Source organism: Camellia sinensis, chromosome 1, assembly GCF_055761805.1.
Source record: "Camellia sinensis isolate YWXY chromosome 1, ASM5576180v1, whole genome shotgun sequence".
Classification (NCBI taxonomy): domain Eukaryota; kingdom Viridiplantae; phylum Streptophyta; class Magnoliopsida; order Ericales; family Theaceae; genus Camellia; species Camellia sinensis.
The window spans coordinates 172739599-172811034 of record NC_138961.1 but is presented as its reverse complement, the minus strand read 5'-3'; the positions used below and the strand labels follow the sequence as shown (position 1 = coordinate 172811034).

The 71436-nt window shown below is 36.1% G+C and overlaps 6 protein-coding genes and 1 pseudogene across 7 annotated transcripts; 4 read left to right on the top strand and 3 right to left on the bottom strand.

The window, feature by feature from the left end:
* Positions 1 to 22313: 22313 nt before the first annotated feature.
* Positions 22314 to 33398, top strand: LOC114303338 (UDP-N-acetylglucosamine transporter ROCK1). Its single transcript, XM_028248480.2, has 7 exons — positions 22314 to 22714; positions 25245 to 25293; positions 25382 to 25608; positions 27335 to 27533; positions 27627 to 27770; positions 28438 to 28512; positions 32868 to 33398. The coding sequence occupies exons 1-7, from the start codon at positions 22578 to 22580 to the stop codon at positions 33027 to 33029; spliced, it is 993 nt and encodes a 330-aa protein (XP_028104281.2). The 5' UTR covers positions 22314 to 22577; the 3' UTR covers positions 33030 to 33398.
* On the top strand, positions 29442 to 30555 carry LOC145799545 (5-methyltetrahydropteroyltriglutamate--homocysteine methyltransferase pseudogene; annotated as a pseudogene). Its single transcript, XR_014341281.1, has one exon. The product of XR_014341281.1 is annotated as a 5-methyltetrahydropteroyltriglutamate--homocysteine methyltransferase pseudogene (transcript).
* A 205-nt stretch (positions 33399 to 33603) lies between the features above and the next one.
* LOC114303339 (Ribosomal protein L23/L15e family protein) lies at positions 33604 to 35475 on the top strand. Its single transcript, XM_028248481.2, has 2 exons — positions 33604 to 34657; positions 34743 to 35475. The coding sequence occupies exons 1-2, from the start codon at positions 34535 to 34537 to the stop codon at positions 35193 to 35195; spliced, it is 576 nt and encodes a 191-aa protein (XP_028104282.2). The 5' UTR covers positions 33604 to 34534; the 3' UTR covers positions 35196 to 35475.
* Positions 35476 to 36668: 1193 nt separating this feature from the next.
* LOC145799552 (uncharacterized) lies at positions 36669 to 39764 on the bottom strand. Its single transcript, XM_082889145.1, has 3 exons — positions 39441 to 39764; positions 39257 to 39326; positions 36669 to 38210 (listed from the first exon to the last, which is right to left on the bottom strand). Exons 1-3 carry the CDS (start codon positions 39455 to 39457, stop codon positions 37836 to 37838), a joined length of 462 nt encoding a protein of 153 aa, XP_082745271.1. The 5' UTR covers positions 39458 to 39764; the 3' UTR covers positions 36669 to 37835.
* A 7317-nt stretch (positions 39765 to 47081) lies between these two features.
* LOC114316990 (PKS-NRPS hybrid synthetase cheA) lies at positions 47082 to 50628 on the bottom strand. The gene is made up of 3 exons (XM_082889126.1): positions 48707 to 50628; positions 47409 to 48627; positions 47082 to 47323 (listed from the first exon to the last, which is right to left on the bottom strand). The coding sequence occupies exons 1-3, from the start codon at positions 49777 to 49779 to the stop codon at positions 47147 to 47149; spliced, it is 2469 nt and encodes an 822-aa protein (XP_082745252.1). The 5' UTR covers positions 49780 to 50628; the 3' UTR covers positions 47082 to 47146.
* Positions 50629 to 50768: 140 nt separating this feature from the next.
* On the top strand, positions 50769 to 56386 carry RABH1C (RAB GTPase homolog H1C). Its single transcript, XM_028248483.2, has 6 exons — positions 50769 to 51095; positions 52459 to 52529; positions 53902 to 53990; positions 54475 to 54586; positions 55453 to 55543; positions 55835 to 56386. The coding sequence occupies exons 1-6, from the start codon at positions 50979 to 50981 to the stop codon at positions 55976 to 55978; spliced, it is 624 nt and encodes a 207-aa protein (XP_028104284.2). The 5' UTR covers positions 50769 to 50978; the 3' UTR covers positions 55979 to 56386.
* Positions 56387 to 62687: 6301 nt separating this feature from the next.
* LOC114303342 (adenine deaminase) lies at positions 62688 to 70996 on the bottom strand. Its single transcript, XM_028248484.2, has 5 exons — positions 70660 to 70996; positions 68846 to 69133; positions 68518 to 68623; positions 64567 to 64675; positions 62688 to 63017 (listed from the first exon to the last, which is right to left on the bottom strand). The coding sequence occupies exons 1-5, from the start codon at positions 70681 to 70683 to the stop codon at positions 62936 to 62938; spliced, it is 609 nt and encodes a 202-aa protein (XP_028104285.1). The 5' UTR covers positions 70684 to 70996; the 3' UTR covers positions 62688 to 62935.
* Between the last annotated feature and the right edge of the window lie 440 nt (positions 70997 to 71436).

Here is a 71436-nt window from a genome sequence, read left to right as displayed (position 1 = left end):
TACCTAAATTATTAATTGAAATATATTTTTAATATCATTAGAAATTGCTAATTAATTTGATTATTTATTCATAAAATGGGTCATTTATTATGAAATTAAATATCTCAAAAGACAAAATATAATTTTCAGAATTATATGCTCTATCCCAAATTCAATAATTGAAAATTTTAAAAAAAGATTGTAGTTATTTTTTTAAAAAAAATTAAGGGGAAATTACACCACACTAAAAATTTAGAAAATATTTACAAATTAGTTAAAAAGCTATAAGGTGTGTTTGGTTTGTGTTTGTAGAATAGTTTTTGAGATAAAAAGTACGAAACTTGTTTGGTTTGTCTTTTTTTAGAAATGACTTTGAAAAATTGTTTTGGGAAGAGAGTTTTAAATAAAGTAATTGATTTGATGTATATGAGAGAGAGTGAGATTTTGGAAAGTAGGTAACCAAACAAAATTTTGAGATTTTTTTTTGTTTGATTACTCTTGAAAATTTATTTGTAAAGAATTTTTCTCAAAATTTTTTTTAGAAACAAACCAAACAAGAAATATTTATAAATTTTACTACTAATTTAAAAATATTTTTAAAACAATCGGCTGAGTCGTAATTCTCCCTTAAATTAATAACACATTCGCTATAAGTTTTTAAAATTTTCATTGGTTGAGTAGGATATGCCAAACTTTATGCCGACAGAACTTTTCCATGGGATGGTAGGCTACTTTTGGCTTTCATTGTAAAAAATTTAGGTATTTACAGGGCACTACTTGTTTTTGTCGTCCCTCTCAATTATGCTCATTATTTTGGTTTTACAAAATTTAATTTATATTTTAAAAAATTGAGTTTTATTTATTTAATTTTTTTAGATTTTTTGTTTTTAGTATTTTTTTAATATTTTATACATTTTTTTAAAATTTTTTTTAAATATACCTCTATGGAGAATTTATTAGAAAATTCTTTTACAAATAATTTTATTTTGATTAGTTCTTAACATGTTCTTATATTTTAATAAGTCTTATTATTTGAACATTTGATCTAGCAAATGCTAATTTTCACATTTAAGGTATTTTATGAATAATTTTACCCTTACAAATATTTTTTGAACCCTTATGTTGTGTTTGGTTGGGGGATTTAGAGAGGGATTTGGAAAGAGAAATGGAAAAGGTAGGTAAAATGTGAATAAAACATGTCTATATTTCACCTAGTCTCACACACCTTTTCCCTTTCCGTTTCCAAATCCCCTAACCAAACACAACATTAGCAATTTAGTTATTTGAACGTTCATATTTGACAATGTAAATGTTCACATTAATATTCATATTGACAGGGTGAATGTTCACATCACGGAATATTTATACTGTCAATATGAACATTAATACATGTTTCACCTTATTATTATTATTATAGATATTTTGTTAATTATGTCACTCATAGAACTTATTGAAATATGAAAAAATAATTTGAACTAAGTGAAACATAAGTAGGTGAAAGTGAAGACATTTATGAATAAATGCCCCCATCATTTAAATACACTTAAAAAGTATATTTGGGAAGAAAAAAAAATTAAAATAAAATCACCAAATGAAAAAATATAAAAATATATGAAAATTAAATACATTTGTGTACTTTATTGTATTCAATGATTTTTAAAAGATTTTTATATAATTTTTTTACTTTTTAAGTAAACTAAGATTAATTGGATTTAAAATTTTAAAAAAAATGCTATTAAAAATATTGAAAATATAAAAATACAAATTGAAAACTCATAAACCTGTTTTTGAAAATTTAAAACCAAACAGGGTGACTGATTCTTGCCATTCTTTTATTACCTCAATATATAATTGGGAAATTACACGCAGGGGTGAAAAAAAATATTAATTTATAATTGGGAAATCCTTGCAAAAAAAATATAATATATGTGTGAAAAAATTTATAATTTTAATTATTAATATTTATAAATTTTTTCAGTAATTTATAATTATTTTTCAACTTATACACTAATTTGAAATTTCCCATATATTGGGAAAACTATCTACCAGTGGTGTCAATGGAAATAAATTACAAATAAATAAAAAAAAGTTTATAATATTAATATTCATAATATTTTTCACTTTTTGATAAGAAAAATGAGTTGGACCCCCTCAAGGAAGCACCCCCTTTGACCCCTCTCTCTCTGATTGGCCAGTTTTTTTTTTTTTTTTTCCAATCACCACCCGCCGCGTGTGTGTGAGATAGTGGGCGTGGTGATTGGAGAGGGTCTCAATCACTTCCCTTTTGATAAATATAATTCACTGAATTCTGCCTATATAATTGTGAGTCCCATCAATTTACCCAAAAAAACAAATAAAATTGGGACATTGTTTATTTCAGTAGCACTGATCCCTCTCTTTCCAGAGTCAGAAGAGGATCCGGACGAGCAATGATCCCATCCTTAACTCTTCTACTTAACTTCTTATTTGATAGGTTATTGGACCAACTTTTGGATCTAATTTTAATGATTCGAATCGTTTATATTTTAAAATTTGTCATGTATATCATATTTGTAAAAAATTAAGTCGATCAGATATAAAAAACCCATGAACTAAAAGTTTTATTAAACAATAAAACTGTTTATTAATTTTTTTTTAATAAACAGTTTTTAGTTATTCCGATATTCGATCAATTTGATTTTTTATAGGTATGATATATGGCCCCGTTTGTTTGGGGTTATTGGAAGGGGATTGAGTTTGATAGTGAGGAGGAGATTGAGAATGGAGTGTTTGTTTTGAGAGATATGGAGGAGATTAGTAATCCCTTGGTATTAGTAAGGAGAATGAAGGGAGATTGGTAAGGAGGAGATAGAGATGGTATTAGAAAAATAGTGAGGGGATTAGAAAATTTTTTATTTTTTTTATTTTTTATATATTGGGAATTTTTTTTAAAATATAATGTTTATTTTTTTTATATTTTTTTATTTGTTTTATTATTTTATATAAAAATAATTTAATAATTCCTCACTATTAATCCCCTCACTATCAATCCCCTCCATTCTATTTCCCAAAACAAACGGGCCTATATAACAAATTCTAAAATGTAAACAGTTTGGATCATCAAAATTGACCCAAAAATGGACCCAATAACCCATCCAAGTAAAGAGTCAAGGAGGGGAATCAAGGAGGGGATCCTTGCTCGATCCGGACTCCTTTTTCCAACGCGTAAGGATCCTTTAGAGTGTCTTCCTGCAGTGATCTGGTGAAGTGAGTTAAGCAAAAGGCGACACCTGTCTCACTAGAAGAACCAAGGGTTAAGATTAAAATCTCACTAAAATGACGTCATTTTGTGAGTAAATTTTTTAAAAAAATCAAATTTCCCTTTGTTTCAGTCATTCAACAAACAACGAAGGTGAGAGAGTGAAAGAGAGAGGGAGAGAAAGAGGGAGAAAGAATGAGAGACAGATGAGGGGGTGAAAAAGAAACTCCAAGAAGTTGTTAGTCAAAAAACTTCAACAGATCCAATAGATTAAAAAAACTTCAACAAATCCAACAAATTCAAATTTCACTATGTTCTGTTTTTGTGTGAAATCAAACAAAAACAAATTGGGTCATTAATTTGTTTCACATCAAACCTCTCTCTTTGTTTCTAGTTCGGCAAGTTTGATGTAAATTTCCACCATTTGTTTCATCTATATATTGATTAAAAAAAGCCCCATCTTGCTTAAAACACACTCAATAAATTTTGAAAGAATAAACTTTCAGATATAACAACTTACGAGGACTAAGGAAACCAAATGCTAATGAAAGTTACCTGTCTAATTATAGCTCCATGGTATGAAGACAACTCTTCCAAAAGGTTTTCTGCTGCAAGTTTTTCATCCATGTCCACCAAACCTACATTGGGTCATCAATTTGTTTTTTTATTCCAAATTTGAAAAATTGAAATCAAACCCAAATTGTATTGCCTTTTCTGTTTTTTATTCCAGATTTTTTTTTTTTTTTCATTTTGTATTACTTCTTGAATTGGGTTTTCAACTAATTTCAGTTTAAACCTTTTTCGCCTTCTTTGATTTGAACAGAACTGTAAGTGAGAGAGAGGAGGATGAGAGAGAGGAGGGGTTGAGCAAGAAACCCACCGACGAAGGAGTTCGTTGCCTTACTGCCCCACCGCCGAAGAAACCCATTGAACACTCTCTTATCTCGATGTCCTCTTCCTTTTCTCTTCTTCTCTCAGCCCCCTCTCTCTCTCTCTCTCTAACTATCCCCAACAACAACTTGAAAAGAAACCCAGAAGAAGGATTTTTTTTTTTCTTTCTTTTTAATATACTCATCAAAACAACATCGTTTTGGTGAGTTTTGTTGGGAAAAACTACTCACATTACATAATTTCACATTGCATATCGCAAAATTATGAGATGAACAAAACAAACCTTCAATCCCAGGAAAAATAACATGCTGAATAAAATACAGATAAAATATAAAATGGTTAAAGGAAGCAAACCGAGACCTGTGTGATACCACAGTCTCCTTAAAATAGATTCGGCGCTTCACCGTTGGGTGCTGGAGGTACGCCGGCGTCTACTTCCTAGGATACGATGGTTTTTACCAGCTACAACAGAAGCACCTTCTGATTAGCTTAGCGAACGGACAACGGCAGCACTCTCTCTCAGGAAGAAAATTATAGGAGAAGTAGACTGACAGTGTATGGATGTCAAGGAAAAATTGTATATATCTTTTCAAGGAATAGGGCCTCCTTTTATACACCATGGGGGAGAGGGGAGGAGCCTCTAGCCATCAAGGCTGGCAACTAATGCTAGCAAAACTGCCCAATCAATTTTGTAAAACTGATGAGCCTTAAATGTGTGAGTTATATACACATTTATGAGGCAATTTCTAATTCAACCATTTTTCTCCAACAATCTCCCACATGAATAAAAATTGACCGAATACAGCAAACGCTCAACGTTTATCAACAAAGACTCGGAAAGAGAGAGAGCACATAGACTAACCCTGCATCAGAAAAGGTAGCTGTTGGCCTTGAACCTTTCGTAGTGAAAGCCTATCGGATTTACTAGCTGACCAGTGAACGTGATGTCTTGAACTGTTCTGCCGTTTATGTAAACCGAGACATTAGACCTCACACAGGAGTTAGTCCAACCATTGTTCTTGCTCTCACTGGTGTGTCCGGTATGGCCCTGGAACACTAGCCTGGTTCTGTGAGTGTTTTTAAAGAATTCGGCCTCAGCAATTCTTAAAGAAGCGGCCCCACTTTGCACTCACATAGGTGACCTAGATACGGTATTTCATTATACCACATCACTAAGTTCATTAAAAGCATTAGCTTAACCTTCCACCCCCACAGGGCATCACTGTATAAAGGAATGGGCAAGAGGATTTACCTCTTCAGTGACTCACCCGTTACACGAAGTTAGGTTGTCCCTTTGAACCTAGATCTTGGGATCTCCAGTCAACTAGGTTGGGTTTTCCGTTCCGGTAACCTTTACTAAAGGCCTTAACCCCATTCCTCTTGATGACTTTTCTACTAACTCTCGAGTTAACCCTTTGGTTAGCGGATCCTCAATGTTGTCCTTAGACTTGACATAGTCTAGAGAGACAACTCCATTTAAGAGTAGTTGTCGTATGTAATTATGTCTACGACGGATATGTCTAGACTTTCCATTATACATATTACTCTGTGCCCGATCAATCGCTGATTGGCTATCGCAATGAATACTGATAGCTGGCACAGGTTTCAGCCAACGTGGAATATCCCCAACAAACTGGCGAAGCCATTCAGCTTCTTCAGTTGCTTTATCTAAAGCAATAAACTCAGATTCCATCGTTGATCTCGAGATACACGTTTACTTGGCAGATTTCTAAGACACGACTGCCCCTCCGAGGGTAAACACATAACCACTATTGGATTTAGAATCTTTTATATTAGATATCCAATTTACGTCACTATACCCTTCAAGTACCGCTGGGTATCTGGTATAATGCAGCCCATAATCCAGGGTGTAACGGATATACCCCAACACCCGCATAATGCCCTTCCAATGAATAGCGTTAGGATTACTCGTGTATCTACTCAGCCTACTAACAGCGTAGGCGATATCCAGCCTTGTACAACTCATCAGATACATCAAACTCCCAATGACCCGAGAATATTCTAGTTAAGAGACACTCTCACCATTATTCTTCGTCAAATATAGACTTAAGTCTACCGGTGTCCTAAACATACTTGTATCTGACTTTCCAAATTTCTCAAGTATCTTATTAACATAATGAGCCTGAGAAAGTACAATACCACCAGATGTTCTGGTGATCTTAACACCCAGAATGACATCTGCAAGGCCCATATCCTTCATGTTAAACTTAGAGTTTAACAATCTTTTGGTAGCTTTAATCATTTCATCATTGTTACCAACAATGAGTATGTCATCAACGTATAGACACAAAATGACATAACCTTTGTCAGTGTCTTTAACATATACGCACTTATCATACTCATTGATTCAAAACCTATTTGACAACATAGCATTGTCAAACTTCTCATGCCATTGTTTGGGAGCTTGCTTCAAACCATACAATGACTTGACAAGTTTACAGACTTTCTTACTTTTTCCTAGAGCTAAAAACCCCTCGGGTTGCTCCATGTAGATTTCTTCATCTAAATCTCTATTTAAGAAAGCTGTCTTTACATCCATCTGATGTATTTCTAAACCACGTAAAGCTGTTATTGCAATCACCATGCGAATGGATGTAATCCTTGTCACAGGTGAATACGTATCAAAGTAATCCAGGCCTTCTTGCTGTCTGTATCCTTTGATAACTAGCCGAGCTTTATATTTGTCAATTGACCCATCCGCTTTTATCTTTCTTCGAAATATCCACGTACTCCCCAAGGCCTTACTGCCTGGGGGTAGATTAACCAACTCCCAAGTATGGTTCTGTAAGATGGAGTCAATCTCACTCTTAATTGCTTCTTTCCATAAAGGACTTTCAGGTGAAGTCACAGCTTCATGGAACGTTCGAGGTTCTCCCTCTAACATATATGTCAAGAAGTCTGGACCAAAAGACTTTGTGGTTCTAGCCCTTTTACTCCTTCTTGGCTCATCTACTTCATCAGCTTGATCATCTACTTGATCAGTTATTTGATCAGCTGTTTGATCATCCATGTGATCATCTATGTGATCATCTATGTGATCGTCTTCGTGATCATCTATTTCTTTCATAGAACTCGGAACCCTGTCTTGGGGACAACACGAAAATACATCTTCAAAGAAAGATGCACTTCTAGATTCCATGATAGTATTCTTGTGTATATCTAAAATATCAGACTTGTGCACAAGAAATCTATATGCACTACTATTTTGTGCATAACCAATGAAAATGCAGTCCATGGTTTTCGGACCTATCCTAACCCGCTTGGGTGTAGATACTGCCACTTTTTCAAGACACTTCCATATTCGTAGGTATTTATATGAAGGCTTGTGACCTTTCCACAAATCATATGGAGTCTTGTCCACTTTCTTCCGTGGTATTCTATTAAGAATATAATTCGCGGAGAGAATTGCTTCCCCCCATAAGTTCTGTGGCAACCCAGAACTTATCAACATTGCATTCATCATCTCTTTCAGCGTCATGTTCTTCCGCTCAGCAACACCATTTGACTGAGGCGAATAAGGCACTGTGCTTTGGTGAATAATCCCAAATTGAGCACAAGTCTTGGCAAACGGGGATTCATACTCACCACCACGATTACTTCTCAATGCCTTGATTTTCCGGCTTAATTGATTCTCAACTTCATTCTTAAAAAGAATAAATTTATCAATAGCCTCGTCTTTGCTTTTAAGCAAATACGCATAACAGTATTTAGTGCAATCATCAACAAAAGTGATGAAGTACTTGTTGCCACCACGTGATTGTACAACTTTCAAGTCACACGCATCACTATGCACTAAACCCAAATGCTGGGTACTTCTTTTAATAGAATGAAAAGAAGATCTTGTCAATTTTGCTTCTACACAAGTTTCACACTTGTGTTGTGGATTAATCTTGAAAGATGGTATGTAATCTAACTTGATTAATCTACGTAAAGAGTCAAAATTTACATGACCCAATCTACCATGCCATAAATTAAGAGACTCAAGCATATAAGCAGAAGAAGAAGCTTTCACATTAATCTTAGGGATAAGTGTCATTACATTCAATTTAAACATACCACCTGACATATATCCCTTCCCCACATAGACCCCGCCCTTGGTCAACACGACCTTGTCTGATTCAAACACCATGCGAAAGCCATGATTGCTTAGGAGAGACCCCGAGACAAGGTTCTTACGAATGTCCGGCACAAAAAGGACATCGTTCAAAGTCAGTTCTTTTCCTGAAGTCATCTTCAGGATCACCTTGCCTTTACCCTCAACAGTTGAGGTTGCAGAGTTTCCCATAAACAACTTCTCCCCGTTTGAAACCGGTTCGAAAGTTGTGAACATTTTCTTCTCTGCACAAATATGGCGAGTGGCCCCAGTGTCCATCCACTACTCCCTCGGGTTTGACCCCACCATGTTCACTTCTGACACGACGGTTGATAGATGCATGTCGTCCACATCGTGTGACAATTCCTCCATTTCAGCCATATGTGCCCGGTTTTTGTGTTGGGAAGGGTTTTTCCTGTAGGGCTTCTTCTTCAGACAGTCAACTGCCCGATGCCCGTCACTTCCACAGTTGAAGCATTTGCCATCGAACCTAAAAGTAGGCTCCTTTGGCTTGTAGGCTGGCCTTTTGGAGATTCCTCTTCTAGCCCCCAACTTTGAGCTTTTGCCTGTCGGTGGTTTTTTCCTCGCTCCCGAGGACTCGCCATGCTCAACCATGTTAGCTTTGACAGTGGAGGTAGTCCATCCTTTCTTCCTGTTGTCCTCTTCAATCCGGAGCCTGACAACGAACTCTTCGACTGTCATCTCATTTCGTTTGTGCTTCAAGTAGTTTTTGAAGTCTTTCCAGCCGTTAGACAGCTTCTCAATCAAAGCAGCTGCCTGGAATGACTCACTTAGGACCATCCCTTCTGCATGTATCTCGTGCAGAATCACTTGGAACTCTTGGACTTGACTCAGGACAGTTTTAAAGTCCACCATCTTGAAGTCCAGGAATCGGCCGACGATAAATTTCTTTACCCCAGCATCCTCGGTCTTGTACTTTTTGTCCAAGGCATCCCACAACTCCTTAGCCGATTTCTTGGCATAGAACACGTTGAAAAGCGGATCCGCCAAGCCGTTCAGAATGTAATTCCGGCATAAGAAGTCTGCTTGTTTTCAAGCGTCCAGAGCCAAGAGCTTTTGTTTATCTTGCTTATTCTCCTCTACGGCTGGTACATTTTCACTCAGAAAACCTCACAAGGCTTAGAGTAGTCAAATAAAACAGCATCTTCTGCTGCCATCTCTTGAAATTCACTCCCGTGAACTTCTCCGGGCGCTCGTGATGATTGAGCGGTCCTCCCGGAACAGCTGGAGTAACAACAGGAGGATTGACCACTGAGGTCACAGCAGGGGTTGGCAAGCCAGTCGCCCCGGGGTTCGGATCCCCACCAACATTAGCAGCAGCAGTAGCAGCATCAGAGACAGTTGCCATTTCTGAAAAATTACAGCAAAATTTTCACTATTCTGTATTTCCAGAAATCAAACTTAACACTAGAACATCCCACAATTTGAAATTTAATTCAAAACTAGTCTCACCACGCAACCTAGAATCGAACATGGTTAGGAAAGTTTCCAAGAAGACTGGAGGGGTCACACCGGTCCCACTTAAAACCCAGTTAACCTTAGACAAAACTTTCAAGAGCATGTTGACTCCTAGTCCATGGGAAACAACTTTAAGAATTAAATTTTCCAAGGGATGAACTAGGTTAAACACACCAAGTTCCAAACTGTACAAACAATTACAACAAAATTGCTACAATAATTATAAGCAAATAAAACGTGCTTTACATATTGGTGAATAACCACAAATGAACACTCAAGCAAACAATTGCTTCAAATATTTAGTCCAAATTAATCCTTTTTTCCATTTCTATAAGTATTCCTGCAATAAAGAGTTAGCAGCAAAATACAACAACACCTCCCTCAGCTTTTCTTTATTTTTGGCAAAGTAGTGATTGAAGGGGAGGGTACTAGCAAACAAACTAATAAATAACTGTAAGAAAAGATTAAAACCAACCCTTAAGTTACAAATCTAGAATTTAAACTAAAAAAAACTGTAAAAAATTAATAACATAATAAACATGTAATTAACTATATAAGTTATAGACCTAAATTAAATATAATTAAACCATATTTTAAATTGGTAAAGGTTACATATGAACTTATGGTAGACTAAACATGTAATTAATTGAGGCAAATTACAAACATTTTATAACTCCTAAATACTTAAATCATGTTACTGGGCAAGAATTGCAAATGACATGATTAACATGCAAATAGTTATAGAGAAATTAACATGAATTTAAATATAGGCAAGTTATAAACTTTACAACTCCACACCTAAATTAAAGATTAATAGGTACAAGTTACATGAAAATTTACTACCTAATAAACATGCTAGAAATGTAAATTACACTAAAAATTAAACCCGAATGAACATGTAATTTATATTGTAAACTAGAAGCATGTGAACTAGAAGCATGTAAATCTAGAAATACAAGGCATGAACCGGTACACCATAAATTAATAAATTAATTAAAAAATACAGTGAATTAATGTTGTACCAATGGAACGCTTCTTCTCTATTGATAACAGTGGCCTATTCCATGCCATGGGAAGACCAAACAGTAGTATACACAAAATGGCAAAATCAAAAGCTTAACCCTATGTACATGCATCTAATAAACCAATTAACTCGCTAGTACTACCAGTGGCCAATTACATGCAAAATTATTACATACACCTATGAATCTATTAATCTAATTCTATGATAAACGTCGAATCTATTTTAAGCTTGTTGGGAAAAACTACTCACATTACATAATTTCACATTGCATATCGCAAAATTATGAGATGAACAAAACAAACATTCAATTCCAGGAAAAATAACATGCTGAATAAAATACAGATAAAATATAAAATGGTTAAAGGAAGCAAACTAAAGCTTGTGTGATACCACAGTCTCCTTAAAATAGATTCGCCGCCTCACTGTTGGGTGCTGGAGGTACGCCGGCGTCTACTTCCCAGGATACGACGGTTTTTACTAACTACAACAGAAGCACCTTCTGATTAGTTTAGCGAACGGACAACGGCAACACTCTCTCTCAGAAAGAAAATTATAGGAGAAGTAGACTAACAGTGTATGGATGTCAAGGAAAAATTCTATATATCTTTTCAAGAAATAGGGCCTCCTTTTATACACTATGGGGGAGAGGGGAAGAGCCTCTAGCCATCAAGGTTGGCAACTAATGCTAGCAAAACTGCCCAATCAATTTTGTAAAACTGATGAGCCTTAAATGTGTGAGTTATATACACATTTATGAGGCAATTTTTAATTCAACCATTTTTCTCCAACAAGTTTAAATCTCAACCCTTAAAAGACAGAGTGGGACACATGTTGCGCATCCTTTCATTACTGTAAGAGATCACTCTAGGACGTCACTCTAGAGGATCCTTACGCCTTTCCAGCATCCTTTCAAAGACTTGTGCAGATGGCAGCTTTGACCTTTGTTTTATTCACCAACCAGTGAGATGCAACCGACGAGAAAAGGCAAAAAGGCAATGCTACCAAATTTCTTTGTAAAAAATTTGGTACATCATTTGGGTATGTACTATTTTGGAGATTTATGTGTAAGTTTTAATAAGTAAATTTATTATTTAATAAGTTTTATAATAATTAATGATATATTTTTTTATTAAATATTATTAAAAAAATGTCACTAATTATATATTTTAGAGATCAAGTAAAAAAAGTGTCACAAAAAAAAGTTAATAATTTTCAAATTTTAGCGATAATTTAAAAAATTTGTCACAGGATACGTTACTAATTGTAATTTTTAATGATAATTTATAAAAATTGTTACAAAAAAATACTATTGTCAATTTTAACGACATATGTAAAAATCGTCATAAAATTTTTTTTTTAGCTATAATTTATTAGGATTTATTTTCTGTAGAATTTGATGGGAATAAATCTAACTAGTAGGACTTTTTGGTAGTTTACCCTAATATTTTGTATAAATGTTAGCAAATAGTATTGTTTAACATTAAAATTTTTAAATAAAATATTTTAAAATTACAAAAAAAAAACATTTAAAAATTATAAAATTAACAAAAAGTGTTTTGTCTTTTTTTTTTTGGTCCTAATGAATTGTGCTCTTCACCTTTTTTGAATATTTTTTAGCAAGATCATTACAAAAGCCAATAAATAGAATGCTGATATAAAAGCAAAAATTTCATGCAAATTTCACTATAGAATAATATGGTTCGACACTAGCATTTTATTTTGGAGTTTTTCTAACAAGTGCCCTAATGACACTAATTAATAATACATTACTGTATAAGTAAATTTGTTTTTTTTTTTTTTTTTTTTGACTTACGAATGTTATAAATATAATTTAAGCATGTCTATAAAAATTGAATAATTATTACAAATTAATTTAAAGCTAAAAATTATCAAGCGACTATGTTGAGATTTTTTAGCCTCAATGAAGATGACTTAACACATTACTTGTCGAACCAAAAAAAAAATTATTCAAAGGAGAAACATTAAGCCATTGTTTGGGAAGTGGGTTTGGGTGGATTTGGGGCTAAAATAGGCACAAAAAATAAATTAGGCTTTTTAGCCCTAATAAGACAAAGGAAAATGAGTTGGATCCCCTCAAGGAGGCACTCCCTTTGACCCTCTCTCTTCCTGATTGGCCAGTTTTTCTTTTTTTTTTTTCTTTTTTTCCTTCTCCTCCAATCGCCACCCGCCACGTGTGTGTGGGGTGGTCGGGGTGGTGATTGGATGTGGTCTCAATCACTTCCCTAAAATCACATCTAATCCATAATCATTACATTCTTTCTCTCACAAAAAAATCAAAAAAGTCAAAAGTCCTTCCAAAATTAGGTTTTTTAACCTCAGGCTAAAATAGTCAAAAAATCAATCCACTCCCCAACAATTCAAAATAGAAATAGAAAGAAAGATAAATAAATAATCGAATCAACAATTCAGTTATTAATGTAAAAGTACATTATCTTGACACTACGCTCTTTCAAAACAAAAATACAAGGAAATGCTAGAAAAGGTAGAGAGATATTAGAGGTAAAAACTAAGAAGGGAATGGTTTTCCTTCGGTCTTGGATTGGAAGGTACTGTTCGGCTTGTGGAGGTCCACCACAGATCCCGTTTCGATAATCCAAACTATTCAATGGGTAGAAATTATCGAGTACTATATGTCTATAACAAATCACGTTGATCGGATATCGATAGTTATGTGATTAAATCAGTTTTGTATGAAAAAATGGATGGTAAAAAATAAACGGCTTACAAAAATCTGATTTGATTATATAGCTATAGATATCCGGCCAATGTGATTTTTTATAGATTTATAGTACTCGACGAATTCTACACATTGAACGGTTCGGATTATCAAAACAGGACCCGTGGTGAACTCTCACGGCCCGACAATACCCTCAAGTCCGGACTTGAAAGAAGTCATTCCCAACTAAGAAAATAATGTAAAGGGTAAATAACTGGCCTCGTTTGGGAACATGATTTTTTAGTAATTTTTTTGATTTTTTGGTTAAAATGTGATGTAAAAAAAAATAATATGTTTGGGATGATTTTTTAGCTTTTTACGAAAAGATATGCAAAAAGTAAAGAGAAAATGAAATCTTTGACTATTTGATATGAATTGTTGACTTTTTAATTTTTTTAGTAATTTTTTAACTTTTTAACTAAAAAAGTTACTTGCCAAACGAGACTGGCCATGCCTACTTTAAATAAATAAATAAATGTAGAAGAATAAGACATGAATTAAAAGATGAGAAATATGCTAGGTTTGATGATTTGTTCAGGACCTTTTGTTTTTTCATTCCTTCTGTTATTTATAAGTATCCTAGCATTTTTGAGTTCTCTGGCAACCGTCAAATGGTCAATAATTGTTATATAAGTTTCTTTAACAATACATTCCTTTAAAACTAAAACCCTAATTAAATTTTAGTGAGGGGAAAAGTCAAAAAAATAAAAAAAAATAAGATTAAAACATCACATTAAATGAGTTACATATACAAATTAAAATAATTAGAGCTCATAAATTAAGATTCCAAAACATTTTTAAAGTTTTCCACATTGTTTGCATATTTTGACACGTGCTTTCCTCCTTGACATGAATTTTATTTACTTTTTGGTAATTGTTGAAATGCCAATCGTTGTTGAAATGCCAATCGCTATTGAGAGAGCGAGGAAGTTGGGTTAGAGGGGCACTATTAATTATGATGAACATTAAGATAATAATATATAATTTTATGAGTTAAATTTAATCATAAAAAATTACATATTTATTATTAATAGGAATAAATTAAAATTCTATAATAGTGTAGAATAACTCGGTGCGGGATGGTGATGTAAGTTTGTAATTTTAGCACAAAAAATTATAAATCATAATTTTTAATTTTAGAAAATAAAAACACATCGTTTATAGCATAAATTATTATAAAATCTATTTAATTTTTATTTGATACAAAAATATTGAAAAGATGATATTGCTTATAAATGATGTGTTTTGAATGAAAATTATTAAACAGTCTTAGAATACCATATAGCATTGCCTACGTGATGCTCAAAGTATGAAAAATCACAAATCACACTAAGCAATCTGTCAACTGCTTGAAAATAATGAGTTTATTATATCCAATATATAAGATTTTTCACTATACTATTGGTTTAAACTATTACATAAATAATACCACATAGTGCTCTCAAAGTATCAAAAAATTACTTGTTGTGAATAATACAATAAATTCTTAACCAAAAAACATATTAAAAAAAATTACATTTTATATATGACAATAAAACACGAAAAAAAAAAAAAAAAAAAAATCGCAAAACTTAGAGATAATTGGGAGGGGGCGTGACCCCCCTCGTCCTTCTTTCCCTCCACCAATAATACTCTACTGAGTTGTTTTCTTGCCATTCTCTCACGTTCTTTATACCACGTAATGGGCTACTACGTGTCTTTCTTTTATTGATTGGTTTAATTATAGCGGCAATCTAAATCTAATTCCATAATTAAATAAAATGTTGGATATATGATGCCTTTCTGTTGCTATAACCTATAATTTTGTTGGAAAGATGGCTAATTTGTTAGTATATTATATATTATTATACTTTAGTATTGTTATGTTTAGCTTTATGCTTTCGGCTAGCATTGTATATTATTATACTTTAGTTATTATTATGTTTAGCTTTAGCTTTCGGCTAGCATTGTATATTATTATACTTTAGTTATTATTATGTTTAGCTTTAGCTTTATGCTTTCGGTGCCTCGCATCCAATGTACATCGCAGGCTATAAGAAGAGAGCTAGGCTCCCTTTGTAAATTAACAAAATAATATACACATCTCATTTATTCACTTGCTCTCTCTCTCTCTCTCTATCAATTTATCTTACATGGTGTCAGAGCCTAGTAATACAATTCTGGCATTCTTCAATTTTGGTGCTTAGTCCCGTACACAGTGGAACTACACCAAACAACTCGGAATCTCCTTACGATTCCAACGACACCAAGCCCGTCACCAGAAACTCTCTCACGCGCTCTCACGCGCCGCCTCTTTGCTCGGCGCGTCTCTGCTTCCGTTGCCACGCTCACACGCGCCTTCACGCGCCTTTCACTCTGCCCTTTCGTGCGCCGCGCCTGCTACCGTGCACCCGCGTGCGCAATTCGTCTACCGTGAGCCGCGCGTACGCCGTTCCGCTATTGTGCACCCGCGTGCGCCATTCTGCTAATATACGCCGCACGCCCTCTCTGCTACCGTGCGCCGCACGCCCTCTCTGCTAACGTGCGCCGCTGACATCATTTTCCATCCTGCTGACATCATCTATACACAGCCCACCTTTCCTAGCTATTTTCGGCCTTCCGGACTCACTAGTACACTCTGTTTTACCTAATTTTGCTCCTACAGGTCTATTCCTATCAATTTAGCCGTACTAAACTATTATTATGGATCGTCATGATGCCTCCCATCCCATTTCCGTTATTTTGAATGGTTCCAACTATGTTCTATGGGCCCAAGCCATGTTCTCCTTCCTCAAAGGCAAGAAGCTCTGGCGAATTGTCACCGGGGATGTGACTAAACCGGTGAAAGACAGTGCCATTAATGAAACTACTGCTTATACTACTACATATGAAAACCGACTTGAGGAATGAGACAGTAAGAATTACCAAATCATTACCTGGTTTCGTAATACCTCTATTACCTCTATCAGTCTTCAGTTTGGTCGCTTTCAGCTTGACTCTGTAACTACTCCTGCAAAAGACATCTGGGATTTTTTGAAAGAACGATACCAGACTACTGGTCTTGCCCATTAATATCAACTTCAGAACCAACTTCACCGCATGCGCCAAGAATCCACTCAGTCCATTAATGACTTCCTTTCTCAAATGTACTCTGTTTGGGATCAGCTTGCTCTTTCAGAACCAACTTGGCATAACCACGAAGATGCTGTTTTATTTACTATCTATCGCAACCAGCAAAGGTTGGTGCACTTTCTCATGGCTCTTACTTCCTCTTTTGAGCCCGTACGTGCCTCTCTGCTTCATCGCCATCCATTGCCCACTCTTGAACAAGCAATTTCTGAGTTGCTATCAGAGGAGACTCGTCTCAGTACACTTCAAACTCATCATGTGGACTCTGTTCTTGCCACTCCTCCGCACCGGCCATCATTTACCCAGCGGACCACTGCTTGCCTTTATTATCAGAATCGGGGCCTTCCTTCAACCCATCTCCTGGTCAATTGCCCCGTTAGATCCTGCCGCTACTGCAACAAACTTGGTCCTGGTCATCTGCAACAGGATTGTTTTCGCAATCCATCCCGATCATCCCCCAATAGCCACTTCTCTCGCGGTGGCTCTTCCCGGGGAAGCTTTCATCGTTCCGGGAATCAGTCTCATCACACTGCTACTGCTGCTTCCGGGAATCAGTCTCATCACACTGCTGCTGTTGCTTCCGGGCATCAGTCTTATCACACTGATGCTTCTGCCTCTGCGGGGTTCTCTGAGTCACCTGCTCCGTCTACCCCTCGCTTTTCTCCGACAGATGTAGAGGCCATGCTCAAACAACTTCTCTCCCCTTCTGGTACACCTCCTCCTACTGCTTTGTCTGTAACCCCAGGTAACTCTTCTTGGTATTTTGACTCTGTTTGTTGTAATCATATGACCTCCAGTTCTACTATCTTTTCTTCCTTCTCCTCCTCTCATCATCTTCCCTCAATTCATACTGCTGATGGTTCCCTCATGTCTGTCCGTCATATTGGTACTGTTTCCACCTCTTCTTTATCTATACCTCAAGTTTATCATATCCCTGCTCTCACCTTAAACCTTATTTCCATTGGTCAATTATGTGAACTTGGTCTAACTGTCACATTTTCTGCTACTGATTGTTTGGTACAGGACCCTCAGACGGGGCAGACTATTGGGATCGGCCGTAAGCGTGGACGTCTCTATGAACTCATTCACCTTCATGTTCCTGCCTCTCCTCAAATCGCTGCTCCTACATCTACTTCCTCATTATCTCCCTTTCATCTTTGGCATTGTCGCTTAGGGCATATTTCTGTTAATCGCTTAAAGTCTTTGGTTTCTAGTGGACAGTTGGGTCATGTAATTCCCGATCATTTCGATTGTATACCATGTCAACTTGCCAAATAACCTGCTTTATCATTTAATAAAAGTACTTCTGTTTCCCTTGCACCTTTTGATCTTATACATTCGGATATTTTGGGACCCTCCCCTACTACTACTATGGGGGGATCCCGCTATTTTGTTGTTTTTATTGATGATTTTTCTCGGTTTACTTGGCTTTTTCTCATGAAAAATAGGTCTGAACTTAAACACATTTATTATAGATTTGCCCAAATGGTCTACACCCAATTCTCCAAAGCCATCAAAATTTTTCGCTCTGACAATGCTATGGAATATCGGGATTCAGATTTCCTTTCCTTTCTTCAACATCATGGTACACTGCCTCATCGTTCTTGTGCTGGCACGTCCCAGCAAAATGGCCGCGCTGAACAGAAACATAGGCATATTCTTGACACTACTCGCGCTCTCCTTCTATCTTCTTCCTGCCCTAAAAACTTTTGGGGGGAAGCTGCCCTCACTGCTGTTTACACTATCAACTATGCTCCTACCCCTGTCATCCATAATCAAACTCCCTTTGAACGTCTGCATGGCACTCCCCCTCCTTACGCCAATCTCTGGGTTTTTGGCTCTGTCTACTTTGTTCTACTTCAATCCCATGAACACACCAAGCTTGAACCTCGTTCTCGTCTTTGTTGCTTTCTTGGGTATGGAATTGAACATAAAGGCTTTCGCTGTTGGGATCCTCTCTCTCAACGCCTTTGTATCTCCCGCCATGTCGTTTTCTAGGAGCACCAAATGTTTTCCTCGTTCTCCTCCTTTCACTTACCCGCACTTTCCACTCCTGTACTGTTTACTTAACTTTCCATAGATCTTTTCTCTGCTGATTTTGATACAGGTTCCTCCTTCATCGAGACGCCCTTGCTCACTCCTGATCCCGTCCAGCCTGCTCTCCTTGAAGGTCTACCTCTTATTGCCACACCTCCTTCTCCACCGATTCTTCCTCCCACCGATCCTCCTACGGGTCGACCACGCCGGGTAACTCAACCTCCTATCCATCTTCGTGATTATATTGTTGGATCTGCTGCCTTCTCTACTTATGAACCTACCTCCTATCGTGAGGCTTGTACTAATCCTCTTTGGCAGCAAGCTATGACTGATGAACTCCAGGCCTTGGACAAAGCTCATACTTGGGATCTTGTTGATCTTCCTCTTGGCAAGACTGCAATTGGCTGCAAATGGGTTTACAAAATCAAAACACATTCTGATGGCTCTATTGAACGCTACAAAGCTCGTCTTGTTGCCAAGGATTTCAACCAGGAATATGGTATTGCTTATGAGGAGACATTCTCTCCTGTTGCTCGGCTTACCTCTGTTCGCAGTTTACTTGCTGTTGCTGCTGCTCGCCACTGGGGGCTCTTTCGGATGGATGTCAAAAATGCTTTCCTCAATGGTCATCTTCTTGAGGAGGTCTACATGCAACCTCCACCTGCGTCCACTTTTCCACCTCATCAGGTTTGCAAACTACAGCGTGCTCTCTATGGCCTCAAGCAAGCGCCTCGTGCTTGGTTTGCTACGTTCAGTTCTACCATTCATGACTTCGGGTTCACCTCTAGCCCCTATGACTCTGCTCTTTTTATACGGACTACTTCTCATGGTACCACTCTTCTTCTTCTGTATGTGGATGATATGATTATCACTGGTAATGATGAGGCTGGTATTCTCCACCTCAAACAGTTTCTCAACCGACAGTTTGAGATGAAGGACCTTGGTACTCTTAACTACTTCTTAGGACTTGAAGTCTCTCATGATTCCACTGGTTCCTATTTGTCCCAGGCCAAATATGCATCCGATCTTCTGGCTGGTGCTGGTCTTACTGATTGCAAAACTACCTCTACTCCAGTTGATCCTCAAATTCGTCTCACTCCTCTTGATGGGACTCTTCTCTCTGATGCTACTCTTTATCACCAGCTCGTCGGCAGTCTTGTCTACCTCACAGTAACTCGTCCTGACATTGCCTATGCTGTTCACATTGTCAGTCAGTACATGTCGGCTCCCCGCATTCCCCACTATACTGCTCTACTCCGCATCCTTCGCTACCTCAAAGGCACTCTGTTCCATGGCCTTCACTTCTCTGCTTCCTCCTCTCTTGAACTACGTGCCTTTTCCGATGCTGATTGGGCTGGGGATCCTACGGATCGACGTTCTACCACGGGTTTCTGCTTCTTCTTAGGGGATTCTCTTCTTGCTTGGCGTAGCAAAAAACAATCCCTCACTGCCCGCTCTAGCACCAAAGCTGAATACCGAGCTCTTGCTGATACTACTCAGGAACTTCTCTGGCTTCGCTGGCTTCTTGCTGATATGGGTGTCTCTTCTTCTGGTCCTACCCCTCTCTATTGTGACAATTAGAGTGCCATTCAGATTGCTCACAATGATGTTTTTCATGATCGCATCAAACATATTGAGATTGATTGTCATTTCATTCGCCAGCATGTTACCTGTGGTACTGTTTATCTTCTCCCTATTGCTTCCGTTGATCAACCCGCTGATATATTCACTAAAGCTCATCCTCCTGGCCGCTTCAATGATCTTGTTTCCAAACTCAACTTGGTTGATGCTTTCCCTCCTTGAGTTTGCGGGGGGATGTTAGTATATTATATATTATTATACTTTAGTATTGTTATGTTTAGCTTTATGCTTTTGGCTAGCATTGTATATTATTATACTTTAGTTATTATTATGTTTAGCTTTAGCTTTCGGCTAGCATTGTATATTATTATACTTTAGTTATTATTATGTTTAGCTTTAGCTTTATGCTTTCGGTGCCTCGCATCCAATGTACATCACAGGCTATAAGAAGAGAGCTAGGCTCCCTTTGTAAATTAACAAAATAATATACACATCTCATTTATTCACTTGCTCTCTCTCTCTATGAATTTATCTTACATGTTGGAATGTATATGAATAATGTAATTCTTAGGTTGATTCAAATAAACTAAACAATAGTTCACATTTTATAACACAAATGCATATGTATAAAACTAAACCAAATTAAGACTTGTATCCAATTAAGTAAGGTTATAATTGTGTTAAATTTTTTTATACCATTCCAATTTGGTGAGGATTATATACTTAATTAAATTAAATAGAAATTTAATCAGGATCTTTAGTCTAGTGATTGTGTAGCGTTACTTTGTAGTGTGAGATTATTAGTTTAACTCATATAGAGATGAATTTGATACCTTTGTAGTGTTTGTTTATGAATTTATTATGGAATATTGTAGACTATACTAGTTACTATTGCCTTTGGATAAATAAATTTTGTTAAGAAGAAGTTCATCAAATTTTACTTTCAATCAATTACGTCGAAAAAAAAAAATTAAATAAATTAATAATGTTTCCTATTGAACAAGTGTGGGGCTATGTATAGTTTAGTGGTGTCAATTGACACCACTAAACTTTTCAAATTTTGTTTGGATATATATGGAATTTTGTCTAATAGTTTTGGATTTTAACAAAATGATCCCAGTGAATCTAGATAAATATCACATATATTTGGAGCTATTCATTATTTAGTGGTGTTAATTTTAACTCAGTGTTCATTCATTCATTCGCTTCATCAACGCTTTATTCTCTAACAATCATTGTTGCATTGCCATTGCTGCATTCCTTTACTTGTTCTCTTTCTTTCCCTCTGAGTGACCCCACTAAGTGGAATTTCTGGCTACGCACTGCTATTGAAACTGTAAAATTTTTATCTTAATGACTATGACTTATATCACCTAATAAAAAATCATATGAAATTGAATTTATCACCTAATATTTTAAGTAGGTAAACAATTAGTAATTTTAGTGTTTATATAAGTAAATTTTGTGTAGATACAAAAAAAAAAAAATAATAATAATACTAGTTACTATTTTATCAACAAATATATTTTTTAAAACTTGTACAAAGGTTCTATTTTCTTGAGTTCGTCTTTCATCCCTAAAAAGTTAAGGTTGACTCTAGTGATTGGTGGGGGTGTGCGTGGTTCAGTGCAGTTTGAGGCTAAAATTATAAACTAAATCATAGATGGCAGATTGACAAATAAGCAAATTATAGTTTGAGCGGTTTTAATTTATTAGTTGATTGAAGAATAATCTTAAATATACCAATTTGCAATAAATTTTATATATTAAATATCTCTCACATTGATTTTAGTTTGATATTTCATTAGAGGTAAAAAAAATGTATTAATTATAACGGAGTAGTACAGTTTTAAAGACAGATTATAAATTTCAAGTTGCGAATCAAACTAACCTGCGATTAGTGAGCAAATTAGTAAAAATTGGGTTATTTTAACAGATTGAGTTGTATTTTATATAACCTTAGTGGTTGGGCTGTTGGAGGTAGGGAAAGGACTGGTGGAGGAGGTAGGTGTGGTGGGGGAGGGGGCTACTGGAGAAAGGTGGCAGGAGTGGGGGGTTTAAAGAGTATATTTGGTATTATGGTGAGGTTAGAGAAGAAAAGGTTAGGAGCAATTTTGAAAGGGAGGTCTAAAGTAGGGGTGGAAAGTAAAATAGTGAACTCTTAGGAGCACTCATAAAATAATAATCTTCACTTTTCACCAACCGATTCGAATCAGCGGAGATATTCTAAACAAAACCTGCCGCCAAAAGAATGTCCACGTTCACTGACTGCTCCAAGGAAAAAAAAAAACGGTGTTTTCAAGTTTCAACCGAATCGGTATCAGAACAGAACGTAGAGAAACAAAGAACAACAAAGTGACGAACAAAAAAAACCTAAGGTCGCCCATCAATGGCGGTGACCAAACCCAAGGGCAAGGGTTCTTCAGCCCCGACCTCACAAACCTCGAATTCCAGACTTCGGCTTTATTCTCTGTTGCTCACTCTTCAGTACGGTGCTCAGCCATTGATCTCCAAACGATTCATCAGGTTAATTGCATTGTCTCGCTTCCATTGAATTTGTATCGACACTGTGATTGTTTTGATTTTGTATGGAAATGATACTCAATTCGCTTTGATATTCGTTCGATTTTCTTGTTCTGACTTGTGATTTTGTAAATCGAACCTTATTATACAAAAATTGTGATTTAGTCACGTTCAATTTGATTGATTCAATTGAGTTTTAGCTCATTGGTTTGCTAAGCTGTACAGAGGTCTGGTGGCAAGGATGGGTTGAGGGTGTGCGCGGCTGCACCCAAAAATTTGAAAAATATCATATATTATATTAAAAATTTTAAAATAACTTCAAATTATAGGAGTTCGCACCCTCAAATTTTTTGTAGATAATTTCAAAATTATATAGAGTAGCCCCTTCAATTTTTCAAACTATAGAGTAACCCCAAAGATATAATCCTAGATTCGTCCTGCTTAGCACAAAGTACTATTTGAACTATATTTTTCCCCGAAATGTTATAATAGTATTTTTTTAGAAAAACGTGATTTACAAATGCGTTCTAATTTTGTTTGGGAAATAAGTTGATCTGTACATTAGTAGTTTAATATTGAATTAAAAAAATCTAAACAGGTCAAACACCAGTTATTTGTAAGGCTGTTATACGAACCAAGCTACTTGAGCTTGACTTGTCTTTGGCTCGTCAAAAACTTGTTCAAGGTCAGATCATTATGTAAACAAGCCAAGCTTGAACACAATTTTAAACTTGTTAAGTTTTGAAACCAAACTTGAACAACCTATTACTTAACTCGATAAGTTATATGCATTGTAAAAAATCAAGCTACTTGAGATCGACTCGTTATGTAAACAAGCCAAGCTTAAACACATTTCGATGCTTGTTAAGTTTTCAAGCCAATCTTGAGCAACCTACTACTCTGCTCAACTTGACTCATTTATCACCCTAGTTATCTGAGACAGTTATACCTAGTTGAATGTTTGTGCAGGAACATAAAGGAAGGAGTCCTTTTGTCACCTTTCCTTTAACATCTAGTCTTTGTTGGTAAAGAGTTTTAACAGAAGATTTTTGGTGTTAGGAGTTTGAGAATTGTAGTAACTACTGTTAAGTTGATATGGAGGAGTTACTTACCAAATCGGAGTTTTTCCAAAGATTGTTTCCCAAATACAGGTTATTTTGAATTTTTTTGAACTTGTGTTTTTCAAATCTCGAAGTCACTCACAAAACAACATGGATTTGGAAAATCAATTTAAAACTGTCTGGGTTTGGTAAAAACTCATATATGGAGATTTGTGACTGATCAAATTACTGCAATCAGTTATTTGATGGGGTGAAAGTCAGAGAGTGCAGGGAGTAATGACTTCTTAAGCAATGGATCATTAGTTCCTCATTTCACCTTGTGAAAACAGTGTTATCACATGGTTGGTGTAAATATGAATACGTCATCCTACTACTGGTTGCATTAAAGTTATGGATTGGGTTGCTTCAAAAAGATTTGTTGAGTTTTACTATGTTATGGATGGAGTTCTAACTATTTTGTAAGCTCAAATTGTTTGTCGATTTTATGCTTGGCTCACTTGCAGATAGGGGTGCAACTTGGGCGGGTGCAACTTGGGCGGGCTCAACTCGAGCAACCCGAATCCAGCCCGAATTCTTTTAGGGTTTGGACAAGATATTTTCAAATTCGGTACGGGCTTGAGCAAAAATTCAGAATCCCGAATTAAATTTAGACGGGCTTGGGCAAAGACGTCAAACAACCCGAGGAACCCGAAACCCGAATTATACATATATAGATATATAAAAATATTAAATATATATAAATTATTAGCCATTATATGATATTAAAGTAATTTAGATTATTAAATCATATTGAATATATATTATATATACAAATAATATAAAATCTTACTTTTTTTTTTTTTCTTTTTCGACTCGTAAATTGTAAAGACTACTATAGTGGCATATCTATATTATATAAATGATTTATTTTGATGGCATTAATGATTTTCTATAAATAAAAAAAATGTAAATAGAGTCAAATTTTACCAATTTAATAATATAGCCGCAAAAAAAAAAAAATGAAATTTATTTACAATTCAGGCAATTCGGGCAACTTGGGTTTAACTCAGGTTGGGCTTGGACAGACAACCTTGGGTTACAATTCGGGCTTGGACGGGTCTGGGCAGATCTCAGCACAACTTGGGCTGGGTTTGGACAACCTGCCAGCCTGACCGAACCCGCTTGAGTTGCACCCCTACTTGCAAATGTAGTACCAATTATTTTACACAGAATGACTATTAATATTGATTCTTTAAATTCCTCTTACATTTTCATACTCTAGAAACCAATTTCCCAGCAGGAAAAGAGATAAAAAAGAAGGAGAAGGAAAAGAGAAGTAAAACTGGTGTTAAGTTTTTCAGTATTTACACCACAGGAGCATTTCTACTTTTCTTGTTAATTATTACCTTGTGCAGTGATAAATGCAGGTTCAATTTTTAACCGATATATAGTACTGTAATTTTCCAGTTTTCAACTAACTATGATTCTTGCAGACAAGAAGTTATTGTGACGTCATCTGTTTTGGCATGTGAGATAATAAAGGTTTTCTCCTTCATCTTTTGTTTTGCACTCCATCTTTGTTTTTGATCTAATAAACATTGAAGGAAATGTACTTTTCATTTGCTTACAGGTTATTTTTGCTCTTATACTCATTGTAAGAGATGGTGGTTTGAGGAGACTATTCAAGGAGTGGACTTTAGCTGGTTCATTGATTACATCAGGATTGCCAGCAGCTATTTATGCGCTGCAAAATAGTCTGCTGCAGATTTCATACAAAAATCTTGATTCCCTCACATTCTCAATGCTGAACCAGACAAAACTGTTTTTCACTGCTCTGTTTACATATATAATACTGAGGTATGTTTTTCTAGATCTTCAACTCAAAGGCAAGTGGGTTAGTCTATTGGCTAAGATTTTTGCTGTCAATAAATAATAATTTTTTGTTGATAATGGCTTATCAATTTGAAAACCTGTCTGAAAAATAATATGAGTTGCTGAAGTACACTTCAAACTTATGAGTTGGTAAAAGAAATAATATCGTCCTTCATTGAGCTATCTGGTGGGTGTTAAAGAAGAAAAGAGTGACAAAAGGTTACATTGATGTGATTAGGGATATGTATGAAGGTGTGGTGACCACTATTAGATCGCCTGCTGGAGAGATAAGTGAATTTCCAATTACTGTAGGGTTACACTAAGGATCAACCTTAAGTTCTTATCTTTTCGCTTTAGTTATGGATGAGTTGATGCACAATATTCCGGATGATATGCCACGGTGTATGCTTTTTGCAGATGATATCGTATTAGTGGATGAGACTAGAGAAGGAGTTAATACTAAGTTGGAGATTTGGAGAAAAATACTTGAATTTAAAGGATTCAGGATAAGCATAACTAAGACAGAGTATATGAAGTGCAATTCTAGTAACAGTCACAATGGAAACAAAGGAGAAGTGAAGATTGAGAACCAAGAATTACCGAAGAGTGAACATTTTCGTTATTTAGGATCGATTATCATGATGACTGGGGAGATTGGAGCGGATGTGGTCCACAAAATTAATAATTAAGACGGGTGGCTTAAGTGGAGGAGTGCGTCTGGAGTTCTGTGCGATAAATGAGTACCCATTAGACTAAAAGAGAAGTTCTATAAAACGGCTATTAGACCAGCGATGTTGTATGGAACGGAATGCTGAGCACCTAAGAAACAACATGTAAATAAGATGAGTGTTGCTGAGATGAGGATGTTAAAGTGGATTAGGAATGAGTATATTCGAGAATGGGTAAGAGTAATACCAATGGAAGATAAGTTGAGAGATAATAGATTGACATAGTTTGGTCATATACAACGGAGACCAAGAGAGGTAGTAGTGAAGAGATGCGATACAGTGACGGTAGATGATAGTGTTAGGGCAAGGGGTAGAAATATGATTTTCCTTAATTTGACTAACGAAACGTTCTTGGGTAGAGTCGAGTAGAGAAGAAGTATTCATGCAACCGACCTCATTTGATGGGACTTAAGGTTTGGTTTGACAACATCTATGGATTTAATTCTTAATTTAATTCTTGTTATGTTACTTCCTTTCAGTAAGTATAAAAAGCAAAAATTATATATTTTAGCGTTTGATTGGAAGCAACCTTTTTGTCAACTAGGATATTGCTTTCCATAAGTACTTGGAAACTCTATAGCAACCCCTATTCTCCCCAGATAACCTGTCATCTGCTGTTGGAGAAGTCCTCAATTTATTTCCAATCTTTCAGTGTCACTCTTCTCCCTTTCATAATCCATGTTTTCTACATTTTGGGTTACATTTTTTCCCTTGAAATATAATGATCTTTGTTAACATTTTTGTTTCTTAGTATCTTATGACTGTATAATGGGGGCACATTTATTTCTTCAATAAAACTGGCTAGATCTGCCTTTGGACTGTAATTGCATGAATAAGAAGATGGACTTGCATTGCATGTTTTACCTTAACAATAATTATAAATCATTTGCTTCTATGCATTTAACTAGTAAATATTCTGAGAATGTGATTTCTGAGGTTTCTATGAATATGTTGTCTATTTTTTTGGTTTATCTTATCTGTAGGCAGAAGCAATCAATCCAACAAATTGGGGCCCTCTTTTTGTTGATAATGGCAGCCGTTCTTCTAAGCATTGGTGAAGGATCTAGCAAAGGTTCTACTAGTAGTAACCCTGATCAAATTTTGTTCTATGGAATAATTCCTATCATGGTAGCATCTGTGCTCTCTGGCCTGGCTTCTGCTTTGTGTCAATGGGCTTCTCAGGTTGGCAGAAGTTTCCTATAACTTTGATTTTAGTAAAAATCTTATAGTTGTTATTAATTTAATCCTTTTACTTTTTTCTTTTTTTTTTAACAGGTTAAGAAACACACATCATACATGATGACCTTAGAAATGTCTACAGTTGGAAGCCTGTGCTTGCTGGCAAGTACCTACAAGTCTCCAGATGGAGAAGCCATCAGACAGCATGGATTTCTCTATGGCTGGACCCCACTAACTTTGGTAATGATCTTTATTGATATTTGATGATTTTGACTGTTATAAATTGCTCATCAGGCAAGTTGCATCCATGCCTGACTGGGAACCCTCGCAAATATTAAGTAGATTAATCCAGAAACACTTGGGCAGTAACAATAATATAACACATATATGTAGTTAACCCTGAAATCATGGCATTATCTCCCTCCTTTGTTCCTAGATTTTCAGTCTAATAGTAGATAATGTTGATGGTCTAGCTCATCTGATCTTTTGTATTGTGTAAATAGATTCTCTACGGTGCAGTTAAAATTTGCTTCTAATATATATGATATGCTTCTTACCCTTGGTTTGAGACAGAACCTCTTGTTTGTAGTTTCCATCCCTTGGTTTGAGACAAAACCTCTTGTTTGTAGTTTCCATCTCTCAGATTCCCAAATACGTTTGTCATTTTATAGTGGCACGCTTATTACTTGTGAAAAATTCTGTCTGATCAAGTAGATCCTTGAAGATGGTGTGGTTTCAATGAGATGGATTAGATGCTTTCATATGTTAGGCAATATGAACTTTTTTTCCCCTGCCTCCTCATGGTGTCATTTATTAATTTATTTTTTAGGGGGCAATGTGTGCTATTTTCCACTTTGTATTAGGTATTACTTAATTGTTTCAAACTTGCTGGTTTTATTTTGTTCAGATTCCTGTTATATCCAATGCTCTTGGTGGAATTCTTGTTGGCCTCATTACATCCTATGCTGGTGGCGTTCGAAAGGTAAGTCCAACCTTTAAAAAATATATAATTTTGTAGGTTGCAATATGGAATGATGTCACTGGAGATCAGACAGTGTCAAGCTTGCCAGAATTTTTCTATTTGCCACAGATTTATTAGTTAAAAATCAAAAAGCAAAATTCAAGATGTTCTTATTTGCTGTTTCAATGGCACACATAGTTAGTGGAAACTTTTCTTACTCTGTAAACTGTTCCGACATTGATTCCGGTTAGCGCCTTCATGGGTCCGACAAGACTCTGTAAACTGTCCCGACATTAATACCGGTTAGCTCCTTCATGGGTCCGACAAGACTCTGTAAACTGTCCCGACATTGATTCCGGTTAGCTCCTTTATGGGTCCGACAAGACTCTGTAAACTGTCCCGACATTGATTCCGGTTAGTTTCTACAAGGGTCCAGCAAGACTCCGTAAACTGTCACAACAACTGTCACAACATTGTCTGCTACAACGGTCCGACATGACCCCGTAAACTGTCTGCTACAACGGTCTGACATGACCCCATAAACTGTCTGCTATATCGGTTTGACACGACCATACCGTGTCTCCTATCCTGTTTTATTTTATTTGTCAGTTTACTTTCCTGTTTTGTTACTCTCTTCAAATTCAAGTTGGTTTGTGTCTAACCTCCTTGAGTTTGAGGGAGGCTGTTAATGTACACCTAAACCTACTCCACTAAACCTAACCCACTACACCACTCCACCTCCACTTCACCTACTCCACTACACACTCCACTTCACTTACTCCACCACTCCACCACTCCACCTCCACTTCACATCTCCATCTCCTATATAATGTACACACAATACATCACAACATACAACAATCAATAATACATACAATTTATTCTCTATCTATCAATTTATTTTTACATGGTATCAGAGCAAGGTTAACAACCTAGTCATTCTGCTTCACCGGCGGGCGGCAGTCTCACCTTGGCCGTCCGCTGGACCTCTACACATACCTTCACTCCGCTGTCACAAATTCCATAACTGAACCGAAACTCCGCCTTCCTCCGCCTTCACTCACCAAGAACCAGTCGCAGATTTCTCTCTCTTCCGGTTCTACCTCCTAAAGAAAAATGGCCTCCCACATCGTTGGATATCCTCGCATGGGCCCCAAGAGAGAGCTCAAGTTTGCATTGGAATCCTTCTGGGATAAGAAGAGCAGTGCTGAGGATTTGAAAAAGGTCACAGCCGATCTGAGGTCTTCCATCTGGAAGCAGATGGCCAGTGCTGGCATCAAGTATATTCCTAGCAACACATTCTCTTACTATGATCAGGTGCTTGATACAACCGCGATGCTTAGCGCTGTTCCCCCTAGATATGGTTGGACAGGTGGTGAGATTGGGTTTGACACTTACTTCTCCATGGCTAGAGGAAATGCCTCTGTACCTGCTATGGAGATGACCAAGTGGTTCGACACAAACTACCATTTCATTGTCCCTGAGTTGGGACCTGAGATCAAGTTCTCATATGCTTCCCACAAGGCTGTTGATGAATATAAGGAGGCTAAGGCGCTTGGAGTAGATACCGTTCCAGTCCTTGTTGGCCCTGTGTCCTATTTGTTGCTCTCAAAACCTGCAAAGGGTGTCGAGAAATCATTTTCTCTTCTCTCCCTCTTAGACAAAATCCTTCCAATCTATAAGGAAGTTGTTGCCGAGCTAAAGGCCGCTGGTGCATCATGGATTCAGTTTAATGAGCCCACCCTTGTGAAGGATCTTGAATCTCACCAATTGCAAGCATTCACTGCTGCCTACTCTGAGCTAAAATCAGCTTTGTCAGGCCTGAATGTTATTGTCGAGACTTACTTTGCTGATGTTCCAGCTGAGGCATTTAAAACCCTCACCAGCCTGAAGTATGTCACTGGTTTTGGTTTTGATCTGGTTCGCGGAGCACAAACTCTTGATTTGATTACAAGTGGATTCCCGTCAGGAAAATACCTCTTTGCTGGAGTGGTTGATGGAAGAAACATATGGGCCAATGATCTTGCTGCATCTCTCAGCCTGCTGTAGACTCTTGAGGGCATCGTGGGTAAAGACAAGCTTGTTGTTTCCACCTCTTGCTCACCATTCCACATTTTTGAAGTGAATAGTGCTGGTGGGCCCTACCACTAGCCAAAGCAATTTATAATCCTGATTTCTCTCTTCTTTCCACCGAATTCTACGCAATTTGTCTCCACTCCTGTTTGCATTTTTCTCTTTTTTTCTTTCTTTTGCCTTTTCTTATCATGACATCCACATGAGTTTGTCCCTCTCTTTCCTCCGTTTGCTTTCAAAATTAATTATTATTATTTTTTCCTTTATTTATTTTATTTTATCAAAAAAAAAACCTTCTATTCATTCAATCTCATTTTTCTGCTCAGTCTTGTACCTTCAAGCTATTTAGATTTGCACAATACACTCATTTTATTTCTATCGGGACTTCGCCTTGATCACCATTCTACACCCAAAAAAAAAAAAAAAAAAAAAAAAACAAAACCAAAACAAACAAACACAACCACAACACAACAACCACACCCACAGTGAGATTTTTCTTCTCTACTCTGCCGCAGGTCTCTTCTTTTTGCCTCCGTCCTGGGCGGCCCTTGCCGGTGTTGCCTCCGTGTTTCCCACTCCACTGGGCACGATCACTCCACCCTGCTCCTCCACTACAGCATATGGCGGACCTCCAAATCGGAACATAACGGTGGCCTTCCGCTTCAGCTCCTTATTTTCCGCCTTTAGCACACTTATCTCTGCTCGCGCATCCTTATACATGCGTTGGAGCAGAGCCAGCTGGGCGTTTAACTGCTGCACCTCATTTGTCCTACTCTGCAGCCGGTGCGACAGGTTTGTGACCGCCGTCATGGTCTCCACACATGACTTCAAAGTATACTGATTGGCCTCAATATCAGTTTGCACCGCCATTTTTTGCTCCACCGACCGCATCGGAAAGTTCAACGGAGCAAAACCAGAGGCGCTTGGTTGAGGTTCACTGGCCACCGCACCAGTTATCTCTCTTGTTGACTTGTTGAGGTCGGGAAAGAGAGTGAGCAGACCACGGGACGAAGAGGCCATATTCTGGGTAGCTGAACGGGAAGACGAGGCCATGTTATGGGTTGCTGAGTGTTTCAGAGAAGGGTTGGTTACAGAATGGCAACAGAGTGTTCCAGAATCTCTTTCTCAGAAACGGAAGAGTTTTTTTCAAAGGATTTTCGGCGGTTTCAGACTGGTTTGCACAGCCTCCGCCTCAACCTTGGTTAAATAGCCGAGGCAGACACGCGCATCATGCGCCTCTCGGCGCTCGCCGACAACATGGGCGCTCCTTTTGATAGGTACGCCTTTTGATGGCACGCCTTTTTATGGGTTGGGCACGCCTTTTGATGGCACGCCTTTTGAAAGATTGGGCACACCTTTTGAGGGTGCGACTTTTACAACGGTCCGCCATGACCCCATAAACTGTCCCGACATTTGATTCCGGTTAGCTTTTCCAAGGGTCCGACAAGATTCTGTAAACTGTCCCGACATAGATTCCGGTTAGCTCCTTCATGGGTCCGACAAGACTCTGTAAACTGTCCCGACATTGATTCCGGTTAGCTCCTTCATGGGTCCGACAAGACTCTGTAAACTGTCTCGACATTGATTCCGGTTAGTTTCTACAAGGGTCCAGCAAGACTCCGTAAACTGTCACAACAACTGTCACAACATTGTCTGCTACAACGGTCCGACATGACCCCGTAAACTGTCTGCTACAACGGTCCGACATGACCCCATAAACTGTCTGCTATATCGGTTTGACACGACCATACCGTGTCTCCTATCCTGTTTTATTTTATTTGTCAGTTTACTTTCCTGTTTTGTTACTCTCTTCAAACTCAAGTTGGTTTGTGTCTAACGTCCTTGAGTTTGAGGGGGGCTGTTAATGTACACCTAAACCTACTCCACTAAACCTAACCCACTACACCACTCCACCTCCACTTCACCTACTCCACTACACACTCCACTTCACCTACTCCACCACTCCACCTCCACTTCACATCTCCATCTCCTATATAATGTACACACAATACATCACAACATACAACAATCAATAATACATACAATTTATTTTCTATCTATCAATTTATTTTTACAGATTTCCATGCAGATCTAATGGCCATTGGATTACATGATGGATAATTTGTTAAAAGTTGTAAAAAAGAAAAAAGAATCACAACTGTACTAAATAGAATTCTGCTACTGAACATGTTTATATTCGGTCAGGTTTGGTGGGCCTTGTAGTATTTGGACTAAAAGAGTGTCATAGACTTCACTTTTAGTTATGTTCTTGGATTTATTTGTTTATATTTAAATGCATGCAGGGATTTGTCATTGTTTCCGCACTTCTTGTCACAGCTTTTCTGCAATTTATCTTCGATGGAAAACTAACTTCATCGTACTGCGCTGTGGCTCTTCTACTTGTGATTTGCAGTATCTCAATATACCAGAGATATCCATACCGTGTGAAGAGGAAAGAGTCCTAAGTCTCACGACATTAGGGGAGGTATTGCAATTGCCCCAATTGATAGGATGTTCATTTGGTTCAAGTTGTTCTGACTTTCCAGAGAGGAGTTTTCTAGATTCTTTTGGAGTAGTGTACAAATGACTACTAGCTTAGGAAATTAAGAAGGTAATCTTTGATTTCTTTTATCAAATTCATTACCATTTAAATTGTATATTGATGGGGGCTTATAGTCCCTTCAGCATAGCAAAACATGTACATGTATAATGAGCTTGAAGAAATCCAATGTTGTTCATTGGAGTTCTGAAACTCTGATCCAAGAGCAGCCAGTTATGGGGGACTGTTTGAAGATAAAAAAGGGAATACTACAAAGGGCTTCATAATTGCACAAGTACAGTTATCAAGAAAATCTTATCCACGAGAGACTTCGAAGTTATTATTAAGAGATAAATGTAATAATTCAATTAAGCACATTTTAAGGTAAGCCAATTAATGTGTTTTGATGCCCTTGCTAATAGGAGAGTGGACAGAGAGAAGTACTTGGTGGTGGCAAAGGAAGACTAGATCAGGTCAGGCAGGCAATTCTTGGAAGCTGACATGATGGGAACTTTTGTACTTTTGCTACATCTCTTATTTCATCACCTCTAAATTTCAGTTACACTTCTAATGAGGTGGTAAATAATTTTGAAAGAAGAGAGAAAAGCTTGGAGAAAGTTAATTGATTGGTATTGTTTGCTATCTCATTAGAGGTACAATTGGAGGCGATTAAATGAGGGATGGGGCATTTCTCCTAATTTTTAGTTTGTAACTCAAAAGGTTCCTTTTGCTTTCTTTTGTGTTTATATTTCTATTTTACCTATATAAAAAAAAATGTTATTCTTTCATTTCAAATTATTTAGTTGGCATGAAAAAATTAAAAATAATATATTTTTCATATTAAAATATTTAATTTTTTTCCCCATCAATTAAAAGATCTCTTTAAGTAACTTTAATTTGTGAAAAGAATTAAAAAATTTTGACATAAGAATATTTTTATGTTCTCGTTTTTTTACTAGATAAATAATTTAAGACGTAAATAATACATTTGTTGTCGAAGATGAAAAAACAAAGGAAAACAGCAACAAGTGCATACAAAAGACAAAAAAGGGTTCAAGGCCTCATTTGGATATTATGGTTTTTATTGGCTTTTTATTTAGTTTTCCATTTTTATGATATTTTAATGTGGGTTTTCAAATTTTTTGTTCCCCCTGCAAACACCAAAACTAAAAAGAGTTAATAAGAAGGACATAACAAATAAAAGATGCATCCAAACGAGGCACAAAACTTTAAGGGCACATCATTGTAGGCCCAAAACATAAGCCCACCTCATTAGTATCCTTTGTTTTAGCCCAAACATAGCCCTTTTCTTCTTCTTCTTCTTCTTCTTCTTCTTCTCACTAGTCATCATCACAAAACAGCACTAGCAAATTACAAAGGTTTTTGCAGGGTTCATCATCAACATTTCAAAATCACAACTAACAGAAGAAAATGGGAAGTAGATTAGGTCGAAGAGTAGTTCATTTCGCAAACCTCCCCATCAAGCTTCTCATGCCCTCTTCTTTCTGTAACATCACCGAAATCTCCCTCAAAACCATCCCTTCTGCTTCCAAGGTCAATATCAAACACTTCCCAATTCTCTCTCTCTCTCTCTATCATTATGTGTATGTCTTACGATTTTTGTCTGATTGTTGCTTAGATCGAAATCAAGAGAGTTTTGGAGTCTCTTTACGGTTTCGACGTCGAGAAGGTTCGAACCCTAAACATGGAGGGGAAGAAGAAGAAGAGAGGTGGGCTGTTGGTTGCGAAACCGGACTACAAGAAGGCGTACGTGACTCTGAGGAGCCCCTTGTCGATTTCGCAGGACCTGTACCCTATTCGGATAATCGAAGAGGATAGGAGGAGCTTGATCAAGGAGTCCAAATTGAAATCTAAATCCAAGTCCAGTATTCTGGAGGAGGGCGAAGCGTGGTCGCATTGGCTCGACAAGAAGCACGAAACCAGGTTCATCCCTGAGAAGAGTACCACCGCCAGCAGCAGCAGCAGCGGCGGCGGCGGAGGTCGTGGCGGAAATCGCCGCGGTGATGGCGGTGCTGCTGAGGCGGCGAAGACGAAGTTCCCCTGGACCAGCATGCGGTCTTCTTCTAGGTAGGGTTTTGGTTTGCAATTTGAGAATTTGGGTTATCTGTTTGCTTTTCTTTCTTGGATTGGCACCTAGATGTTTACTTGATGTGCTGATGAGTCATTAAATAATGTTGAGATTATATTTTGGGGGCTATAATATCTGCTAAAGTTTATTTAGTGCCACGTGATTAAAGTTCTGTAATTTAAATGTTAAATTTGATTATGGTTAAACTGGGTTTGTTTAGGCTTTGATACATGAAATTAATGGCTATTTCAGTTTATCCAGATAGATGACTGGATGATTTGAATTGATTTTTTACAATGTGCTTGGAAAATTGTAAAGTGGTGGCTCTCTCTGGAAGTTTTAAAACTCCGCGCTATTTTGTTTGTGTTACTCTGGATTTTGAGCCTATACTTAGGATTAGGCTTTTGATGGAGTGGAAGTGGAGAAAATTGAGCATATACTTTAGGACTAGGCTTTTGATGGAGTGGAAGTGAAGAAAGTTTTACAAAATTATTGGGTAGCATTCAATTTTTTTTTTGTTTTTTTGAGTTGTTAGCCCTAACCCTAAGTGGTTAAGATACTTTACTAGTATCTAGTTTTCAATATTTGTATTTGACCTTTGTATGTTCTCTTCTATTGTGTTCGGGTTTTATGGAGTTCTACGAGGGTTTCTTTACTCTTCGAGATTTGTATGTTTTATTGGTTCCATCCCAGTTGGAGACCGTGATTCTCTCACAACAGGAACTTGGTTCTAACTTGTGTCTTGCTCTAAACTGCGGAATGGTGGTTATCGAGTGGAATCATCACTATGTGGTTTTCAAACAATTTTGTGGGATGATTAAGTTATTGTGAGGGTTGATTTGTGTGTCATTGCTTATTGTATAGGATTTTGCTATTTGCTAGTTGAGAAAGATATACCTTGTGTCTGGTTTTGGGAGAAAGGAAGAGAAAGGAGAGGAGAGTATATACTTTCGCTGCTCTTTTCATTTTTCCTTGTTTAGTTCCCAAAGTGAGGGGAGAAAAGAAAGAAAATTGAGGAGAAGTTATTTCAACCATTTTCTTCTTAGATCCAGCAATTACCTTTTTTAATTTGTCTAGATAAACAAACCAGTGGATTTTACCTGTGCTTCTTCTCCATTTTCTCTTGATAACCAAGACGAGAAAATAATTAAACATTTTTACACCCCCCCCTCCCCCTCTCTGTTTCTCTCTCTCTCTCTCTCTCTCTCTCTCTCTCTCTCTTATTTTCCCTTCACCTATCTTCCTTTCTCCCATAACCATACACTACAAGTGTGAGCCCTGACTGGTTTCAGAGTATTGAAAGGAAACAGATGTGAACACCTTGTTTACAGCTGACTAAGCAATGAAAGGAATTTATTGGTATGTTACTATGAGGCTATGATTTGCTACTTCGTCTCTGTAGAGTCGAAGAATTCACAGCTTTCTTGATCTTTATTGAGATTCTTTTAAGTAATCAAGGTGTCATTGCTTAACAATTTGCTGTGAAGTGTGCCTCTTGATTGGACAAAAATGTAGAATCTTATTTGTAATGGTTGAGTAACATGAGATGGAGTCTGGTGAAATAATAATGGAAAATTGACTCTGATCTATGCTAAGTTGCAAGTGAATGTTTATTTAGAAAGCCATAAGATGAGACTTCACCCACAATGCAATTGTCATGGTTTGTCTGGTTATTTTTTTTATTTTATTAGAACTCATAATTGTGAGCCCAGGAAGTGTTTGGTAACTACTATTATAGTTTTCTATTTATTGTTTGTGTATTTTTCTAAAAGCAAAACAAAAACATGTTTGGTAGTACATGCATGTTTTATTAGCACACAAAAACCAAAAATAAAAACAAGAAAACATCTTTGGTGAGTTGCTGGAGGGGTGGCTGGACGTGGTGTCCAGAGAGGAGGTGGGGGAGAGAGATGCGGAGGGAATGAAAACATGAAATTTTTTCAAAACAAGTGAAAACACAATTTTGTTTTTGAATTTTTGACAAATATTTTCATTTTTTTTTGAAAATGGAATCAATTGCTAAACATGTTTTCGTTTAAAAATTTTCAAATTTTTGTGAACAAAAACATAAAAAAGTAAACATAAAAGTTCCCAAACATATTAGTAATTGATTTTAAGCTATCATTTAATGCTGAAAAAGGAAAAGCATTTTGTTTGATGTAATTCAGACATAGATGATATAATATGACTAATGCATGAAAAGGTACTACTTGCTTATTGAGAATACATGATTATGAATCCGTTAACCAAACATGTAGCTTGTTGTGCGCCCAATCTGGAGTCATATTTTATCTTTTGAAACTTTTGTACTGCACTGTTGGGCCCAGACTACAATTTATTATACTGTATGATCCATAGCTTCAAACTAATAGTCTAATATAGTCAACATTGTGACAAAAGTTGTCTATGTTTGAACCATTTGTACCAATGGAAAACTATGAAGTTCTGTTATGTTTTTCTGATAGTGAGGACCAAATAAAAATTGAATGAGATAGCACTTATCCAAAGAAAAAGAAAACTGTGATAGCAATTATCAGATATGGTTTCAATCTTATTTAAACCAACGGACGGAGAAGAAGATGCAGATGGTTCTTTTCTATTGCTTTTGGCTGCATGGGAATTCATAGTGTAGGTATTTGGTTCTTAGGAGATAGACAACAGCCTTTGGTGGAGGCTGACTCTCTGGCTGCGGGAGTAGTATCTTTCTTGTCCCTCTTCAGTTTCATCGCCATCTATTTTTCCATTGAAAAAACCCGAGTTCTTAATTTTTCTCCAGCCAAATGTCCAACCTAATAAATTGCAGTGCTTGTGTTTTAGCTTGTCATATTGTCTTTGCAGCTCAGTGTAGTCTGTCTGTAGCTCTTGCATTTTCAATTGTACTTCTTCCAGTTCTGCTTTGAGGATCTTGATCTCCTTCATGGATGACGTGCTATCCTCCTGATCTGAATTATCACCTCTTGCTGTTTGCTCCTTCCCTTGCATTGCTGCCTTCATCTTCACTTGTTCCGAGAACAAAACCTGCGAGCTTCTTTTTTAATGTAATAAATGTTGATTTTGAGGGATTATGGATTCCTGCGGCGTTACTTCCTTTGTAATGGGGTGGCATCCCTATCAATGCCTTTTGGTAATAAAATTTAGGAAAAAAAAATTACAAAAAAAAAAATCCCCCAAGGTTTGACCCCTGCAACAAAATAAACCCTAAATTTTTAATTTTATCAATTTAAATCCTAAACTTTTGATTTGTTTTCAATTTGAACCAATTGCCTATTTTCGTTAAGTAAAATTGATAGAAAAATGGGTATTTTAGTCATTAAACTCAATGAAAATTGGTATTTTAGATATTTTATGTATACTTATGTTGAGTTTAATGACTAAAATATTATTTTTTTCGTCGGTTTTAATGAATAAAAATAGACATATGGTTTAAATTGAAAACAAATCAAAAGATTAGAGTTTAAATTAGCAAAATTAAAAACTCAATTTATTTTGTTACAAAAACCCTAAGGTTTTTTTGGTAATTATCCCTAAAATTTACATGTCAAACAAAAGATTTCTTCAGTGTTACTGATAATTTTGAGGTGTCTAAAACATCAGAACTTTCTCTTGTAATGTTGCTGGCTTTCAGTGTGGGAAGTTGAATTGTAACTTTTGGCGCTTGATGCATAACATCTTTTTGTGGTTACTCTTTTTGTTTGAGGTATTGTTAAACTGATTTAGATTAATGAACAGGCTTAAATGGTTTTAGCATTACAAATTCATAGCTCATTAGAAACCTCACAAGCAAGGTTGATTCTTAATGACAGATTAATATGGACTATAACAACCATAAGGTAATGAAAAGAAGAATAATATCGTTCATTTTTTTACATCACATTCGTGGCTTTAAGTTTTGGATTACCAATTCCTTTTGTTTCACCTTGTTTGAGAAAATAAAATATTTAAACATTTTGTTGGATGGTTTTTCCTTTTATGATCTCCTGGCTGTACTTAAATGAATTTCTTACCTTCTCTGTAAAATAAAAAATAATATAAACCATGTTTGTGTTGTTTTTTAAATGTTTTACCTTGTGAACATGAAAGGTGATGTCTTGAACTTGAATTGATATATCTGTTGGAATTTGAGAGGTGACAACCCTGCATGAGCCCAGCAACAGGAATTAAGGGAAAAACAATTGAAGGAAATGCCTGTTACAAATATCATTAAAACCAAAGACTGAATCACGTAGAAAAATAAATAAATAAATAAACCTGCAAAAATTGGTCATTGGGATGCACTCTCTAGAAACAACATTCTCTCTTTTTACATTAGATGGTGTTGCAAAAAAAATTGTTAGGACAATAGGATCAGTGTTATAACCGTGAATGCTCTGTCTTTTCAAAGCTATCCGCTTTCGAAATGAGATTGGTAAGTACCACTATGCTTTGGTTGTGAGCTTGGTTGGCACCATTGGAATATCACTTGCAGGGCTCAATGGTTGAGGCATCAGAAGGCACTTCATAGTGACTTGCTTGCAGCAGATTTATTTTGTGTGTGTGTGTGTGTGTGTGTGTGTGAGAGAGAGAGAGAGAGAGAGAGAGTAAATACCTGAGAAGTGAGTCTGTGGCCTAGAGGGCAATACTTTTAATGGGGTTGGTTTGTTGTTAGTTTTCAGAAGACATAATGACAAATCAGCATCAGGTAGACAATCTAAGATTAGAGAGAATGTTGGCTATGGCAAGTGGACAATCTAAGAATTAGAAAGAGAATGCTGGCTATGGCAAGTCTAATTCAAACAACATAAACACGTTTATGGCCACTAGATTATTGTGTGGCTTAGATCAAGGTAGATTCGTTTGATTGAACATTTGTCGTATGCGCGTGTGTTTATGCTCATTGTGTTTCATAATCCCAAAATATTTTGTGTTTATGCAAAATATGATGTGTTTTCAATGAATTATGCTATTGCTCAAATCATCTTGTTAAGTAAATAGTTCTAGTACTATTTAACAGAGGCAACTCAGGAAATTAGTACACTCCTGTTGTTGAAATTGATATATGACATGAGCTTTACTGTGGTAAAATGTTTTACTTTTTTGTCTTCCATGATGGGCAAGAGTTTCACCTCCATTGAAGAAGATGGCCAACTTTCATTAGAGGTCTGATTTCTCCTATTATTATGGTTCCTTGACTATGGAGATGTAGAAACTGTTTGGAGCTGTAATACTGGTCTTGTAACTGTCTCCCAGCTCTGTCAAAGTTCATGATCCCGAGCTTGCAAGATTACCATAACTCCAACCATGAGTTGTTTTTTCAGGAGGGTTGACTAAGCTGCCTCTTGAGGATGGGACTTCAAATCCCAGACCCAGCCCAAGTCTCATTTGGGCCGAGCCAGTCTGGGTGGCCAGGGATATGGCTTGAGCCGGGTAAAAGCCGAGACCGGCCAGCGGGCCTTCTTGCCAAATTGGTACATTAATGTTATGTGCAAACAAATGGTGCGGGCTACTGCAATTGACAAGATTGATTTCCCTAGGTTTGAGCAATTACACTACTTAAAGCTTTAAATGCAGTAAGTTAGTAGTATCTTCATTTCTCTTATAAAAATAAAAAAATAAAAATTCTCTCTTGTACAAAAAGTACAGCGAGGAGTACCTAAAATTTCGCCAAAAGTACCTAAAAATTTGAACATTGCATGAAAAAGTAGGTAAATTGCCACCATATGATAGTTGGAAATAGGTCCCTTCCCGCAGTAGGGTGTTGCATCTTAAACGGTGTTGCTTTTGTAATTTTTGTTGCAAAAATTATATTTTTGGGGTTTTAATTTAAAGTCTTGATATTAAAATCTTATAAGATAAAATACATATAACATTTTTATAGTAGTTGGGACTCAATATTTTCATAAAGAAATTTATGTTCACAAAGAAATTTTAACTCATCACAGAGAAGAAATTTCTCTGTGATAAGTTGAAATTTTTCTGATAATATTATTGATGGACTTTAACTAATAAGAAAAAATATATTGAGCCTCTCCTATTATCAAAAGTTAGGGCTTGGGTATTTCACTAATTTTTTATTAATGTAGTGTGGGTGAAATATGTGTCTTGTACAAGTAAAGTATAAATGAGAATTATGCATAAATTCCACTCTATTAATTTCTAATTATTTTCTATTTATTTGATATTCTTATATTTCCTTCTCCTAAATTTAGTACTCTTTACCATGCTATTATTATTAGGGTTTTTGTTTATTCTACTTCTTAGAAAAGATTTTTTTGTTAAAGACAATTAACTCTTATTATTAGGTTTTTTTTTATTCAACTTTTTAGAAATCATTTTGTATTAGTTTAAAGACAATTAAAATATGTTTGTTAGTTTAGAATGGCTATAAATGCATCTCAAAATCAAATTTATTTGGAAACAAGTTTTCGAATAGTATAATTTGGTTGGCGATATAATATTGGATAATTCTTTTTATTCGGAATTGGAATATGAAAAAGTTAGAACATTAAATATTTAAAAATACAAAGCCGAACATAGAAAATTTGTTCAAGATATTAAATACTAACTATGACCTATGCCTAAAGGCACTTGTCAAATTAACATGTTGAAAAATGTGACACATCACATTAAAATTTCGTTGGGTATAACTTTTACGTAAAAATGAGTTGGGTGAAACTTTAAAAGAATTCTAAACTTTTTTAAAGAATAAAATACAAATACATTACATTGGATATAACTTTTATTGGGTATAAATTTTATTTAAACTCGTGCATAGCATGGGTATTTTGGTTTATAAAATAACTTAAAAAAATTACACCCGTGTTATGAAAATCCGTTAAGCGAAGGTAAGTATGAGAGAAAAAAAAAAAAATGCCCAATGGGAGATGCCAAAACTAGTGAGTGTGAGAAAATTTAAAAGTTGTACTTGGTAGGTAAATGCTGATTTCAGGAAAGATAAGAGGGTGAGGGTTACTGGTAGTTCTTTGTTTGTCATTTTCATTTTGTTATTCAATTTTTTGACTTAAACAAATTTTGCTAGATTAAGTTTCACAAAAAAATTATTATTATTATTATTACTATTATATGGCAAACTAAAAAAAATGAAATTAGTAAATAATAATAATAATAATTATTATTATTATTGTTATTGACATTCACATAGTTTATGATATCATCTAATACATGGCCAAATAAAATTATGAAACTCTTAGAAAATAATAATGTATTTATATTTTATCATAGGTGTAATTTTAAAATTATTATATTTTTTGTTTAATTTTTACTAATTACATTATAATTCATATTATTGTTATTTAGAACTTAAAACATAACATTAATAGTATATACATATAAGCAAAATGTGATAAAAATAGTTAAAATTTAATTTATTTTATTTTTTTATTGTTTTTAATTTTAATTTTAATTTTAAAATTAATTAATTTTATTTATTTAAAATTATGCGTAGCATGAGTATTTTGCTAGTTCACAATAATATGTAAGACATTTTCAACAAATTTTTAAAAAGGGTCTAACTTGTTTCCAGTTGGAGATCAAGATCGGATCATCTAGTTTGACTAATGGGCCCACTTTTAGGCTCTAATTTAATTATTCGAACCATTCACATTTTAAGATTCATCGAATACATTATCCATATAAAAAATAAAATGATCGGATAACAAAAATCACGAGTTTAGATAAGTTTTGTATGAAAAAATGAACGATGAGAAAATAAACGATTTATATAAAATTGATCCGAACACGTGGTAATTGTTATCTAATTGATTTAATTTTTTACATGAATAATATGTTCAATAAATTCTAAATTATAAGTACTTTAAATCAACGAAGTGGGGCTGAAAAGTTTGCCCACTAATGAAATTAGACAATCCAGTCTTAGGCCTCGTTTGGGAACAGGTTAATTTAGTAACTTTTTAATTATTTGGCTAAAATATAAGCTAAAAAAACTTAATATGTTTGGGATGATTTTTTGACTTTTTACGAAAATATGTGCAAAAAGTAGAGAGAAAAAAGAATCTTTGACTTTTTGGTATGGGTTGTTGACTTTTTGACTAATTTAGTAACTTTTTGACTTTTTAGCTAAAAAGAAAGGTTCCCAAACGAGGCCTTAGTCTTAGACCTTGTTTGAGAATAAACTGTTTTAGTAATATTTTAATTTTTTATAAAAAGATGTGTAAAAAAATAAAAAGAATAATGTAATAATTTATAATAACTTTTTAATTTTTTAACTAAAATATTAATATCTAATCAAAAGAAACTTGACTATTTTAAAAACTCACATACTTTATTATATAAACTATTATCGTAAGATTATGTAAATGTAATAATGGCATAAAAATGATATAAATATAAAATAATTATAAAGTGAGAGAAAGTACAAATAATGTACGAGACTACTCCAAATAAATTATGACAAATAAAATGGATAAGTATAACATCTTATTGTTTCAAAATGTTTAAACAAAATAAAAAGCAAATAAGGGGCAGAGTTGTCAAATGCGACTTCAAAGAGTTTGACTTTGGGGACATTCTATATACACACACCCTTTCCTCTCTATACAAATCTTTCTTAATACACACACTAAAAAAATAAATCCTAATATATTTGACTCACTACACACACCTATTATTCCACATATACCCTCAAATGTAAATCATACACACGCACCCCCTCTCACACACACACACCCGTGAGACCCCTTTCATACACACCCATCTGAGAACCCCTCTCACACACACACCCATCTCTCACACTCTCCACCGTTCCTCTCCAAAAGCTTCATCCATCCATTTGTTTCATTGAAGTTTTGGCATCATTGAAGTTTTGCCATTGAAGGGCATTGAAGGGCATTGAAGAACATTGAAATTTTCACATTTTAGGTTAGTTTACACAGATTATAATCTTCTCATTCCTATTTTATTTGTAATGTAGGGTTAATTTTTGTCATTTTCGAAATTTTCAGTCCACTGTTATTGCCGTGTTTCATTCGGCACTGGTTTTTCGAAATTTTTGTTTTTGTTCGGCAGTAGAGTTCCGAAATTTATGCTTCCATTCGGCACTATAGTTCCGAAAATATTGATTTGGTTCGGCTTTCAAGTGCCGAAAATAAATTTTTTTTTCGGTTTTCAACTTCCGAATATGAGCTATAATTTCGGACAACAAGTTCCGAACAGAACAGGTATTTTCGGACAACAACTTCCGAACAGAATAGGTGTTTTCAGACAACAACTTCCGAACAGAAAATAATTTTTTTTTTTTTTTTTTTTTCCTTCTAACACTTAATTAAAACGCTTAATTATAACACTCACTACACACACTCTCATTAATTTTACACACACTCTCATTATAATTTAAAACACTTATTATTTACACACACACTCTCATTAATTTTGCACACACACTCATTACACACACTTATATTTTAAAACACTCTCATTAATTTTACACACACAGACCGTTATTATTTACACACACATACTTAGTATTTTTTGCAGATAATATGGATTCTGAATATCAACAACGTGTCCCACCTACTGCTTCAAATAGACGACGTCGTGAATTAGATGTAGACCATCAACGGGGACGAGGTCAAGGTCGTGGTCGAGGTCGTGATCCAGTTTCGGTAGAATATGATATTCCCAGTGCCAGCCAAAGTGGGGGCCGAAGCCAAAGACGAGTTGAAGGTTATGATATGCCTGACATTGGTATGGAGGATACCTCTTTACCTGATTCTCCTCCTGTCCAGGAAGAGTACCTTACTCATGCTTTTCCAGGTGGACCGAATGATCCGTCAATACTGCGGAGTTTCAATAGTCATGTGGCTGCAGCTATTTGGCACGGGGAGGTAAACATTCCTCAGTAAAATTGAAATTCATTTGTATATGAGTTTTTTTTTTTTTTGTGTGTTGTATGGTAGTTTGTAATGAGATATCATTTGTGTTGTAGGAACGAGGGCCCCTAAAGTGTCATAATCACTCTTCCAAGATCCTTGCATGGCCATGGTGGTTAGTAGAGAACAACACCAGATTCAAAGCCATTATTGAGCAGTCTGGACTGTCACAGTTAGCTCGTTGCACTTATCGGTTCGTCAACAAGCTTCTAGTCTCATGTTTTGTTGAGAGATGGCAACCTGAGACGAACACATTTCACATGACAGTTGGTGAGATGACCTTGACCCTGGATGATGTTGGCACTATTCTTGGCCTTCCCATTGTAGGCAAATCAGTCAGCATACCAGATGTGACAGATCATCATGGAGTTACATTACTCGTTTATGGCTTGGGGATTACTGAACGTGCAGCATATGAAGAGGTTTCTTCTGCTGGTGGCAATTCAGTCAGGCTTGAATGGTTGTGAAGTCAGTTTGCTGGTGTCACAGATTCAGACCCCGAGGAGGCTATACAGTGCGCTGCAAGAGCTTATTTATTGTTTCTGTTGGGATGTACACTCTTCAGTGACAAGAGTGGCGGCAGGGTTCCCGTTGTTTACCTCGGCTTGTTGATGGATTTGGGATCCATACATACTTATGCCTGGGGTGCTGCTGCATTAGCATTTTTATATCGACAGTTGGGGTTTGCTAGCCGGTCTGGGGTTAAGCAGATGGGTGGTTATATGACTCTTTTGGAGGCGTGGATTTATGAGCACTTCCGAGCATTCCGACCTCATCAGAACATGGGCTACACTGAAGACATGCCACATGTGTACCATTGGGCATCTAGGAGAGAGGCGGGTTCCTCCATTGACCATTTGAAATCTTTTCGAGCCGAGCTTGACAGTTTAGTAGCTACTGATGTAAGTTTACTCATCCTGCGATAATTTTAAGACTTCCATTTATCTTACCCTTTATGTACTTTAATGCAATAACACTTTTACGTTTACAGGTTATTTGGGATCCATACCACAGCTGCAGAGACCGGCATCCATGTAACCCGGTTACGTTCTACCATGGATGCTTAAAGTGCTTAGACGTTGTCGAACCGTATCATCCAGATAGAGTTTTGAGGCAGTTCGGCAGGGTTCAAACCATCCCAGATGCACCGCTAGCTCCTAGTCGTGGTGCACGAGGCAACATATCTGCACGATATGCCGTCATGTACAGATACTTGGATAGGATGTGGGAGGCTTGGGATAACCACGTGTTGTCTGCGCAACGGAGGAGCACACCAGTTCGTCAGCCTTGGCAATGTGTACCGGGTTACATGGATTGGTATAAGAATATCACGCACCTATATGTCGAGCACATTGATGAACCGCGTGTCCATGACCATCAGGATTTCAGCGAACATGCGGATGTAATCTATTATCCTCTCTGATGCATATGTAACTTACTTTTTTTTTTTTTGATATGTTCCCTAAAATGTGATATTCTTTTCAAATGCAGCGTATTGCACATGCACTGCAGATTTCACATCCTATTATTGACGCTGGTTATGAGGAGGGGATTCGCCATCCTTATCGACTTTACCAGGCTATCGAGAGTATGACACATGTTCTTGAAGGTCAGCACATTGACGAAGCTGGACCTAGTTCTGCTGGACCTAGTTCTGCTGGACCTAGTTCTGCTGCAGGTTGCTTTCCATCTTCGACGTTGACATACAGTCGTAGGCCTCGGCGTAGGCATACAGCTGATTCGTGACATGTTATGTTGTTACATGTTATTTTTTTAGTTGATGAATATTGTTTGGTGTTTTTTGTAAGATGACATTGTTGTAATGGTAACAGTGGTTAATATTTTCTTATTAGAATGGAATGACAACAATGGTATTGTAATGACCTTTTATTATTAGAATGAAATGGTAACAATGGTCGTTGATTTTGTAAATGATATTTTGTTATTACAATGGAATGGTAACCATGGTCGATAACATTCAATCCACATTGCAAAATATAACACATCAACATAAAAAACACATTCATTAATTTCTTCCATAATTGTAACATTGTCAAATGCATACATGTGTCATGCGACATCAACAACATCAAAAGTCTCTCGAGTAGCTACATTATCATGAATAATGTCCTTGAAATGTTGAATGCGACGCACATATACATCATCCCAGTCCACAGCGCAAGGGTGACGGTATTTTCTCCAATTAGTGGCAATAGGAGGAACTGGATGGCCTGGCTGCAACAAAACCTGCACCAAATATCAATTGACTTAGTGGTCATACCTCATAACTTCTTCTACATGCATAAACGAAATTGATAAGTTTCTGTTATACCTGCACGAAATGATTTCCGTTGACAAACCCAATGGCAATCTCACGTCTATCAAGTTGAGGTACTGGCACGGTTCTAAGAGGTAAAAAGGTGAGACATTGCTGTAAAGACAAGTGGTATAACACAAGATTGTAGCACGATGCAACAAGATGGCCCATGTCTGGCATAGTCATCCAATGTGAGTATCCAGGACTGTCTTCAAAGTATGACAATATGCTTGTCAATTCTTCAAACCTTTCATAGGACCCATAAAGTGTAATGTATTCCTCTTTGTGTGTGTGCAGCTCACCCAATAGGTCACGCCTAACCTGAGCCCAATCATCTTCTGTATGACCAATTGAAGCAGCTATAGCCCTGAAACCACAATTCCCATCTGCAGCTACATCCTTGACAAACTTAATATATGGTTTTAACCCAGTAGGGAAAGCATCAACATATGCACCAGGTTTCACTGTTCTAGTAATGTATGCCTTCCCTTTCGGGTTCACCTTCTCCTTTCCCTTAACAGGTCGCTTCTTCTTGGTTTGCAGAGTAGAAGCTAATGTAGTGATTTGAGTGTCCCTAGGTGAGAAGGAATCATGTCCAGATTGCACTAACTCAAATGCACACGGGTCACGACGGGTAGAAACATTGATCTTCTTATGATCCCGAGGACGTGTTCTGGGCTTCACCTCCGGCTCAACAAGAAAAGTGCTTTCCGGATATACAATCTCTTTCAACTTCTTCAAAAGCTCCAATCGCATGGTTCTATCACTTTCATTAAACTTGTTGACAAACAACTCTACTTCTGCATGACAAGTCACCTCTGTTTCCTCTTCTTTCTTGCATATGGAGATATGAAGTTGCCTCCACTGTGAGTGTATGGTAGCAAGTGGTATAGGACGATCTTGTCTGATGTAGTCAGCAATCTCATGGGCGCAAGGTAAACCATGAGTGTGGCGAAGGACGCATCCACAAGCTTCAACATCAATACCAATGGAATTGGCTCTCTTACTCTCGACAAGCAAATACTCCAATGCAGAGATAGACACATTCCCCCGTAGCTCCCTGAATTGAGAAGGTTTAAATTGATGTTGCACAACAGTTAGACTTTTCTCAAATGAAGCCTTGATATCAGTGTGTTGCAACTCAAGCAGACTGTGTATTTTCTCAAATGATGCCTGAAATGAGACTTGACATGAACCCAATTGTCTTTTAAGTTTTGCATGTGCACTCTCAGCCCTGTTCAATTAAATGTAAGTCAAGTTAAAATCAAGTACATGGCAGTTATTAATAACATATTCAACAAAAGTAATGTTACCGGTTCGTTGTAACATTGCCACAATGCATACACGTGTCTGTCCATGCCGCCACAAATTTGTCCTTGTAAGGAACCAACCAAGTATCCATGACATATTTGACTGCATCAGGATAACTACTGAATTCCTTAAGTAATGATTTAAGACGCTCCTCGTATTGAATTTCAGAAGATGAATACACTACAGAGTTCCACTCATGGTTGAACTTCTCCCATTTTTGTTGTGTCTCAAACATTTTCTTGCATTTCGTCAACACATTCTTACTGATATGCCAACGACATAATAAATGTCTGGCACTCGGGAATATCTTCTGTATGGCATTCATCAAGGCTAGCTCTCTGTCAGTAACAATAACTGTTGGCACAACAAACCCATCCATGACATCACGTAATGTGGCTAACACCCACGCATAGTTATCGACCCTCTCATACTGTAAGTATGCAAAAGCTACAGAGAATGTCATTTCAGTTGATGTCACTCCCACAATTTCAAGAAGAGGAAGCCGATATCTGTTGGTTTTATATGTGCAATCCATAATTAATATACGTGGGAAAGACCGAAATAAGTCCAAACTGGTAGGATGTGCCCAAAACAAGTCAATCACAGTCATCGTGGACTCTTCAGACCGATGGCGCTCAATGTAATTATACTTGGCCAATTCACCCAATAAGTGTTGCATCTGTGATCTTCCAGCTCTCTGTACCACCCTGTTTCGATGGCGTACATTGTAAATGGTTTTAAGTGTGCTTACATTGAGGGCATCTCGCTGTTTCAAGGTTACTAGGATTTCTTTTGGCCGAACCATGCTCGTTGACATATCCATTAACAATGCTTTCTCATCCTTGGATAGCCTCCCCGCATATGAATGTCCCTCGAGGTGCTCCGCAGGTGGATGATTATGCAATCCGCATACTACAGTCAATGTCCATTCATCATATGTGGTAAACCTGTGAGCCCTCATATCAAAAGGACAACCACACTTCTTCGTACCAGTTATTCTTGATGTATTGTTGCCATCATGTTTTAACTTCTTTGTTGCTCTATATTGGCCACTCCTCTCACAAGCAAGATACATCCTGGGTCTTTTTTTCCCTCCACCATAGTCTGATGTTTTGATTACAATGACCAAACCATTTCTCTTTCCAACTTCACGTACCCAGTTGAGCAATTCATCCTTACTTTTGAATACCTACAAAGTTAAATAAATATTATCAAACATTTACATTTGGTGAGCAATTCAAAACATAATCGTTATAATTTCGTAGACTGAACCTGTTCAGTTGTGAAATGAGTGGTGTAATCTAACACAAAATTCGCGCAAACCTGACTCCCTCGAGTTGACACATATTCCTGCATGTTTTGTATAACATTACAAATTTTTAATGGCATTATAAAGATTAATTTGCAATTTGAAACTGTAAATTTGGTATGCAGTTTGCAAATTTGGAATATAAAATGGAAAAAAAAAATTTACTTCATTCGGAAGTAGTTGTCCGAATGTTTTTCCAAATTTCGGAAGTAGAATGTTGTATAAGTTAACATTTTTCGGACAACAACTTCCGAATTTATATATATGTTTCGGACAACAACTTCCGAAATTTATCAATTTATTCGGACATCAACTTCCGAAAATACATAATTATTTCGGTAGTACATTTCCGAACAAAATAAAAAAATTCGGCACTGGTTATCCGAACGACGCTGCGAAAAAAAAAAAAAATTAAACTCACATTTCCTTCGCTCTGCTTCACATGAATACTTATTTGCTGATTTTCAGAAGACAAATCCTCCATCACAAATAAGTAATGAAGAATGAGGAAGGAAGAATGAGGAAGACAGCTTGTGGAAGGAGTGTGGAGCTTGTGCAAGGAGCTCTGGTATGGAGCTCTGGTATGGAGTCTGTGTGTGTGGATTATTTAGCAAAATGAGGAAGCAGAGGCATTGCTTGCAACGTGTGTGTGTATTGAGAGGATGTGTGTTTATTTGAATTGTGTGAGATGTCTATAATGGTAATTTTATTTAGGAATAAAATTGTAATAAAAATAAAATTCATTAAGTGTGTGCAAAGAGTGAAATTGATGTGTGCAAATAGAGGCTCCCTTGACTTTGCCGTCTTTTGTAGTGTTATTGGTTGGCGCCTTGGCGGTTTCTTCTCCCCAAACTCTCTCTCTCTCTCTCTCTCTCTCGCTCCACTTCCTAGAAAACATCTTATTCGATTTCAGATCTGTTCGTCTGAAACCTAGACACAGAGAGAGAAAGAGAGAAGTCAATCCGATGGCGGTTGTGTCTCCTCTCGCGAAATACAAGCTGGTGTTCCTCGGCGATCAATCCGTAGGCAAGACCAGCATCATTACTCGCTTCATGTACGACAAATTTGACACCACCTATCAGGTAATTCTACCCATCGTTCTCTCTTTCTCTCCCATTCCTCATAACCTCCACGTAATTCTCTTCAAATTTGCTTCTTTTTTTTTTTTTTTTTTTTTGTATTCGTTGATTTGGTTTTCAATCCAGTTTCCAATTTTTATTGAGGTAGGGTTTTTCTGAAATTTCAATGATGTTCCGAAGAAAATTTCACGTTTTTTTTAGTAATTTTCGTGGAAACCTTGCATGTCTTGTGTTTGACGATGGTTGATTTGGAAATGTAATTTTAATGAATTAAAATGTTTGGCCAGTTTTATAGCTTTAATTGTAATTCTCTCTGGTTCTTTAACATGTTACATCTTTTTGTTTTTCAGATTTGGTTGACTACTTAGAGTTCTAGTTGTGGTTTACCAAGAAAAATTGCTCATGTCACAAAAATTCAAAATTCTTATATGGACATTGGTTTTAAAACTAGATTTGTGAAATGTAAAAACTAGACTAGAAATTATTGAACAATTTTGAAGAGGATGTTTCACCAAAGTAGCCATAATGATGCAGTGGTTAGCATGAGTGCTAATCCTTATGTATTAACCATACTGGAGAGAATGAAATCAGTCACAGAGAGAGAGTCAAGTGTTGGTTTGGTTCTTTGAAAAAGACAGAGGAGAAGATCAGGTATAAAGAAAAAAAAGTTAATCGATTAATTAATAATTTTATGATATATCAAAAGGGAAGGGAGAAAAGAAGAGAAGTGGCCAAAATTTATAAGCCACAGGTTTTCTTTTGGTTAGGGACTGGATTGGATCTTTCCTATGTTATCTCAATGGAAAATGTTAACAACTAAAATTGTGGGATTTTTTAATTTCTTTTTGTCAGTTACAGAGAAATGAACAGAACCCTGTTGGCACAAGGAAACAAAGAACTGCAATTTTTATTTATTTCAAGATTTTGCCATAGCATCCCTTGGATCTATTCAATGTCTAGGACCTTGTAGTAGAAATTAATTCTTTTGAAAAAAGAAAGAAAAGAAGTTATAGAACATAAATTTCAGACATTAAATTTGTAAAAGAGTATATGGTACACATCTGGTTTGGTAGACTGCAATTTTACTTCCGTCGTTTAAGTTTCTGAACCTTATGAAACCATGTCCTTAGCTTTCGAATTACTGCACCTTTAGGTGGCAAATTCTAGTTTTTGCATTAGATGTTTAAATTGTGGAAAAAAAAAAAAAAAAAAAAAAAACTATGCCATCTTGCGGTGTCCATCTTGCCTGTTGGCCAATCAATGATATGGTACAACAACTTTATTGGTTATTCATTTTTTTGAGTTAATTTTTTCAAGTTCAAGTTGTTCTTAAGATTTTGCTTACTTTTTTCCATTCGGATTGCAGGCTACCATTGGCATTGATTTTTTATCTAAAACAATGTATCTTGAAGATCGAACAGTTCGCTTGCAGCTTTGGTAGGATGTCTTGCTTTCCTATATTTCATTTATTCAAGATATACCAACCATGTGCTTCCTCGTCTATTTCTCCCAACTTATTGGTATTGTTTAAAAAAATTTAAAGCACAAACATGGAGATTCTACCATGACAATGTGGAAATAATATGAGGTTACTTTTGTATTATTTAGGTGTTGTTTGATAAAACTGAAAACTGAAAATTAAGTACGGAAAACTGAATGCTAAATTTTTTAATCTAAAAATATGTTTGGTATGTATTGAAATTTAAGTGTTGATTCAATTAAGCTGTTTGATCTATATAAGCATCTGAAGTCTGAAAATAATAATAAAGTTTAATTTTGTCTTTATACTTTTTACATTGAAATGTTTAATTAGATTCTTTTGTCACACTAATATAATTGGTTAAAAAAATTATTGTAATCACAATTATAACATTATATTTCAAACATGCACAAGTTAGTACATATAAAAAGTTAAAATCATAAGAAAACAATGAGTATTTTTTTTTTTATTTAAGTATTTTTTATTTTTTATTTATTTATTTATTTTTCAAAAATAGTTCGGAAAACTCAATTAAACAATAGTTTTTTTTTTTTTTAAAGACCTACTAGAGAAAAACCAGATGAAGAACCAAGATAAAGACATAATAAAAATTTCCGCAAACATATATATATGTATATATATACAGACACACAAGTTGATACATATATATAAAAAAAAAAAAAAAATTCATAAACAATGCATTCATATATATACATGCAAGTTAAATCCAAATAAAAAAGTATTTTTCTAGACTTACCTTTGCTTGCCTCAATAGATGAAATTGGTTTCCTTGGGAGAGCAGCCAAAACCGTGAGAGAAGAGCAGAAAAAGTGAGTAAGCTTTGAGAAATAATTTTTCTAGACCTAAATCACTTAGCGCGTTAAGTGATAAGTAAAATGTAGGCTTTTTTTTTACTGAAAATTATAGCCTTTTTTTAAGTGGGACTTAATTTTTTAAGTGATACCATATATGTACAATCAAACCAGCTTAATTAAGAAATCACTTAATATTTTCAATTTTAAGAGCTGAATTAGGTTATGAAACACCCCCTTAGTATATAACGTATTGCGAAGTATAATTGTTGAAATATTCCTTTTTTCCCTACCTTTTGTTTTACTGCTGTTTAGTAATTACTGAATATCCTCCTATTTAAATAGTAATTATTTTGTATACATATGTAGCTTCATATCTCTGTTTAGTTTTTTCTTGTAATTAAGCAACATCAGAAATGTTTTGCAAATTGTTTATGGGTTTATGTGAAGCATGTGATGAATTTTTTAAATGTACTATTCATTTTCTTTTCTTAAATTAAATATCCTAAGTTCACAGGGACACTGCCGGGCAAGAGAGATTTAGGAGTCTTATTCCAAGCTACATTAGAGATTCTTCCGTTGCAGTGATCGTCTTTGATGTTGCTAGTGAGTATTGTCTGACTTAAAGGAGAAAAGGGTCTTTCATTACTTCTATTATATCTTGCTGTTTTCTGCTGTTTTTTTCCCCTTGATAAGCTTCCAGTTTTCATGCTAATTTGAATACATTATGCATAAAATAAGGGAAGGGAAGCTGATTTCACCGTGGCTCTATTTTTGTTCTTAAAGGCTTGATTTTAGGAAGGGAAAGGGATGAATATGTTTCAGAATACATAGTCTGCAGACTCTTTTCTTGTGATTGAGTAACCGCAGCTCTGCAAAAAAGATGTTTGCATATTTATACATGCCTACCATGTCCATAGTACATGCATAAAGACATACATATTATCATTTTTATGTATTTCGTAACTTGTATTTCCTACTGCATTGAATAACAATATTTACATAGTGATTAATCTTCTGTTGATCTCAATTTGTGTTATGTTCTAAGACGTGTAGGGTTTAATTGTCATGCTACATTGTCATGATGCAGATCGGCAATCTTTTCTTAACACTTCCAAGTGGATTGAGGAAGTACGTACAGAACGAGGCAGTGATGTTATTATTGTTCTTGTTGGGAATAAAACTGATCTTGTTGATAAAAGGTGAGGAATGGACTGAAGTGTTTCTTATTTTATTGTTTAACACTGGCGATTTTAGTGAGCACTTACACATTACAGAGGCCTCCCTTCATATCTAACTACCAATTGTATGGATATATTTTTACTGTCCGTATTAGATAATGGTCAGGAAAGTGGGCTGCTTGCTTTACCATTTTTCATGTGCAGAACTATATTGTTGGTTTATTAAGTTTTATTCTTTTGGACAGCTTCAACCTTGTTATCTCAATTTGTTCCCCGTTACCTCCTAGATATTTTCCTTAATTCTATTGCAATGTCAGGGCTTCTTCTTATACAATTTCCAATAATATAAGGATTCATAATTATACGTGTACTGACTACCAATGATTTTCAAACAAAACATTGATTGTAGTTTGTAATATTGCTTTTTTCAATGTTTAAAAACACTCTAGTTTGTAATAATGTTTTTGTTTCCTGTTTTTGTTTTTAAAAAAATTTGAGAACTGGAAACAAAAATATGTTTTGTAACTATTTTCGTTTCCAAAAAAATGGCAATAATCTTCAGAATTTGACATGAAAAAATTTGTTTTCACTTGATTTCAAAACAAGTTTTAATTCCCTCCTCCTTCCCCCACTGCCTCTGTTCACCCTCCACTTCCGACCACCCTCTCCAGAAACTCACTAAACATATTTTTCTTGTTTATGTTTTTATATGTTTTGAAATATGTACCAACACATTTTTTGTTTACAATTTGTTTGCAAAAAAAAAAAAAATTTGTTACCAAACGCCATCTAAAATTATGTCTATTTTTATTAAGGAAATGAAGGTTAGCATTCTTCTTCTTCTATATAGGATCATTCTGATGGCTCTCTTCTGGTGATCAAACCAGGCAAGTGTCAATTGAAGAAGGAGATGCCAAGGCTCGCGAATTTGGAGTCATGTTCATAGAAACCAGTGCGAAAGCCGGATTCAATATCAAGGTGGAGCGACCTTGAGCCCTTCATGCATTTTTCTTATAAAGAAGCAATGCATTCAACAACTCATAATACAATAATGGGGAGTGATCTCCCACTCTCACACATCCCTTATACATTGTTTTCTCGGGGAATAGTTTTTCTTTTCTAGGATTCTTCCCAATGGCATGGTTAAGTTCATAAATTTTCTATCCACCTTGCATGATGCAAATGCTAAGCTCTTTTCTTTTTCCTCGTGTTTCTTGTACCCTTTTTTCTTCACACTTGACATATCCTAATTCTAGTATATAATTGCAGCCTCTGTTCCGAAAGATTGCTGCTGCTTTGCCAGGGATGGAGACCCTTTCCTCCACAAAACAGGAGGACATGGTTGATGTGAATTTGAAACCTACTGTGAATGCGTCCAGCACAGAGCAGCAAGGGGGAGGTTGTGCATGCTAAAGAATGTAAATAGGGAGGGGAGAGAGAAAGAGAATGAAGCATCAGTTCGAATAGCCTAATACCAAAAAGGAAACAGCAAATATGATTTTGAAATTCTAAACTAATACGAGATTGGAGCAACTTTGATGCTTTCTCTTCAATATAAAAGCAATTGTTTCAAGTCTTGGGAAAGAGGAAGCTGCAGTGGTCTGCTCTTAAGGTACTAGAAGTTGATAGTTATTCCTAGATTTGTTTTGTTATTGAGATTACTATTACTATTTTTCTTGTTTTTTTTAATTCAAAAATTTTCTCTTTAGTGAAACCATATGTTTGTATTTGATTTTGAATCTGTATCCGCGAATTCATTTTCAGTAGACATTTACTTTTAGGATCATTGCATTTTGAAATACCTAAAATCATTCACAGCTAGATTTTCTTACGAGTTCTTTACGTTAGCACAGTTTTGTTTCATTTTTCGGCCAAGTATGAGTTCCTAATGGGATCATTTGGTGAATATGTGCTTTCTGAAACTACAAGCTTGAACAAAATTGGGAATGAAGCTTGTCATGAATGTACTTTTTGTTAATAATGGTCGTAATAAATCCTAAGAATATTGTTATGCATTATGTTATTTATCATCTGGTTTATTAAGTTGATAGATTTGTTGTGTATATTCCTCAACATTGGTTACTACATAGGATATATGCATAGATTCATTAATGTTACTTATAAATATTCCAATTGAAGCCATGTATTTCAGTATTTGTATTAGGAAATTAGTTACATAGGCAGACCCGTGTTGCTTGCTAGTTTGGTGTCCTTTTGGAATGTGGGGTAATGGAAGTTTCAATGGTGAATGATATACTTACTATGTGGAAGCCATAGTCATGGTCTTCATGGGATAAATTGGGGCAAGTGATTGCTGCTTCTGCCAAAATATTTCAGTACTAAATCTTCTGTTAATTTGCCGCCAGAAAAGCCACTTTGGAAGCTCGTAGGCCCAAAACCCTGATTTGGTGGTTATCTTTTCTTTTTTTTTTCTTTTTTTTAAAGCTACGTAGATGGGGATATGATCAAAAGAGGGGACTCACTTGTGGAGAGATTTCAAAAGAGGCTGGCAAGATGGATGTGGCGTTACTCATCTAAAGGGGGAAGGCTTACCGTTATCATTATTCACTGTCTTGTCTTTGGTGATGGAGCGACTAGAAAGGATACAATGGGACTTTAATGGTTTGGGGATCATGAAGTTGGAATTTTTTAATTAAGCTTTTTTAGGCTAGTGATTATAGAGATATATACATGTGAGCAAGATAGTTACTAGATGAGGGTGATCACTTCAAAATATGGAATTGTGTGGTTGGATTGGATCACTTTAGAAGATTCTATGTCCTACGACAAATTCTTGAGAAGGGGGTGTATTCCATGTCCTATCATTATTCACAAGGAGTGGGGTTGTATTTCAATCAAGAACCAACTAGAATTGTAGTTGGGAGAGGGGAGAGGGGAGATTTTTTAAGGCATTTACGGTGAGGGAGGAGAGTTTTGATGCGAATTTTTGTTCTTTTTTATTTTTTGATTTTTTAATGTTCATATTGCGATTGACCTATAAGCTTCCATGAGGACTATCTTTGTGAAGGAGGTCAAATTTTTGGGAGTATTTCTTTTTGTAAAAAATAAATTGATGTATATTATTGTTTGATGTATATTCCAATTACAAGGATTACTATTATATAGGAGTGTGTTTGGGAGTAGGTGGAGAGTAGGTGAAGTGGATGTGGTAGTGGTGTAGTGGGTTAGGTTTAGTGGAGTAGGTGAGGTGGTAGTGGTGGTAGGTTTATGGTAAATTCTAACAGCCCCCCGCAAACTCAAGGAGGATAGAAACTAACCAACTTGAGTTTGAAGAGAGGAACAAAACAAGAAAATACATAAAAATAAAAAAGGATAGGAGACACTGTATGGTCGTGTCAGACCATTGGTGAAGACACTGAAATGTGGTGTCATAACGTGGTAGAGGACACTGTATGGTGGTGTCATAACGTTGTAGAGGACACTGTATGGTGGTGTCATAACGGTGTAGAGGACACTGTATGGGGGTGTCATAACGGTGTAGAGGACACTGTATGGTGGTGTCATAACGGTGTAGAGGACACTGGATGGCGGTGTCAGACCGATGTAGAAGACAGTTTATGGGGTCATGTCGGACCGTTGTAGTAGATAATGTTGTGACAGTTGTTGTGACAGTTTACGGAGTCTTGCTGGACCCTTGTAGAAACTAACCGGAATCAATGTCGGGACAGTTTACAGAGTCTTGTCGGACCCTTGTAGAAACTAACCGGAATCTATGTCGGAACAGTTTACAGAGTCTTGTCGGACCCTTGTAGAAGTCGCACCCTCAAAAGGTGTGCCCAATCTTTCAAAAGGCGTGCCATCAAAAGGCGTGCCCAATCCATAAAAAAGCGTGCCATCAAAAGGCGAGCCGAAGTCATAAAAAGATGTGCCGGACATGATGGCGAGGCACGTGAGTGCCTTGGCTGGCGCGCCCGTTTGTCGTCTGGCGTCAAGTGGCGCGCGATACGCGTGGCTGCCTCGCTATTTAACCAAGGTTGATGCTGAGGCTGAGGCAGACAAAAAACTTCTGAAAATCCTCTGAAAAAAACTCTTCCTTTGCTGAGAGAGAAACTCTGTAATATTCTGTTGCCCAGAAAATGGCCTCTTCGTCCCGCCCTCTGCTTACTCTCTTTCCCGACCTCAACGAGTCCACAAGAGAGATAACTGGTGCGGTGTCCCGTGAACCTCAACCAAACACCTCTGGTTTTGCTCCGTTGAACTTTCCGATGCGGTCGGTGGAGCAAAAAATGGCGGTGCAAACTGATATTGAGGCCAATCAGTATACTCTGAAGTCATGTGTGGAAACCATGACTGCGGTCACAAACTTGTCGCACCGGCTGCAGAGCAGGACAAATGAGGTGCAACAGTTAAACTCCTAGCTGGCTCTACTCCAACGCATGTATAAGGATGCGCGAGCAGAGATAAGTGTGCTAAAGACAGAAAACAAGGAGCTGAAGCGGAAGGCCACTGTGATGTTCCGATTTGGAGGGCCACCATATGCTGTAGTGGAGGAGCGGGGAGGAGGCAACTTGCTTGGTGGTCTAGGAAGCACGGAGGCAACACCGGCAAGGGCCGTCCAAGACGGAGGCAAGAAGAAGAGACCGGCTGCAGAGTAGAGAAGAAAAAAACCCGCCTGTGGATGTGGTTGTTTGGGTTTTGTTTGTTTGGTTTTTTTTTTTTTTGTTGCGGTTGTGATGTAAAATTGGGATCGGGATTGAGCCCGGCATGAAAAAAATGACAAGTTTGTGGAATGAAAACCGAGTTGGTGGTGAAGTATTTTTTTTTTTATTTTTTTTTTTATTTTTTTTTTTTGTGTGGTGAAAGGCAAAAATTGATTAAAAATAAATAAAGAAGTGGGAATAGGTTTAAAAGTGGACACTGCCAGTGGAAAACATAAGTGTATGGACTATTTGATAGAAGAATACTAATAATAAAAAATAAAACAAGTGAGACCACTTGGGTGGGTTTTTCTTTTTCTTTTCTTTTTTTTATTTTTTTTTTATTTTTATTTTTTTAAACGTGATTGATTGAAAGCTGTGTGTGGCTGTCTGTCATGCATGTGTCAATGGTGTGGGTGTGGGTCTGGGTCTTTTTATTCTTTAAAAAGATATATGGCAGTGGAGTAACGTGGGTGCTTTGAGTAAAATATTATAAAGAAACATATATATATATATATATATATATATTAAAATAAAAGAAAGTGCTTGAAGTGGAGCAGTGTGTGTGCTTGCAAGTTCCAACTTCTGCAATGCTTTGTAAGGCATACACTGGCTTGATTTGAAAGACAGAATGCAGTGGATGTAAATATTAAAAATAAAAAGAAAGGAAGAGAGAGGGTTTAAAGTGAGAGGATGTAGTGGTGTAGTCTATCTATCATCAGCAAGAGGAATAGCAAGAACACCATAAGAGAAGCTTCAAGCATGTGCCTGGCGAGGTGAATCTGGTCCATGGGATTGAGAGAGTCGATTGGACGGCTCTGGATCTCGGTGACGCTGTAAACAGTGATGGACATGAAGACGAAGAGGACTCCGGCGACGGTTTTGACGACGAGAGGGCCTGTGCCTTGCTTGAGGCGGTCCAACGCCATGATGACGAGCTTCCTGAGAGGGGTTTTGAAGAGGAGGATCAGAATCACCACTAGTTCGACCAGAATCGCAGGGAATGCCAGATCCAGATTCTGCCAGATCCAGATTCTGAGGTGATTGCTCTGTCTCAGAAGAGTTTACTAGCTACCAATCGATTTGTATGTGAAATCTGCAGCAAAGGGGTTTTTCGGGCACAGGACTCTGATTTTCTTTACTTGAAAGAGAATCAAAAGACTCGGATTGAGTCACAAGAATGGGTTTTAGAGGAGACCAAGAAGATCTTATGATTGCGATGTCTTCGGAATCGCCATTGTCGAATGCGACATTGTTCCATACCTGAAGATCTGATGCGTTCATGGCTTCTGGGTATTGAAGAACACTCATCTCCAGTAATGTATGAAAACTTTTGAGAGAGAGATGGTGATTTGTAAGTGGATTCTTGGAGCGTTCTTGAGAGAGAGAGAATTGTATGTGTCTATGTGTGCAGGTTGAAGAAAGGAAATTTCAAGGTATGTGTAGAAAATTTTAGCAGACTAGGTTGAGGTCCGACGGACGGCTAAGGTGAGGTTGCCGCCCGCCGGTGAAGCGAAAATACTAGGTTCTAAACCTGCTCTGATACCATGTAAAAAATAAATTGATGTATATTATTGTTTGATGTATATTCCAATTACAAGGATTACTATTATATAGGAGTGTGTTTGGGAGTAGGTGGAGAGTAGGTGAAGTGGATGTGGTAGTGGTGTAGTGGGTTAGGTTTAGTGGAGTAGGTGAGGTGGTAGTGGTGGTAGGTTTATGGTAAATTCTAACACTTTTTACGTGAGAATTGAATGAATTAGCCAATCTTCTTGGATTGATATATGTTATTCCTAATGCAGAGGAGAAACTTAAGCTATGGAAGATGTGAAGGGAGCTTTGAGGTGAATTATCCCCTTCTGAGAAAAACACCGTTGATGATTTAATTAGACATCAAAAAGTCATTGTGAATTGGTGCTACTGTGTAAAAAAAAAGGGAAAAAAGAAAAAGAAAAAAGAGTTGATTGATCACGATTGATAAGCAACTCATTCATCCCTAGGGTGCATCCTATGCATTTTTTAGGTTTTGTCAAGGAGAGATGAATTTAACGTTTTTGCTGAAAGATGGGAGAGTCGAAAAGTAATAGAAAGAATTTCGTATCATGTTTGGTGTTGGATCATTTGGGGCTAGTGCAACAAAAGATTTTTGAGGGGTGAGGCAACCTCTTTATAGGTTAAGAAGTAGATTATATAGTCTTACTAGCAAGTGTTTTTAGATACAAGAAAAGGATAAAAAGTTAGGTACATATAAAATATTCGTAACACATTTTTCAAAATATTTATCATCACATTTCTAATATTATCAATATATATATATATATATATATTCGTATTCATAGAGAGGATTTAAGAATTTACAGTCTAGGGTATTTAATTCCCCTAGCTCATCAAATAGTTGAGAGGAAATACAATCCAGTGCCATGGACAAAAGTGTGAGCCATACCCACCCAAAAAAAATAAAGTGTCAGCCAATGTCTCTGTTGAACTTCAGGATATCTAGAGCTATCTCGAGGTGGTCCAAGCAATACCTGCAATGCAATCATAAATGAGATTACTGAAGTAATATAGACTTCAATTACTTGGGGTAATATAGCTCAATGTTGTGGTTTGATAAGAGGTCCACCATATGAATAAAAAAAAAAAAAAAGAATAAATACTAAAAGAGGTGTTTAAGTTTAGGCTATTGTCCAGTTGGCAACCATCTTTTAAGGGCGCGCGCAAAGTTTAACCCCTAAACTTGAAGAGATGCCTGTGTTTCTCAAAAAGCCTATCTTGAACCAGTGGCCATGGTTGGGTTACCTCCAGCTGCTCCCGTCTGTGTTGGGTTTGAAAGAACCTGTAAGTGGTTCACCTGTTTTGTATAGCGGACATTAAAGAATGTTTGCCCATTCCTTGATGAAAATGAATTTGTTTATGTAATGTAGTGTTTAAACAATAATACAAATTTTGATTAGTTCAAAATAATAGGTTTCATATTCAAAAAAATGTATTAATCCCACCTAAAAGCGTAGATCATCTATTTTTACCAATAAGAAAGTGTATTATTCACACATTCAAAATGCATGAATAAAACCTGACTCATTTCTTGATCAACTTTGAAATTCAAAAGAAACTTTCGAGGAGTTTCCATAAAGTAGTTTTTTCTTTTGGTATTTTTTGCTTCAAAGTTTTACAAGGTGGCACACCTTGGTGCATTGTTAATTCCCAAAGGGCTAGTTTTTGGTTTGACTACACATGTTGAGAATCTATTTGGTATCGTTTTCATTTTTTATATTTTCAGAAATTCATTTTTTATATTTTTAGAAAATAGTTTTATGAAACAAATTGCTTAACAAAATTTTCATATCAATTTCTATTTTTCTGTTCTCAAGAACACAAAAAGAAAACAAAAACAATACCAAAGGGGCAGAGTTTTCCAAAAGTCAATGATCTATAGAGTTCACATGTCCTACTGTTACCAATGGTTACCTCAAAATTGGCATTATTTCATTTGAACAAGCATGACTTAACATAATCCAAGGGGGAGCATCAGCTCAAATTATGGATGTAATAAGTTCAAATTATTTACAGTGAAGAAAAAGCACAAAAGGATAATTTAAAATTAAACCCAAAAATAAAAATAAACATAGAATAAAACCCTAACAAGAGTATTAGAGAGACTCCTTCACTAAGGAAGATCAAGCACCGGAGGGAGGGCATGTAAATGTAGAACTTATCCGCCGTGAATGTACCCATCACCAATCTGTCTCACTCTGAGTGTCAAATATATCAGAATAATTGTTCCCATACTTGACCTGAAAAAAGGAAAATCCACAATTCAACGGTTAGAAAAAAAGAAAAGAAGAAAGACAATAAATAAATAAAATAAAACAAAAATACAGTTGCTAACTACAACCATGACTAGAAATGGAATTCCTGCATTCTAGCTTTAAAGATATTAAAATTTTCCTTTCCATTAGGGTTTCAAAAATGAATAAGGGGTCCACAATAGTTTGTAGGGTTAAATACTACTGAATCAAGAACAAAGAAAATTTATATGTATGGCCCTACGATAGGCATGCACAAATGTGACCAACTATTTCATATGTGAAATCCTTTTGAAAATTTATATGCATGACCCTACCCTACAGTAGGCACTGCTTTGATTAATCTGTTATTTCAGACTTTTCTTCACGTGTCAGTGCAATGGCAAGGTAAAACCATTCATATGGCATAGGTAGCACTGTAGTGGACACTTATCTCAGAATGAAATTCCATTCACAGAAGAGAAAAAAGGATCCTTCATAAAAGTAGGACTAACAAGCTCTAATGAAGGTACAAATTTTCAAAGAAAAGTAGGATCTTTGAATAAAGTTGATAGAACAGCAAAATTGTTCTCATGTGAAGAAAGCTTATCCCTTGCAAGTTGGTATTAGATATGAAAATCCTATACAATTTTTCTGTATCTGTTTTGTGTTCTATAAAATTTAAGGAAATCATTGTCCTTTCATATAGCTTCTCCTCACAAGTTCCAGACATCTCTTCTTTGACATGCCCAAATCCACTAACAAACTATCTGACTTATCCCCCTTACATGTCGTGCTAAAATATTTATAATCCCAACATGCATTTCACATATCCCATTCTCAAATAGTCAACATTAGGTATCATAAAGCCTTTTGTCTTAATAATAATTGGACATTACTCTAGTAGAAGCACCTGTGACTTCTTCTTTCTCACTCTATTTCACAGATGTAACCACCCCCCAATCGATGATGTGTTCTGGGATCACAAAATGCTGATTCATGGTTCTCTCTTCACCGTGAATTTTCAACACTAGGGGTGTAGCATCTCGTATCTTACCTTTGCTTATCCTTAAAGAAGCATATCCCTAAATTTGAGACTTAAAATTTACTCTTACTTTGTCATTTACTAAAACTTTATTACCAGCAAAGCATATGCACCACAAGAACTCATCCTGACTATACTCAATTCATTCATGATGATTACACAACATAGAGGTACAATGCTGACCTTTGATGTTGCAACAGAAAATTTGTTCAAGTCTAATTATCTCAGACTCAGATAATTAAAGCTCAACTAATAATTGTGCATATGTAGAGCAATGCCCAGTGATGCAAACAGATGAAGGATTAAGAGCCAGATCACAAATTATTGTCATGACACATTAAGATGTTAACAACAAATTGACACAAAAATAAAAAGAGAAAGAAAAACGTATGTTTCTAAAATCTCAAATCTAAGACCTTATTCAAACAATGCGCAATTGCAATTCAGAAAATATAGTTTTAAAATGAACTTCTAAGGCAAGTAAATGCATGACACGATGGGTCTTGAACTTACAAGACAGAGAACAGGACAACAACTTTTCTTGAATTGAATGAAGCAGAGCGCTTATATTTCCTCATTCTGTTATTGGGAGTTTCATGAACCTTTTCAACTGTAGATTTATCTGTTACATCAAAGAAATATTGTTTTATGACATATCATACAGCTGTAAACATCATAGATATTCAGTAGGAAATGTCCAAGACAAAATACAAGAGGATACATGAGAAAATGTAAACTAATGATTTAACAGTACGTATCTCCTAATTAAATGAATACATGAAATGATTTCTGAAAACAGAATACCTGAAATTTGTAAGATGAGGCTATTTACAATTGTAGTGTTTTCTTCAATAAAAAGGGGGGGAGGGCAAGAAAATGAAAGAAGAGGAGATATGTAAGAGAAATCATTTTCTACATCATGCTCATCTGAAGATCCAAGTTGTGAGAGCTTTCATTATTGAGCGCATTCCCTAAGCTTAGGCATTTGGGTAGCCTAACAAGGAATAAAACTTTGGTTTTGGGAATTCTTGGACTTAAGTCTCTTCATGTTTAGTTGGTAACCTCACTATGATTGTCCTGGTGCAATTTTTTGCTTCTATGCTTTCACCTCACTCTCTAGGTTGTCTCTCCAAGAGCAATGGTAGCCAAGTTTTTGGCTTGGGATAGCAATATTACGGTAAAGGGTTATGTCTAGGGATGGTTTCCCCAATCCCAACCCTGACCATGACTTGGACCGTAATGGTCATCCCTCACACCCTCCTTGTCCTACACCATATAGCTTGAGAGAAGAAACACAAAGAGGAAAAAACAAATATTCATTGAAATATAAGAAGACATGATGCGTACTTAACCCATGTATTCATCACAAAAGAAGTAGAAAATACCAGCAAGAATAAATTTTCAAACAATCACAGGGACTTTTTTGAAATGTAAAACAATATATAAGATTTTAGAGGAGCAAATTAAAAAATTATTTTATAGATATAGGTTAAACAACATTTTATTTTTGCAAAATTAAGTGTGGTTTGCACACATGGAAGGCTATGAGAGCTTTGTACACATAAACGGGCTCATTCACTAAAAAGTTTAAGAGCTTTTGAGGGAAGTTGTTGTCTTACGGGTTTAGTATTTTAAGATCTTGTTCAAGAAAAAATTAAAATTCATGCTTCTATTCATGCATGTAACCACTACGAGATTCATGTCTTGGTGGTAATATGTTTTCCCTAATGGAAAAAATTTGGGATTTAGATCCCTAGTCATTTTTTATTCTTGACAATCTTCAAATGTGCATTTTATCCTCCAACTTGATCTTATAGCTAGAGATTTGCTTGGTGGATACTATGTCTGTATATATAAGAAATGCATTTTTATAATTTCCATTAGACAATTTTTATATATTTGTATTTAACACTATCATTATATGTATATATTGTTGTATAATTTATGTAATATGGGTAAAATGTTGTTTTGACATTGTATGTTACATACTAAGAAGCATGGACACGTAATACGACATGGACACGCAAATAATTTTTTTTTTCAAAAAATGCAAGACACGACACATTGGGAACACTTGTAAAACATATAATTTTATATACATTTATTATGTCATATTTTTTAATATTTAATATGTATTTCATGTCAAATATTTAATTTTATCAAATTTATTAACCTCTGGTATACTATTTTAGTAAAAACAATTAAAAATTTTATTTATTTTTTTTTTTTGAAAAAAGTAGTCCTCAACCTGCTCTTAACGTGTCCTTAGCGTGTCCTAAGTGTCCTAGCATGTCCGACACTTTCCAACATGTTCGATATGCGTCAAACACCTGTATGTGACCTCCGAAGAGGTGTTCGTGCTTCATAGGTTACGCAGAACACCATTTTATCTCACATAATAGTTTTTTTTTCTCTCCATACAATAAAATGTTAAGGGGTTAGTCAGTTAGATTACAATGAAAATGCTGCAGTCACTCCATTTGATGCGAATCTTGAATCTCTAACCTTCTCACTATCCTAAGAGATGGCTACATGGACCACTGAGCCAATTGCTTTGTCCCTATCTCACATAATCAAGGTTCTGAAAAGCGGTTGCAGTCGTCGTAACGGTGGCGGTGACGCGGTTGCGGTTGTGGGGTGTAAAGGCCGTAGTGTAACGGTTGCGATAACCGAAACCGTGAATTTTTTTATTTTTCACACAATTTGAAAAAAACTTACCGATACGCATATTTTTTTCCCATAATCATATTTATTGGGTTAAAAATAAATATTGATCTTTTTGTAAATTTTTAAGTATAATCTAATAAATTTCATATTTTTAAATTACTATAAATTGAGTTTTTTACATTTTATTTTAATAATTAATAACTTTATATTATACAAAAAATCAATCATTAACTATTATATATAAGATAAATAATAACAAAAGTAAGAGAATAAATAAGAGCCTAAATATATATATATATATACATATTTTAACCAAGCCAAATAGATAATGACCACACTTATTATTATTATTATTTTCAAACAATATATAGTCTATAGATAGACACACACAAACAAAATAGTTTAGTGATAGCAGCTGAATAAAATAGAATAGGTCTTACAACTTCAACAAATCAATAACATGTCCTTCATCTTTCCTCTTCTCTCTCTATCTCTTGCTCCTCCATTTTCTCTCTTTATCTTCCCTCTTCTCTCTATCCCTCTTTCCCCATTTTCAGCTTTTTTTTTGTGTGTTTTTTCAAAACAACTAGTTTGGAACCGTTACATAACGGTGCGTAACAGGCCGTTACGACCGCTACAGCAGCCGCTACGGCCGACACACCTGTGAATCTCAATCGCACTACAAAAGCGACCGTAACGGGTGGCGGTAACCGTCAAAACTGTTACGTAACGGCGTTACGTAACGGTTGCGGCCGCTTTTTAAAACCTTGCACATAATAGATTAAAAATAAAAAAATATGATTATTTTTTTCCTAGTCGGTGTACCTGATCTCTACATATGCACCTCCACTCAACACTCACACTTGAATCCATGTAACATAGTTGGTGGTAGCCTAGTGCACAAGGCTCTTGCCACTACGGGATATGGGAAGGGTCAAATGTATTTAGTGCATGCACCTCCACCTCCACGCAACCGCTACGGCAGCCGCTACGGCCGACACACCTGTGAATCTCAATCACACTACAAAAGCGACCGTAACGGGTGGCGGTAACTGCCAAAACTGTTACATAACGGCGTTACGTAACGGTTGCAGCCGCTTTTTAAAACCTTGCACATAATAGATTAAAAATAAAAAAATATGACTATTTTTTTCCTAGTCGGTGTACCTGACCTCTACATATGCACCTCCACTCAACACTCACACTTGAGTCCATGTAACATAGTTGGTGGTAGCCCAGTGCACAAGGCCCCTGCCACTACGGGATATGGGAAGGGTCAAATGTACTTAGTGCATGCAGTGAGATTATTTCCGTGTTTCGAACCCATGGTGCTCGGGTCAAAATGGAGCAACCCTATTGTTAAGTGAAGGCCCACCCTTTAGAGATGTTTGGTGCACAGGGAGCATATATCTAGTGAGAAAATTAATAAGAGGATTTGTTTCTCATTTTAATTTTTCATGATTTTGTGTGTGTGGGTGTGTGTTTTATTTATTATTTTATTTCAATTTCTGTCAAAATATGTAACATGTTCAGCCATTAAGAGCAAATACACTTGAAAATTGAAACATCCATCCTTCAGCCTGGTATAGTACACATTTTTAGTGGCAAAAGTGCTCCATTACAGCTTGCTCTTCAGCACAATATTTTGAGGAGAAAGTTCAAGCTAATAGTTGAATGCAGTAAATACTGGGAGATATGGATAGCATTTGTGGATTGACCATGTAGAAACAAATAAATTTCAGAGTTTTAAACAAAATAATAGTTCACCAGGAAAGAGGCAGTGAGAATGCTATATACCTCTAGAAGGGAATTTGGGTGACACAAGGCTGTCATTCATTAAAAGCTGCACGAACTTCTCTCCTATTTGTAAGCTAATCTGTCTCTGCAATGTCTTCTGCAAATGCTGTTAATCATCATATTTAATTGACGTTAAAAAAATCAAATTTCAATTGAATGATATAACAAAATTAGAGACAAAGGATGCTGGCAGTATGTATAGCCCATTGATTATAAATCAATTGCCATCACACACCACTGTCAACCCAATTGTAAAGTTTTTGACTTTCAAATAAGGAGATCATATAGAGAATGTATATGTATGTATGCATACACAAATGGAACTTACAGTTAACGGACCCTCAATCTTCAATTTTTCCACATCTTCATCATTGGTTTTAGCTGTCTCTGAATTTCCCTTCTCAATGTCCATATCCACAAGGCATGGGGGGTAAGCATTTGCATTTTCTATATCTAGATTGACGTAGTTTTGGCAATTCAATTCAGCATCCAAGCACATCTGGCTATCAGTTGAGTTGGGGACTTCTGAGTGGCCCAAGAAAAGTAATTGTGATTCACATTGCAAATTAGTGGTGCCTTCATCAGGTAACACTAAAATGCTATAGGCATCTTGGCCCTGCACACAAATGAAAAAGTAAAATCCCCATTTTCAGTGTAATTTAATATTTCAGAGGACATCAAATGGATGGGACAAGTAAACTGAAATAGCAACAATAAAGCAAGTTCAAGAAACTAGTCAACAAGAAAATAGCAGAAGGATTTTCTTAAAATGATCCAAGCTTGTATTTAAAAGAATGTTTCACAACTTTTTTACCCGGACATAATGCATAGCAAACATCTTTGCAGTCAAGGTTCATTATACAATTTTGTTTTTTTATTTTTATTTTTATTATTATTATTTTGAGAGAGGGAGAATATAGCTATGGAACTCTAAATAGAAATTTGAAACCTTGGAAGATTAAAATATTAGAACAATTAACTTGCAGCACAGAGAAAATAAACTTGATTGAAGCGAATGAACTGTAAAAGAGGCAATAATTGTATATAAGGGTTCAAAACTAATGGTGCACCAAAATGAGAAACATCCCCACTGCCATTAGAGAAACTTGCACATTGATCCTTAATAGCTCAAGAACACAATTCTGAGCTGGATTACAGTGAATGATCTAAAGCACCTAACAATTTGAATTTCAGATGAGCCACCACCAATTAACAGGCAAAGAGGATCCAATAATTCAATATCACATGAAATAGTATCAGTACCTACAGAGTCTATAAGTAAGTCCTCAACATTTTTCGGATAAATTTACTTGTGACCTGTGAAAAGCTCATTAGAACATCCGAATTGCCTGACACAATTAAGATGTTTTAATCACATAACAGACTCCAATCCAGATCAAACCCCTAGAGAACATTCTAGGTGATATATCATCAATAGGGCGTCCGAATGAAGTTATACTACAAAGGCAATAGGGTAGTAAAACCAAAACCCAGTGGATTTGGATATGACTTAATGCCTTAGGTTCCATTCCATTTGCTTAAACTAGCACATCTACTTGAAAGTTTTCAGCGAAAAACTCGTCATATCTCAACATATACTTTGGTAGAAAATTTATAATGCCTCTGCAGTGAGCTAAACAAAAAAGAAAAAGATATCTCTTTACACCCAACACTTGTTTTCCACTGTTTGTTTCAACTGAAAGTAGTTCCTGAAAATTGTGAACAGCTACAATTAATAATTATCTCCATTCAGTTTACTACCTGCAGGGGCACAGAACTATAAATTCTTTAAAAAAATTCCACTACAAGTATTTTCCATACAAACAAACAAAGCCTCCAGTGGTTAAATTAATTAGACATGGTTTGCAACTAAACAAGTAGAATTTTTAAACAATTATCTTTAAAAAATGAGAAATTTAGATAAACAACAGCATTAAGACTAGCAATCAAGTTAAAATTAACAACACGAATAGATTTGAAGAATCGTAGAGCCAATCTTCAAACAGAACCAATAAATCGACGAAAATTAAAAAAATCTCAAAATGCTGGTGAAATTAGACAATGAAAGCTGGAAATAGTTGGATTGGTCCATTTCCAACAGCGTAATTGGCAGGGACATGAAAGAGAAGCGAAAAGTCTCACCTCCTGGCACGAATCAAGCGCCATAGGAGAGAAATGACCAAGAGCTGAAAGAGTAGTAGAGAGATACGGAGATTGGTTCAGTCCGGCGATTCGAAGAGAGAGAGAGAGATTGAGCTCAGGTATGTGTTGTGCATTTTCGAATCTGATGTGTTTAGGTAGATAGATATATCAGATTTATGTAGTATAATATTCTTCGGAGAGAGAGAGAGAGAGAGAGAGAGATAGGGGTAGGGGGGTCTCGTCGAAACGAACGTTACATTGGAAGGAGGGCAGGGTTATTGTAATGGAAAATACTTAGATGTCCTAAATTTTCTATTAAATAAGTGGTCAAATGTCTCGTATGGGTGTGGGGTTCGTAATTTGTGGACCTCACACTTATATCAAACATTTGATCATTTATTTAGTAAAAAATTTGGTGTCTTTATTGTAATTTTATGAACAAATTATATTAAACCCTTCTCAATTATTTATCATTTATATTTTATTTTTCAGTGATACTACATATATCAATTAGTATATATATATATTAGTGTATTAATTAATGTTATGATATTATTATTAGTGGTGTTACATGCATCAATTAATGAACACACTAGTGTATTAATTAGTATTATGATATCATTAATGACCCTATTTATTATACAAATTATAAATACCTAAAACCTCTATATTTATGTCACATCACTAGTTGGTACACTAGTGTGTACACTCATTAGAGCATATAGCATTATTCTATTATTATTGACCACATTTATTATACAAGTTATAAATACCCAA

Coding starts and splice junctions, on each gene's coding strand:
- LOC114303338 (XM_028248480.2), top strand. CDS start 22,578: ATGGCGGTGACCAAACCCAAGGGCAAGGGTTCTTCAGCCCCGACCTCA. Junction 25,609..27,334: donor TTTACATATATAATACTGAG/GTATGTTTTTCT, acceptor TCTTATCTGTAG/GCAGAAGCAATCAATCCAAC. Junction 27,771..28,437: donor GCTGGACCCCACTAACTTTG/GTAATGATCTTT, acceptor TATTTTGTTCAG/ATTCCTGTTATATCCAATGC.
- LOC114303339 (XM_028248481.2), top strand. CDS start 34,535: ATGGGAAGTAGATTAGGTCGAAGAGTAGTTCATTTCGCAAACCTCCCC. Junction 34,658..34,742: donor CCATCCCTTCTGCTTCCAAG/GTCAATATCAAA, acceptor ATTGTTGCTTAG/ATCGAAATCAAGAGAGTTTT.
- RABH1C (XM_028248483.2), top strand. CDS start 50,979: ATGGCGGTTGTGTCTCCTCTCGCGAAATACAAGCTGGTGTTCCTCGGC. Junction 53,991..54,474: donor GATCGTCTTTGATGTTGCTA/GTGAGTATTGTC, acceptor GTCATGATGCAG/ATCGGCAATCTTTTCTTAAC. Junction 54,587..55,452: donor ACTGATCTTGTTGATAAAAG/GTGAGGAATGGA, acceptor TGATCAAACCAG/GCAAGTGTCAATTGAAGAAG.
- LOC114303342 (XM_028248484.2), bottom strand. CDS start 70,683: ATGGCGCTTGATTCGTGCCAGGAG. Junction 69,134..70,659: donor CGCTTGATTCGTGCCAGGAG/GTGAGACTTTTC, acceptor ATTTGTGTGCAG/GGCCAAGATGCCTATAGCAT. Junction 63,018..64,566: donor GTTGTCCTGTTCTCTGTCTT/GTAAGTTCAAGA, acceptor TCCTTTTTTCAG/GTCAAGTATGGGAACAATTA.
- LOC114316990 (XM_082889126.1), bottom strand. CDS start 49,779: ATGTATCTTGCTTGTGAGAGGAGTGGCCAATATAGAGCAACAAAGAAG. Junction 48,628..48,706: donor GGCAATGTTACAACGAACCG/GTAACATTACTT, acceptor TTAATTGAACAG/GGCTGAGAGTGCACATGCAA. Junction 47,324..47,408: donor ACGGAAATCATTTCGTGCAG/GTATAACAGAAA, acceptor TATTTGGTGCAG/GTTTTGTTGCAGCCAGGCCA.
- LOC145799552 (XM_082889145.1), bottom strand. Junction 38,211..39,256: donor TCACCTTTCATGTTCACAAG/GTAAAACATTTA, acceptor AGAAGCTCGCAG/GTTTTGTTCTCGGAACAAGT.